Source organism: Delphinapterus leucas, chromosome 6 (assembly GCF_059928025.1).
Source record: "Delphinapterus leucas isolate spDelLeu-1000000601 "Yukka" chromosome 6, BTC_Dleu_Yukka2, whole genome shotgun sequence".
NCBI lineage: Eukaryota > Metazoa > Chordata > Mammalia > Artiodactyla > Monodontidae > Delphinapterus > Delphinapterus leucas.
In genome coordinates this window covers 25,402,699-25,472,492 of record NC_143134.1, presented here as the reverse complement: position 1 = coordinate 25,472,492, position 69,794 = coordinate 25,402,699, and the positions used below count along the sequence as shown (strand labels likewise).

Below are 69,794 nucleotides of genomic sequence, written 5' to 3'. Positions count from 1 at the left end.
TGCCCGTTCAGCCAGGGTTTCTTGTGCTAGTGGGAGGGCATGAGGTGAGGAAAGTTCATATCAGGCAGGCTACCGAAACTTCTACTCTAGAGAACTTTCGAGGGCACAGAAAGCACTGACTCTTTTCTGAGGCCTGTTCTGGGGCTGGCCTGGCCCCAAGTGGGGAGAAGAGGCTCCCCAGCAGCAAATCCATCAAGAACCATGACTTGAATTCCTCTTCAGTTTGAGGTCCAAGTCGGTCACTCAGAGAGCTAGTTGGGGAAACAGCCTAGCTAAATAGCAGAGGTGTCTGTGTGTCTGAGGCAGTGGCCGGTGCTTTTAACACTGTTACAGAAATAAAAGCAAACTGGAAAAAAAAAAGCCCTCTCGATTCTTGCTGCACTTCCAGTATTCACCACAAGGTGGCAGGGGGCTACAGGAAAAGAGGGAGCTCTTAGGCGCAGGGTGTGCCCTTCAGCCCATCTGTCCCTGATGGTGATGAGGGGCCCTCCTTGGCATTCATGTCCCCCTCCCTTAGTGGGAATCATCCCAGGCACCTCCTTTCCCCTCCCTGCCCTCCTTCCACCCCTGGGTCTCACCATCGTCCCAATGGTTCTACACCCAGAGCTCCCTTCTGTGTTCTTTCAGGGATGCATCCCTTCCCCTGGGACTGGATAGCAATGGCTGGAATTTACTATGTGTTTACTATGTGCCAGGCAGAGATCTAAACATTTACATGAATCATTTGATTTAATTATCAGAGCAACACTATGATGCAGGCACGACAAGTCACCTGTTGGACAGATGAATTGGGCAAATGGAGATTAAGAGTCGTTTTCTTGGTCACGTGGATCAAAAGCCCTGGGCCCAGGCTTTACCTGAGCCCATTTCCCCAGAGGTGGAGCCACAGCCACGTGGTAATCCACCTATGTCAGCAAACCACAGTAAGTCACTCACAGCCAAACTCCCAGCAGTTCCCAGTTACCACATAACAAAGCCCAAACACAGGCTGGCCTCCCATCCCTCCCCAGGCAGCAGTGACTGTTCTAGGAGCAGCCTCCTTCCCACCTCCCAGGCCTTCTCCCAGATAAGACACCTCCAGGCTCTTTGGTCTGGGCTTTTACCATATCAGGGAGATTATCCTTATCTGGTCACAATCCAATCCTACCCTCAAGTCCTATTATGGGATGAATGATGTCCCCCCAAAAATTCACATGTTGAAGTCCTAACCCCCAGAACCTCAGAACATGACCTTATTTAGAAATAGGGTCATTGCAGATGTAATCAGGTAGATGAGGTCATACTGGAATGGGATGGGGGTGGGGGAGGCAGGCCCTAATCCAACATGACTGGTTCTTACAAAAAGAATGTCATGTGAAGACAGTGACACAAAGAGAATGTCATGTGATGATGGGAGTGATGCAGCTACAAGCCAAGGAATGGCAGAGATGGCCATCAAACCACTAGGATCCAGGAGAGATGCGGAAACAGATGCTCCCACACAGCCCTCAGAGAGAACCAACCCTGCAAATACCTTGATTTTGGACCTGATTTTCGGACCTCCAGAACTGCGAGGCTATACATTTCTGTTAAGACACACAGCTTGTGGTACTTTGTTATGGCAGCCTTAGGCAATGAATACAAGACCCAATTCCAATACTTCCTCTTCAGAGCCTGCAGGGGCTTCCCCTGCTGTGGGTCAGGACTAACATCCCTGGCGGGCCCAGGAAGGCAAGGAGCAGGTATCAGCTTCAGGAAGCCTTTACCCTGCAGGCTCCAGAGTCTCGGTGGCACAGCCCTGTCCCGTCCAAGAGAGGTGCCCTACAAGCAGATGTCTTGGTGGCGTCATTCCCAGGTAGCAGCTGGGCATGCCCATGAGAGGAAGTCTCACTTGCTGACTCTCGCTGGGTCCTCAGACCCCAGGCCAGCCACCACTGCTCATGGCTTGGTCATCGGTGATGTCAAATGTCGGAGGGCCTTGCATTTCAGCTCATGCCTGTCTACCTTCGGGCTGAGGACTGTTCAAGGACAGTGTCCTGTCACCTTCAACCAAGACAGATCCGAGCTGGGGACCTGAATGAGGCAGGGGACCCTGGGAAGAGGTAAAGTGACCAGGGCCAAAAAGGGGCAGATAAATGGGCTGGAAGGAGGAAGAAGGAAGGGAGCAATAATTTCTCGTTTGGTCTTAGCACCAAGGGTGGCCCTGAGGTTGTAGGGTCTGCTGTTCCTCACTTACCTGCCTTCCACAGGGCAGTGCTGGGACTGAAACTTTCCTGAGGCCCCTTGGGTCCTCAGGGGAGGGGAAAGTGCCTGTTAAGTATTATTGATCTGAGCTTTACATACACATGCTCATGCCCACCCCTAATGATCGATCCAGGAGGCATTGTGATTTCTATTTTACAGATGAGAAAACCGAGGCTTGTGTTTCGTAACTAGACCAAAGCCTCAAGGAGGCCAGGCCAGCAGCAGTCAACGCCATTTGCTCTATCTGATGCTTTTGGAGCAGAACACCCTCGCCTCCATTGTGTTGGGTGCAGACTGTGGCCCTGGGGTTTGAGGTGGAGCCACACGGGGTCACTGGAGCAGCCAGCTGTGACCCCTTCTGCCACATGGAAGCTCTGAACCTCCTTATCACCAACCTCCCTCTCTGAGTCTCAAACCACCAAAGGCCCAGTCCCTGTCTTGTGACCAAGCCCAGAAACCCCCAGGGCTGCCTGAAAGTCAGCTGCCTTGAAACAAAGGGCCACTCGTGCCCTTCCACCCCTCCCCCGTCACACAGCCCAGCGGGGACAGCAGGTATGTAAGCAAATGGGGAAATAGGGTCACAGCTGCCGCCCAGCCCGGACAGCACTTGGGTTTTCTGAATTCCCTTTCCCACTAAGTGGTGATTACTGCAGCTGCCTGGGGCCTGATCCTTTCAGCCACCTGACCGCAGTCATGGGGGCACCGGGAGAGCAGGCGGCAGCGTGCACTTCGGGGGGTGGGGGGCAGAGCCGCAGCGGCAGATGCCAGGTCCTGATTATTCCGGGAGGGCTGCAGAGGGGTCGCATTTGCACTTCAAAGGGGGTTGGGGCCCCAGCGCCCTCCTCTTGGGACCTGGGCCTATTCTGGGGAAAATCAAGTTGCTTTGACTGAGTTGCACACCCGGGTCCACCCCCTTCTTAACACGAGGGCGGGTTTAAACGTCTGCAAGGAGGGGTTACAGCCCCCGGGAGCTCCCAGGGACCCTCTGTCCTTCTGGTGGGGTCTGTTCCAGTGGGAGGGGCTCTGGCGTTTAGCCCCCGCTCTGTTTCAACTGCTCTTTCATTTCAGTCCCCCCAACATCCCCCCTTAGGGGGTGAATCATGCCCCCAGAAATGTTGACATCCTAACCCCCAGTACCTGGGAATGTGAACTTATTTGGAAATAGGACCACAGCAGGTGTAATTAGTTAAGATGAGATAGGCCCCTAATCCAAGGTGACTGACTGGTGTCCTTACAAGAAGAGGAGAGACACAGAGGGATGCCCGGTAAAGACACAGAGACACAGGAGAGAAGATGGACAGGGGAAGACACACGCAGAGAAGGGAGTGATGCTGCCACAAGCCAGCGGACACGTGGAGCTGGCAGAAGCCGGGAGAGGCAAAGAGCAGTTTCCCTAGAGCCTTCTGAGGGAGCACAGGCTTGCCAACACCTTGATTTTGGGCTTCTAGCTTCCAGAACTCTGAGATGATAGATTTCTGCCCTAAGCCACCCTGTCTGTGGTACTTGTTAGGCAGCCCTAGGACACTAGTAGACCCCTGAAAAATAGGTGGTAATATCCCTATGTAACTAAAGAAGAAACAGGCCTGGAAAACTGCTGTTCACAGGCCATGCTTCTTTGCAAAGTGTCACGAGGACCTCGCTGCAACACCTGAGCAGTGTGCTGGGGCAGGGGGCGACCAGCCCAAGTCCCCCCCACCCCATCATTAAACCCCAAAGTAATTCAGGTTGTGACCAGGGTCCTGAAACCACACAATGAAATGGAAAGAAGACTGGACGAGAAGCAGAATCACCCCTCTTTTACCCAAATCCACCTCCTCTCCCTCCCGGGGCGCCCGTCGGGCTGCCTCGTCATTGCTCAGGTGTGTGTCTCCTCGGCCAGCCCCGGGAACGGGCTGCATCCCACTCCCTAGCTCCTTCTTTTGGCTCAGTAAGTGCCACTGGCTTTGGCTTCTCTCCTGCTGGGTAGTGGGATGGGGGGTTGAAGGGAATTATCACCCTAAAGGAGCTCACGGTCTGCAGGAAACCGTGGAGGAAGATGTGTTCAACTCCTTCCGGGCCTGACCCTGACCCCTGGGCTAAAAAGCCACTGTCCTGCTTAGCCTCTGTGAAGTGAAGCTGTTAACAGCCATGCCGGCCTCGGGTGTGATGTTCTTTGCACGCTGCAAATGCTGTTGTAAGCAGATAGGGTAGGGGGTCCCTGAAGAAAGAGAACCAGGCATGGCTTTCTTGACGTAAGAGAAGGCATTTTGGGTCTAAGCCATTTTGTGACCTAAGCCTGGCCACAATGCTTGCCCTTGAACGGGTCTCAGTATTTAATGATCTTAAGGGAAGTGAGGGAATGCAGGAACGAAGGAAAAGTAGTCAAGAAACAATAGTCCAGTGATAAAGTCCTAGTTTCTCCTCAAAGAGTATATGCAACAGTCTGATACATACCTTTGAGTTCTGCAGGGACTCAGGCCCCCATCCAAGCGGAGGATGGAATGATGACGCTGACCCTCCTGACTTCAATGAACTAAAGCTAGGACTCTGTTGACCTTTGCCCCAAGTCCATGCTGAGTTCTCTGCCCAAGCCCCTTCATGAATATGCGTGTACCCTTAGCTCACAACTTCCCCAGTTTTGCTGTTGGGGAGACACTGCTCTGGGAAAGACCCCCGGTGTTCCACTTACTTGCTGCAAGGAACAAATCCTTCCTTCTCCTGCTCTTTGCCTTAGCTGTCTTTGGGCTTGGCACCCAGCAAGAGGCGAACCCAGTTTTCGGTTAGCACTGTGTCCTGTAAGACTCCACCTCACTCCCAGCAATGGGTGACCTAATGGGTGGGGTTGTATCCTCACCCACAACCCAGGCCCCCCAGTCACGACAGAACTGCCCTCCTCCTGGCCCTCCCCTCCCCAGAGACACTGACCGTCAGCTTTCCAGCCACCCTGCCCCTCACTCAGGCCTGCAGTTGCTGCTAGCTTCTTGGCGGGGCAGGACGGGAGGCTGTAGAGGTAACGGTTCTCCTTGTCTGTCCCTCCAGCCTCAGGAGGTACAGATTGGAGCAGTAAGGGGGAAAGACAGCCCAGTGGGAACCAAGGGGAAGCGTTGTTCCAACAGTCACTCGCTGTGTGGGTGACCCTCGCTGAGGGCGCCTATGTCGTGGGGATGGTGCATCTCACAGCACAGGGTTGCCATGGGTCCTGGGGAAGGTGGACCTGCAGCCACGTAATCAGTGTGCTTTCTCCACAGGGTCTGGAGTCATTGGCCTCTCGCCGCCTAGAGAGAGAGAGGAGGGCCAGTCACTGTGCCTGCCCTACGGGGACACAAAGCAGGGGGTCCCGCCCCAGCCTCCTGGCCAGGACGCTGCAGCCGCCTTAATGATCTCCGCTTCCTCATTAGGCTGCTGAATGGACAGCCTCCGCCCTCCCCAGGCCGGCCTCCCCATCGTCTGGCCATTTGTCTCCAGCCTTTTCCCTCTCCTCTGTGTACAGCACAATGGCCTGGAAATGGCCACTTCCTCTGTCATTTACTGCCTGGGATGGCCTCACCAGGCAGTCTGAGGATGAGAGCCTTCGCTAAGTACCCTCCAGATCACCATAGCCAAGGGACTGGGGGGGGGGAACCTAGACCCTCGGAGGCAAAGGGGTTCGCTCAAGGTCATGTGGGGGAACTGGCAACAGAGCCCCATGGGAAGTCTGACCCCCATCCAGAGCACCCGCTATGGCTGAGGAGGTGCCAGCCAGCTTTGGGGGTCCCTGCCCAGAGGTCAGCTACACTGGTGGGCTGGCTCTTGGGCAGCCCCGAGGACAACACAGCACAGCCCGCCCCAAGCCTCCCTTCCCTGGCCGGCCCCAGGTCCTCCCCATGTCTAATGTCCCATCCCTGGAGATTTGCTGGGGACATCCTAGGAGTCCTTAAACGTACCCATCATCAGACATATTAGATATATTCAACCAATGAATATATCTCTTCTCTGTAATGGCCCAAATTCATAAACAAATATGGCTCTCGGCAGTGAGCGTCAGTGAGCACCTACAGAGTTGTGTTTTGGAGGCTCGAAGAGGGGAGTTGTGGATGTAAGCTGCACCTGAGCTTCGCACAGGACTCTTGGCTTGATCTTGGTGCCATCCATGAGGGCTTGGAGGCTGCGGTGGAAGGAGCTAGGATGGAGGTCCCCATCCATGAGGCTTTGGCTGGTGTTACGGGGTTCCAAGGTGAGGGCAGACGCTAATGGGGAGGCAGCGAGGAGAAGGGGAGGAGAGAGAGAGTAGGGAGCGTGGTGAGCTGGTGGACGCGCGGTGGGTGACCCGGATCCCCCCTCCAGGAGGAGACTCATCCCCCCCACCACCACCACCTGTCCGGAGTGTAGTGGCTGCAGCTCTCAGCTGAGTCCCTCTCTGAGTTTTGCCTCCTGGTCCACAGCCACGCCTCGTCCCAGGAGTGGGGACAGGTGTAAAGGCCCAGCCCTCCTGCCCCAGCCCGTGTGAGGACCAGCGGAGCCTCACGGTGAAGTCTCCCTGCACGCCGCAGTCCTGCTGGCTTCCTTGCCTTGCGGATGGAGAGGCCTGCTCATCTCTTTCTGGCGCTTTCTGGAGGTTGACCTGTGCCCTGATGAGAGGTAGGGGTGAGATGGGAGGCACGCAGTGCCTTTTCCGGTTGAGAAGCCCCTCCACCCCCTTCCCACCCACACCCACATACATACACCTCTCGGGCCCCAGTTTTCAACATCAACTTTAAAAACACTAGAAACTAGAGGAAAGGAGCCCTGTCTCTTTTTTTTGCTGGTTTCCCGTGTGTGTGTGTGTGTGTGTGTGTGTGTGTGTGTGTGTGTAAGAAAAGTTAATTAACTTAATAGGCTTTTTCCTTTTCTGATAGAGTTATGCCCTTTGGGAATCTGTAGGTAGAAATACCCTATGAAACTAAGATATTTGAAAGATGGCAGTGTGAAATTGAGCCTGAGAACGGTCTGCTTTTCTCGGGCTCAGGAAGCAGGAGGAGGGAGGTGGGAACCAGATTGGGAAAAACAGGCTTTGGGCTGGGGAGATTTTACTTAGGTTTTCCCGTAGCTGTGTCCTTCTGTGATGCCAGCTCTCGCTGGGAGCTGGCCGGTTGGCATCGCTGTGGCCCCTCCCGCTTTCTAAGTATAGTCTTTGAGGCCCAGCCAGCTGGGAGCCAGAGCCAGAATTTCCCTGGAAAGCATTTGCTTGCACAGGGGCCAGGCCAGGGAAGCTGGTGCAGGAGGCTGGCGGGGCTGGACTGTGGGCAAAGGTACTCAGATCCCCCCCGTTTCTTATTTCCTCGGATGGGCCTGGCTCCCTCGGACTCCCTGTGTGTACATCAAAGTCTCGGATGGATGGTCCTGAGGCTCCTTCCAGGCTGACCTCTGGGTGGGCGGCCCTCTCCTCCCATCTGGTGGTGACCAAAGTGGGGACCGGAGCAGGCTGAGCTCCAGGCTGCTCAGCCGGGCGTTTGCAGGGGCTAGGAGTCAGCTGGCCCCCCAGGAGCCTGAGGCACTCAGACGGGAGTGGGGGACAAAGGCAAGGTGACCTTGATGAGCTGACTCCCTCGCTGCACCCACACCCAGCTCCCCCGACCCTGGAGCCCAGCAATCTCACGTGACCTCACTCTTCTCCAGCTTGGGAAATACTTCAGAAACCAAGTCACTTCCTCCGAGGTCACCTGTCCGGGATATCTATACTTCTGAAAGCTCAGCCCAAGGACGTGCCTTGCTAACAGTGGAATTTCAGGACTCTGTGAGGGAAGGGCCTTCTTGAGGGGAAGAGGGGCCTCTCAGCCTGTGGGAAGGTGGGGAAGACGAGTTCAGAACACAGCATTTCATGGCTTGTCAGTGACCTGGGGGCTGTCGTAAGGGTAGAAGGAAGAGGCAGCCTCCTGTCAGAGCGAGAGGCTGGGTAGTGGCCACAGTCAGGCCTCACACTGGGGGGGTCCTGGTCTCTCCGAGCCACAGCTTCTTCGTACATAAAATGCACGGTTGCTGTGAAGGGTAAACATAGTGTGGATTTGGGAAGTCATCCAGCCGCAGCCCAGAAACTGATAACTTCCCTTCCAGGGGTGGACCGCACCCGCTAGTTGCCACCCCGTGGCCTGCTCTGCTGTGCCCACCTTCCAGCCTGGAAGAACGAATCAAGCCAAGGGAACCCTGGGCCTTGAACCCTCGGGCTACGTGCTGCCTCGCTCTTGGCCCGCAGCCCAGGAGGGTGCCACCAGGTGATGGATGCTGGCAGGCAAATAGTCCTGTTATTTTTGTTGCAAGGAATTTAATTTGCCTCACCTGTCATCGGTTACAAAAGCTGTCGTGAGCCTACTTACCTCTAAATTAGCCGTAACTGAGGTAGTAGGGGGTGGGGAGAGCAGAAGGGAGAGTGCGGTGGGGACTCCACCTGTGTGTGCAGGTGGGCACATGTGCGTACACGCGTGTGTGAGGGTGGAAAGAGGGGAGGGGCCGTGAGAGCTGAGAGGCTGCGCTGGGAGAGACAGTGAACTGGGTTCTAACTGGCTCCCTTCAGGCAGGGGGTCTGATCATCGCCACAGGCTTGCTCAGGCCCAGGCCCGCTCCAGCCCCTCTACCCCAACTCCCAGCGAATCCCTCTTTGTTCCTTTCTTCCCCCAGCTGTGTCCTTTCTCCCAGGAGCTTCCCCTGACAAGCCAGCCTTCTGGAGTTGAGAGCTGGGGAGAAAAACTGGGGGTGGTAGGGAGACAGCTGACCAGAATAAAGTCAGCCGTTCCCCAAAGCAGGGAGCTTTGCTAAGGTTGCCGAAGCCTGGGCCACCACTGTAGTTTATCACAGTTTGAAGCAGTGACATTATAGTAATAAATAATAATAATTATGGTAACAATGCATTATGATAGCAGTAATAAAAATAATAGCAACACTCGATCTAAATTTTATCGGCATCATCTCACTGAACTGTCAAAACCACCCCCTGAAGCACAGAGAGGTTAAGTCACTGATCCAACATCACAGAGCTCAGCAGCAGTAGAGTCTGGAGGTGAACTCAGCTAGCTCTGAGGCTGCACTTGACCCCTTGCCATGCTTGCCATTGAGGCTCCCTTGGCTGGTCTCACAGCAGAACACAGAGCTGGGCAGCGGAGTGGGTTGTTTTTTTTTATTCGTAAAGATTGCGACTGATGAGAAATGTCTTCGTGTTTATTGAGATTGTGTTGATCTTAGTTGTGCTGTTTCAGGGACCGCGCTTTGACCTGTGGTTAGAGTCTGGTTTGCTGAGCTCTAGGTGTTGTAAACATAAAATGTAGGGACTTGAAGCCGGCTAAGGGGACTGAACTTTATTCTGAGGTTAGAGGGGAGCCCCTGAAGGTTTGGGGTAAGGGAGGAGCATGGACGGAGCAGCACTGAGGGGATAAACCTGAATGTTGTGTGTCAATGGATTTAATGGACCAGAGTGGGAGCAAAGAAACCAGCGGGGATCTGAGAGCTGTCAAGGTGACTAGCTCTGTCATTCCCCAGCTGCATGAGCTTGAGAAAGTCCTCTCTCCTCCCTGGTCTCTCTTTTGCACATCTGTAAAAGTGAGATGGTTGGAATTAGAAGATATCTAAGATGTCTTGGGCATTCTGTGATTCTCTGGATGACCTCGGCTGGGCCAATAGATGCTGGAAGAAAAGAAGGCGCTTTTTTTTCCCAATTAATTAATTTTTGGCTGCGTTGAGTCTTCGTTGCTGTGTGCAGCCTTTCTCTAGTTGTGGCGAGCAGGCGCTACTGTTCGTGGTGGTGTGCGGCTTCTCACTGCGGTGGCTTCTCTTGCTGCGAAGCACGGGCTCTAGGTGTGCGGGCTCAGTAGTTGTGGCTCACAGGCTCTAGAGCACGGGCTCAGTAGTTGTGGTGCACGGGCTTAGTTGCTCCGTGGCATGTGGGATATTCCCGGACCGGGGCTAGAAACTGTGTCCCCTGCATTGGCAGGCAGACACTTAACCACTGTACCAGCAGGGAAGTCCCAGGGGGAAGGCTTTAAGGAGTGGAATCTAGAGAATCTAGGATCTGATTGGATAGGATGATGGAAAGGTGGAGTGTGGGGTCAATGATGGCTCCCAGTGCAAGGAGAGATTGATGGGACATCATGGGAAAACAGTCTGTATTATACAGTAGGCTGATAAACTTCTGCTTGGGGACCCAACAAGGCAGACCCCTCCCACCAAAACAAACATATATATATATAAAAATTAATTAAAGCTGAACAGTTCTCTGTCAAGTTATGTGGAAAGATGCTATTTTACCTTTAGCATCTATGTAAGAATTGTGCTATTTTGCAAAATTTGGTCCTACACATGGAAGAACAATGTTTAATGCTTCAGACTTCTCAAGGGTTTTCATAGGAATTGCTGGGCAGAATTGTTTTTGAGGGAGGGGAAGGTGAGGTTAAAGGCTGTTCAGGGCTGGGAATTCCCTGGACGTCCAGTGGTTAAGACACCGTTTGCAGGGGGCATGGGCTTGATCCCTGGTCAGAGAACTAAGATCCCATATGCCACGCAATCAAAAAATGGGCAGAAGACCTAAATAGACATTTCTCCAAAGAAGACATACGGAGGGCCAAGAAGCACATGAAAATCTGCTCAACATCACTAATTATTAGAGAAATTCAAATCAAAACTACAATGAGGTATCACCTCACACCAGTTAGAATGGGCTTCATCAGAAAATCTACAAACAACAAATGCTGGAGAGGATGTGGAGAAAAGGGAACCCTCTTGCACTGCTGGTGGGAATGTAAACTGATACAGCCACTATGGAGAACAGTATGGAGGTTCCTTAAAAAACTAAAAATAGAGTTACCATATGACTCAGCAATCCCCCTACTGGGCATATACCCAGAGAAAACCATAATTCAAAAAGACACATGCACCCCATTGTTCATTGCAGCACTATTTACAATAGCCAGGTCATGGAAGCAACCTAAATGCCCAACGACAGACGAATGGGTAAAGAAGATGTGGTACATATATACAATGGGATATTACTCAGCCATAAAAAGGAACGAAATTGGGTCATTTGTAGAGACGTGGATGGATCTAGAGACTGTCATACCCAGTGAAGTAAGTCAGAAAGAGAAAAACAAATGTCATATACTAACGCATATATGTGGAACCTAGAAAAAATGGTACAGATGAACCGGTTTGCAGGGCAGAAACTGAGACACAGATGTAGAGAACAAACGTATGGACACCAAGGGGGGAAAGCAGCGGGACGTGGGTATGGTGGTGGGATGAATTGGGAGATTGAGATTGACATGTGTACACTGATAGGTATAAAATGGATGACTAATAAGAACTTGCTGTTTAAAAAGATAAATAAAATTCAAAAAAAATCCAAGATCAAGGTGGAAAAAAAAAAAGAACCTGCTGTATAAAAAAATTAAATTAAAAGAAAAAAAGATCCCGCGACCAACAACAAAAAAAAAGCTGCTCAGGGCTGCAGGGGATGTTTGGGGGCAATAATGAAAGATGCTGAGGTTACAGCAGTGCCGTGAGACACCTGGCAAGAAAAAGTCTGCTGAGACTCCCCCCACCCCGTCCCCCCAGAGAATGTAAGTTTTCCAGGAGAGAGAACTTGGGGTGCAAAGGAGTTCAAGTTAGGAAAGGACAATGGCACAGTCTCCCTAAATGTAGAAATTAGGGGATATTTTGGTTTTCTAACCTTTTGTCCCTGAACCAATTCCCCCCGCCCTTGTAGATACAGCACCGCCTAGGCCCTACCAGCTATATCATCCTGTTTACTTCCTTCATATCACTTCTCAGAATGCAAAAATCACTTGATTTATTTGTTTAGTTCCAGAGTGTAAGCTCCATTAGGAGAAAGAAACGACCACTTTTGTTCGCCTCTGTACAGTTTCTGGTCTCTAGAACAGGGCTCGTCATAGAGTAGGAGCTCAGTCAATATGTGTTGAATGGATCCATGCATGCACACATGAATAAATGTAATGGTGATATTTCAGGCCTTGAGAAGCATGACCTTCCTCATATAACTCAGAGAGGCTGCTTGGGAACCATCGCTGGTTCGCCTCCCTCCTGATGGGCCCAGCACACGGTTTGTCTATGGCTCCGCGAGAAGCCCTGAGAAACTATATATAGTTTCTCTTTTGTTCTATTTTTTCCTAAAATAATCAGGTTTACGGGGGCTGGCGGTACTCAAGGAGGGCTTGCAGCCTTGACAGCGCTCCAGAGCAAGTGGGGTGGGGAAAGACTTTGCCCCCCACTTTGCTGCCCTTCCTGCAGGTGGAGCAGTCTTCCCATGACCCCATCCCTTTCCAGGCACCCCGCTTTTCTGTTACCCCAAGCCCTATGGACGGAGAGAGGCTTGTTGGTGTGGCAAGTAAGGGGATTGCCAGAGGGCATTTGGGTTATCTTTTCCAATGTCACGTAATAAATCACCCTGGGTTTATTAGGTGGCTTAAAAACACTGCCATTTAATGTGGTCTGGTCAAGATTCTGGAAGGGCCGAACGGGGGGAAGCAAATCTCTGTTCCATGGAGGTTGGCTGGATCCTGGTCACTCAGCTGGAGCGTCGGTGGGAACACAGGACCCCTCCAGCACCATGGGGTCACCCCAGCAGACTGAAGGGGCTTCTTACATGGCAGCTCGGGGCCCCCAAGAGTATAAAAGGGGAAGCTGCCAAGCTTAGGCTGCCCTCTAAGCTTCGGCTAGGACTGGCAGAGCATCACTTCTGCTGACTTTGATTGGTGAGTGAGTCCCAGGGCCTGCCTGGTCTAAAGGGGAGGGCGCTGTGCGGCGTGATCCGTGGGAGGCATATTCCAGTGGGTGTCACCAATGAAGTAGCCTGCCAGCCTCAGGCCAGGGCCAGGAGAAGGGGGAAGTGTCACCCCAGGCCTGACATGACCCCTTTGCCCCCATGCTAAGGCCTTGGAATTAAGACAGATGTGCGCTCCTGTCCAGGCTTGGTCAGCTAGCTGCCTCACCTTCCTTGGGCTTTGACGGCTCACCGTACCCTGATCCCCCAACTCGCCGGCCTCCTGTGCTGTCCTGTCACCTGCACGGACAGGCAAGGAGACCAAGGCTGTGTGAATGCCTGCTCTGGAATACATTTCTTGTCTTTCCTCTCCTTCCCACCCCTTTTATGTCCCACCCTTGCTACCAAGGCCCCCACCTGCGCACCACCTTCCTGGAGACCTTGATATTTCCCACCCAGAGGCACTGTGTCATGTATTCTTCGTGTGTTCCACAGGCTGCCCCGTGTTTTTAACTCCCTCTTTACACATCCCTTCTGTCTCCTGCCACCTGAGTAGAAAAGCCCTCTGAGCCTCGGATCTGGGCCCAGAGCAGTAGGGAATGCTTGTCGGGGTGAACGAGGCAGGTTGGCACCGAGAAGCCTGGACAGATGGCCACTGTGGTGACTGCACCTTCCCAGCTGGGAGGCCCTGGGGTGGTGGTAACAATAGCCACCCTGGTCTCCTGCCAAAGAGGCCATACGCAATAGGCCAAGGAGTTGGCTGGTAAGGTGAGCAGCTGGATGAGAGAGGCAGGGAGGCCTGAGCTCGGGGCTGGGGTTAGGGGGTCTCTGTTGGAGAACTCTCGGCCTTTGCAGGGGACCATGGCCCTTGGTCTTCTCTCCCCTCCTCCCCAGGGTCTGCCCAGGGCCTGGTCACAGGGTTGGTGAGGGGTAGGGACCAGCTGGAGGTCTATCTGATACCAAGGCCCCTGCTTTCCTACCAGCCAACACAGCCCTCATCAAGGCTGTCCCCCCGCTCCCCCCCTCCACCCCGCTCCTTCACTGATGGGAAGGGACATCACCTTTCTTATTCCAAGTGCAAAGGCCCCAGGGAGCTGCCGCACCACAGCCAGGGGAAGGACGGCTGTTGGGGAGGGCATGAGAAATGGCATTCTTTATTCATAAATAAAAACATAAAATTACCAGAAATAGTTTACATGGCCAAAAGGGGGCATCAAAAATAAGATAACTCAAAGCTGTGAAAAGCAGAGCAAACCAAACAAGACCCGACCAAGAGAAAAAGAACTCCATACATATTCTTCCAAACGCCAGTCTGTCCACAGCCAGCCCGGCCCGGGGCTCCACAGAAGGGGTAAGGAGGGCAGCGCATCCGAGTACACAGGTGCACGGCCTCCTGCCACCGCAGCTGCCGCTCCAACAGCCCAGCCTGCCTTCTCCCTGGGATCCCTCTCTCCCAAGAGATGGCCCAGCCTGGGCCGGGGCGGCGAGAGCAGGGGCAGAGGCTCAGCAGGTGCTCCTGAGGGGAGAGCTATCCCCCTCCCAGTCCCCACGGAGCTCAGTGCCCCTGGGGGTGGGGCGTGCTCGGCAGGGGTTACCCGAATACAGAGGCCAGAGGAGAAACCCAGGGTGGGCGCCGCATTGAGAGTCCGGTCACTCCGAGGCCCAGAGGCAGAGTCCCCACTTGGTGAGGTGGTGCCGGTGTCGCTGTCTTGCTGCAGACAGCGGAGCATTTCATCACCCTGTGGGGAGCAGCAGGGTTGACCCTGCGGCTCTGACCCTGCGAGCAGGTGTGTCAGCAGCCGTGCTCAGAGGGAGGGGCAGCGAGCTCCCACCAGCCCCGGGCCAGGCCACGGGGTTGACTTTCCCAGTCCCCGCTCAGCCTCTGCAGCTCAGAGCCTCCTTCCAGAGAGACTAGGTGGGGCAAGGTCCAGAAATAGCAGGGAGCTTTTTGCACAGGGAAGGGAAGGGAAACCACACTGCGGTGAGGTCGCTATATTACACAACACTCGCACTCTGGTGCGACCGGTGCCACCGTGGACCACCCTGCGGTCTTGGGCTGGTGGCAGCCCAGGGAGGGCTCCACGAGTTGGCCTGGGGCGGGGATGCGGGGTGCAGGGCATGGTCACACCGCAGTGGAGCCCCTTGGCCCCCTTCCCCGGGCTTAGCACCCACCTCTTCTCAGCGTGGTCTTGAGGGCACAGCGACAGGCTTTTGGCTGTTCTTTGTGGAGGGAGGGGTCCTCCAGCCTGGGGAGGGCAGCAGCCCCTTTCTCTATCCCGTGTGGCAGTCTCAAACAAGGCACAGGCTGGTGGAGATGGAGGGACCAAGGGCCGTGGCACACGAGGACGGACATCTTTGACTTGGGGGTTTGCATGTGCCCAGTGGAGGGGACTGGCCCCCAGGCAGGGAGAGGGCTCTTGGCCTGTCGATTCCAGGTTTAAATCTAGCCTAAGACTAAGAGTAACGGCTTGAAATTCCAGAAAACCTCCTCTGTTACCTGAAGGCAGGACAGGCACAGCTTAACGCAGGGACTGGAAGGCAGAGCCAGCAGCAGGGAAGGTGGCCCTGCCCTCAGCCCAGACTCAGGGAAGGAATGGTGGCCCTGGAAGGATGGGGGGACAGCAGGAGAAGCAGCTTCCCACTCCCACCCCAGGGCTGGAAGGGCCAGCAGTCGGGGACAGAACTGGGGGCACCGGTCTGGGACTGCTGACTACCCAGACATCCTGGTCCCTCCTGCCTCAGTGAACCCCTCTCAGCATGCAGGAGTGAGGCCCAGGAATCCGGCGACGGCTGGCTGTCCCAAGAACAGCAGCTGCGGCTAGAGGCAAAAATAGAACGTGGAACAGCCTGGCTGCCTGCGAGATCGGGCTTGCTTCCGAAAAGACAAGAAAGGAAAAAGAAGAAGAAAAGAAAATTCCCTGAACCAAGCAACTGAGGAACCACCTTTTCTCTGCACATCTTCAGAAGAGAAGCCCAGCCTCCTGCAGGGCTTGGGTCCTTGACTACGGGGCTCAGGTGGGGCTGCAGGTGGAGAGGGCCAGCTGGTACCCCCCGGGGCTGTTCGGAGGCTGTGTTGGCACCTCTTACTCTCTTTGGCCACTGGCACTCTGGGGCCCCTCCCTGACCTGTACAGACTCTGCACTTAGCCCTGGAGGTGAGAAGGGGAACGGCAGGCAGTGGGAGGGAGCTGCAGGTGAAGGGGGGAATGCCCAGCCCAGACGACCCTGCGCCATCTTAAGGGACACAGGTTATTCTGGATCCAAGCAAAGGCTTGGTTCTTGGGAAAGAAAAGCAGCTCAGGGTAGCTGCTGGCCAAATTGAAGCAGGTGGGGGAATCCCTACCTCTGGTCCCATGATGAAAGATCTGGAGGCTCCCCTGGGAACAGCTCGAAGTCACACCCTCCCTGTGTGAGGGACAAGGACGTCCTTAATCTTTCCCTCCCAGCACCCACCCCGGGGCCTCGGGTCTATGGCTTTAAGAAGAGTAGTCACAGAGGTCAAAGGCCACCAGCCACCCAGAGGCTGCTCATTTCTGGTCAGCAGGGCCAACAGGGTCTGGCCATTACTACCTAGCTTCTCTCTCTGACCCACTCTGGGTCTTGCTGAGTCTAGATAATCCTGGGCTGGCCCAGCTCTCCCCGCCTTTCTGTGGCCTGCCAGCGTCGGGAAGCTCTGATGTTGCAAAGTCACGTTCTCCACACCTCACTCCAACCCCTACCCCTCCGTGGCCAGGGGAAGATAGCTCAGGTTACGACCAGGTCAGATTCCAAAGCTTCTGGTCATCAATCCTTGTGTTCTATTCCCAAGGCATCCAGATGTGCTGGGGGCCAGGGGGGCAGGGAGGGCGGTTCGGGGAGGTGGGGGCGAGAAAAGAAGTGTGGGAAGAGAGGTGGAAGGGAGCTTCCATCCTGGGGAGGCCACTGGCCTTCATGGTAGTCACCACCCTCGCGGGGAGAGGGTATCTCTAAGTAGTTTGAACAAAGGCCAAGGTTTAGGGAGCCCTTAACCAAATGATGGAGATCTGGGGACTCATCTCTTGGCAAAGCTAGAGGTCTGGCAGGCTGCAGGGATGCTAAGCATTGGAATGTGGGAAAGGCGGTGAGAGGCCGTGTAGCAGCCCCTCCCCTCCCCCCCTCCCCTCGAGGTCTGTGCTTCTCTCAGAGGCCTGGGCAGGGGAGATGGGGAGAGGAACCCCCACTCATGGGCTCAGCACCCCTGTCTCCCAATGCCAGGTCCCCGGCTCCCTCCCAGGAGGCCCCTCAGATCTCGGTGGCAATAATGTCCTCATAAGGGATGTCAGCCCCTTCGAGGTCAATCTCAAAGGGCTCCCCTGCACCATCCGCGCGGGCCAGCTGCTGCAGCGTCTTTTCCAGGCGCTGGTTCCGCTGGTACATGGCCAGGTAGCTCTGCTGCAGCTGCTTCTGGTACTGGATCACCTTCTCCTTCTCCTCCTTCCATAGCAGCCGCTCATGCTGGAAGCCTGAGGACATCTGGTCGTGGCCCTGCCGCTCCTCCCTGAGCTCGGCCCGCAGTCGTTCCAGCTCCCGCTGCAGGGCAGGCACGTCCTCGGCGGAGGCAGGCCCCAGGGCGGCCGTGTCCCGGCCCCGCGGCAGGGCAGCCTGGGCCTGAAGCTCCAGCAGGTTCACCTTCTCCCGCAGGAGCTCCGCCTCATTCTTCTTGCGCTGCAGCTCGTTCTCGCAGACCTCCAGCTCCAGGCCCTTGGTGCGCAGCGCGCTCTCCAGGTCCTGCGTCTTCAGCTCCAGGCCCTCCAGCCTGCCCCGCGTATCCTTCAGCTGCGCCTTCAGGTTGAGGATCTCGCTGGCCTTAGCGTTGATCTCCGTCTGGGACTCCTTCAGCTGCTGCTTCAGGAGAGAGATCTCGCCAGACTTCTGGCACACCTGCCGCGGGGCGGGGACAAGACAGAGAGCCAAGGGGTGAGAGGTGGCACCTTACTTGTAAACTGAGGATCAGTAATAGTACCGGTTTCTTAGGGTTGTTGTAAAGATGAAATGAAGGAACCTAGGGCCTGGCAATTAATAACCACTCTGTGAATTACTATTATAAATATGTTTGCAATGTATTTCTGTGCTATCGTGAATGGTTAACTTATTTAATTTATTGTTTTACCATACAGCCTGACTGGATAACCTGGGAGTGAGGTCACAGCAATGTCCAGCGTGGTTCCGGATTAGACAAACAAGGACGGATGTGTTGTGAAGCCAGCACTGGCTTATGCCTCTGACATGCCCTGAAGTGTCCCAAGTCCTGGCTGAGAAACCATGGCTGGGGTAGGGTCCGCTGTGCCAACACTGACGGGAAAGAGGAGAGGGAGTGGTTCCATGGCTAAGGTCCTGTCCTCTTCGGGAAACCCGGCAAACAGAAAGTGACACTCCCTTCCCACCCGTCTGGTGCCTCCATCCGTCACTTCCACTGAAAGGATCCTTTCCTCCTACCCCTGATAACACCTGTTGCTCTAATTTCCAGGATGAGTACAGGCAGCTCAGTGCAAACAGATGCTGTGTGGCCAAGGGTGTGTCACCTCGACCTCGGGGGATGATGCTGGTCTAACCAGACCCAAGGAGCCCTCAGCCCCTTCCCAGGGCAGGAGTCTTTGGGGTGAATGCCGTGCACACCCCCTCCCGGTCCCCTGCACCACCTCTCAGGTGAGAAAAGAGAGCAGGATGAGGGGTTAGGCTGTTCTCCAGCGAGGCCGGGCCCAGGCGCTTCACTTGCAGGTGTGCCTGAGTGGGTGTATGTGTATGTGAGCCCCTTTCTTCCTGTCCTACGTTTCCATCTCAGCCCACCAAATAGAAGCCCCACTCGCACTTCTGTGAGGAATTCTGTCCCTGAGACCTGCACAGGTGCGGCCGCTCCTACCAATGGGTGGAGTCCCTTGCCTCAAAAGTCGCAGGTGATAACTGTGCTCTCTCGTGGCTCTGGGGCCAGCATGAATTCAGGATGGTCTGTGGTCCTCCTGGGCCTCTGTGAGCAGATGCAGTGAGTTGGCCCTGAGACAGCCCAGCTGGGACTCGGCTCTCTCGCTCCAGCTTCTCAGCCGACAACTCGGTTAGTAAGTTCAATTCTGGCCATGAGGCACCGGGGTGGGGAGAGGAGGAAGCCCGGACTAAGAGTACCCCCAACTTGGTTTACCATGGAGCCCCTTATTTGGGTCATGAAACGGGTACTTCAGCCCAGTTTCCCCGGGCAGTTGTGTTCCCCCCCATTGCCTAGAGCCTGGAGGAGACCTGGAGAAGGCTGGGGGGTGGGGGGCGCTGGCACCGAACCCCTGCCCGCCCATGCCCACATCCTCACCTCCCACTGCGTCTCCTCCAGCGCGGGGACGAAGCTGGTCTTCTCCTTCTCATAGGACCTGAGCTTGGTCTCCAGCAGGTCCTGCTCCTTCATGAGGCTCTCGAGCTCCTGCCGCAGCTGCCGCTTCTCCTGCTGCAGTTGGAGCACCTGCAGGTGCAGCACCTGCTGGGCGCGCTGGCTCTTCTGTGCCGCGGGCTTCAGCTTGCTCTTGGGCTCCAGCCCCTCTGGCTCGTCCTTGCAGCGCCGCGGTCGCTCCTCGTAGGCCTGGCTGGCGGCCAGCCCCTTCTCCTCAAAGCTGCGGTGCAGCTTCTGGAGCTCACCCTCCCTCTCCAGCAGTTTCTGCTCCAGGTCCTGGACGGTGCACTGGTCCGTGGAGATGGGGGAACGGATGGAGCCCTTGTCCGCCCTGCTCGGGTGGGCCAGCTTGCTGCCCCCGTCGGAGAAAGACAGGGCCTTCAGGCTCATCATGTTGCTGTCCTGGAGGAGGATGCCCTGAGTGATGTTGTGGGCTGAGCCCCCAAAGCGGCTGGCAGGCCCCACCGGTGTGACCAGCGGGTCCAGCTGGTAGCTGCTGGTGGTGCTGTGAGTAGGCAGGCTGGACATGGAGTTCCGGCCGGAGTCAGACAGCGCCCCGGAGCACAGGCCGGGCTTCAGCCCCTGCTCCTCGGGCTTGTCTGGAGGCGCGGGGTGCAGCTGGTGGCTGGCGCTCTCGGGGGATGAGTGGAGGATGGCGCCCGACCGTGGCAGCACCGGCTTGAAGGCCGTGGGTCTCACAGCACCCTTCTCCAAGTCCTGGGGAGGAAAACAGGCATATGGAGCCCGTGTCTTCCCCTGATGCACCCCCAGCCGGGTAGGCGTGCCGGCCACGTGTCACCTTCCTGGTCGGGAGCCATAGGTGACCTCACCTGTTGCTCTGAAGGAGCCAAAGGTGGTGAATCTCTCCCGAGGAGGAGAAATTCCTCTGTGCCTGGGGACGTCCTGAAGGGTCATGAGGCACTCTGTATTGTGAACTACAAACCTGTCACCACCTTGACCCACCTTCCACCCCAAGATACCAAACGACTCTTAGATTCACTGGCTGAGACCCCCGTGCCAGGGCTCTGGGGCTCTGTGTGGTGCACGTAAGGACACTGGACGTGTGTCCTTGCCCCTTGCAGTCAGCCAGGAGCTGGAACAGTGGCCGTGACCTGCCCCGGAGGTTGGGGGAATCGCTTGAAATAATCATCCTTTCCCTAAAGCCGTCATTTTCATTATTAGAGGACTTCACAGTTCACAGGCTCTTTACTTTCAAAAACTTAAAGCTCTATGCAAACATATGGGGCCATTTCCTAGCACATCAACGCCAAAGATTCATCTTCCCAGGTGAGGCCAGGGCACTGAATAGGAACAATGTATTCAGTGTCCACTGGCGGGACCCATGAGAGCTTGAGCCAGCATGAGGGCTGGACTTCTGAGTACGTGGGACTCTTTGCCCTCATCCCTGCTAGACTGTTGATGAGAACAAACCCACAGGCCTTAACCGGTCAAAGATGCTTTGGGGCCAGCTTGAGCTGGAGCTGCTGCCCAACCAGAGCAGAAAAGGAGGGGAAAGCCCACCTCCATGAATCGTCTAAGGAGAGAAGCTGCCAGCTCTCTCCAAGTGCCCTCTCTACCTGTTCCTCCACACGCTCAGCGAGCCCCCTCTCTTTCGCATGCGTTTGAAAATGTTGCTGTCCGTCCTACCTTGGCAATCCTGAGTTACAGCCCAGCAGAGCTCAGGAAGGCTTTCATTTCCCCTTTGCTCTCTGCTGAAAGCTCACCCAGGACTTCTGCATCAGAGGACTGACCGACGTGCCCATTCCTTTGTCCAATCTTGCTCTCTGCTGTGGCTGAGCACTCCTGCCCTCTCTGCATCACTCAGCCTCTTGGAGATGTATGCGTTTAGACCTCCACTGCCACCCCTCCCGGCCCCAGGCCTCTCTCCTGCCTTTCCAACCCAGCCACCCACACCAGAGACCCCCGCTTACCATTTCCAGCTGGTTGGAGAAGGGCATGAGCTTGGGTGGGGTGGACGGGCCAAAGTCCACCCCGGCCTGGCCCCCTAGGTCCCCACTGGACAGTGCAGTGTAATCGGGGCGGTGGGAGCCCCGGGCCTTCTGGCTGACCTTGATATAGAAGAAGTCTTCACTCTTGCCCATTTTGGAGCTGGACTTGCCATGACCCGAGTCCTGGGAGAAGCCAAATCTCAGCAGGCCGTCTGAATACCGATTGAGCTTCTTGAGGTGGGAGGACTTGCGCAGCTTGTACTGGGAGGCCCGGCAGTGCTTACTGTGGAAGCCGTGGCCGGAGATGAGGCTGCTGACGCTGCCCATGGTGACGCGGGGTCGGGGACAGGCAGGGCAGAGCGGGGGACCTGGCGTGGCTGTGGCAGTCCTGGCTCCGCCAAGAGGCTGCGGTCATAGCAGAAGCCTCACAGAGCCTGGGAGAGCCAAGACCTGGAAGGAGACACAAGCGGGAATCAGCCTGGGATGGGGCCGGTCACTGCACAGTCCCCGCCGGTGACTTACAGAGGAGGCATTCTGACCGTGAGATCTGGGCAACAGAGAAATGCATGTTTCTCCTAACAGAAGCTCAGCCCTGTCTCTGTTATTGTCTCTGTTATCTCATTCTTCCTTTGTCCTCTACTTTAGCAAACATCCATTGGGAGCCTACATCGGGAAGGCCCTGTTCTCAGCACTGGGATGCAGAGGTGACTAGAACAGTCACAGTCCCTGCACTCATGGGGCTTGTGTGTAGCCTAGTGTGGACTGGCCACAAACAGATCAATGTGTCCGACCTCAAGTGATCTAGGTGCTACGGGGAAAATAAAGCAGAGTGAATGGGATGGCATTCTGGGAGGTGGTTATTTTATGCAGAGAGTACGAGGGAGGCCTCTCTGTTGAGTATCATTTGGAGAGACCTCAAGAAAACGAGGGAGCAAGGCACATGGAGATCTGGGAGGAGAAGGAAGAAGCTCAGGGGCAGCCCCAAGGGCAAAGCCCTGAGTTCCTGTGTGGAGTATGATGGGCATTTGTGAGATCAGCAAGGAGACCAGTCTGGCTGGAGGGTGGTTAGCAAGGGGGGCACAGGGGATGTAGACGTCAGAGAGCTAGCAGGTGTCAGGCAACAGAGAACCTGGCTGGCCATAAGGGCTTTGGCTTTTAGTCTGATGAGCTGAGGAGCCCCCAGATGGCTTTAAGCAGCGGACAACCTGATCTGACTTCGGCTGTGGAGGGTCACCCTGGTTGCTGAATGGAGAAGAGACCATTGAAGGGACTGGGTGGAAAGTGGTGGGCCAGTTAGGGCAGATGAGGGACTCACATGGCTGGGCCAAGGGCGGTAGTTATGGATTCAATTTTAGATGTAATTGTAAGGTTGAGCTGATAGGATTAGTTAAAAGATTGGCTGCAGGGAGTTAAAGAGTGGCGTCTAGGATGACTCCAATAATTTTGTCTAAGCAACTAGAAAAAGTAAGTTGCCATTTATTGAGATGCAAAAGACCACAAAAGGAGCCAGTCTGGGATGAAGTCGGGGTGGAAAATAGGAGTTTGGTTTAAGACATTAAGTTTGCAAAGCCCATTAGACATACAAGGAGTGATGTGCAGTAGGGAACAGGATGGCTGTGGAGCGGGGGAAGCTGCAGATTTCCATGTACAAGGCGTTTGTGCAGAGAAGCCAGGTTTGAGACTAGATGAAAAAGCAAAGGCAGGAAGACCAGAGAAATGTGAGGACTGGTTCACGGAGGCCAGGAAGGTGATGGGGAATGAGGAAGAGACACTGAGAAGGCTGTGAGAGAGATGCAGGAGACCCACAAAAGGCAAGGATGAGGATGGTGTCAAGTGCTGCTGAAATAAGAGGGTGACCGAGAATCGGTCAATGGATTTGGCCATGTGGAGGCCACCAGTGACCCTGGTGGGTCAAGAGCAGTTTTGGTGGAGTGGCGGGAAGAAAGGCTGACTGGAGAGCGTTCAGGAGTAAAAGAGGGGAGAAATAATTGTATCCGTGGACACTGAAAAGTACGTGATAGACTTGGCTTGCATTCCCAGTTATGCTCCCTGCCAGCTATGACTCAGGAGGTAAACACTTTCACATCTTTAACCTTCAGTTTCACAGACACTTAAAAAATTCTTTTAAAGTAATAGGACTGCACCTTATAATCAAAGCTGAAAACAGTAACAACGACCTTGCCAGTCACCAGACAGAGGAACGCACTGGAAGGCAACGCGGGCACTCTCGCAGACACAGGCAAATCACGAAGCGTAGGTCACGTGATTTTTAGAGCTCGGAAAGGCTGTGTGGCTGTCATGCATTGGGAAGGGGTATTTCTCAGTCAGTCAAAAGACAGATGATCCAATTAAATGGGGGGACTACAAGTTTAATAAAATAGGAAATGCAGAAGGAACCCTGCATTCTTTATTACGCTCTAAATTACCCTGTCAATCCGAAAGGGGCGAGAGACAGCCCAGGTGGGTGATGAGGGTGTATGGGCACAGCTGAGGGAGCCAGAAGACTCTTCAGACTCTGAAGGTGAAGGCTCAGATTCCAACGTGCATTGTCATCTTGAAGAATAAAGTGGTTATGTTATGAATGAATACATTCTATATTCCAATCCTAAAAGTACAACACAACAAAACAGCATTGTGTAAGCGTAATGTATTTTTTCCTATGAAAAGCTTTTATTAAACTGATGGCCTCTTAGAATCAGGGAACCACGGTGATGCCTCATGCGGTCATTATGAGCAGTTTATTGGATCCCATCAGAAGCTAATAGGTCTGGTACATTTATTGAAAGCCTAGTACATAGTTGGTGCTCCATAAATGGGAGGTATTTTCATTGGTATCTATGATTTATATAACTATAATTGTTCTCTCCAGCATTCGTCATCCCTGTGTTGTCTTCAATGGCCATATCTCATTTTCCAGAACTAGTTCTCTTCCTTCCAAATGCAACTTTCCTGCATCTCATTCCCTGAGAGCACAATTTAGGAGTATGAAGTTACTCTGCTACTTTAACAGCTGACAGTGACAAAATGTGTTTCTCATGCCCCAGGTCATCCATCTCTTGCTTAGCTGAGGCCTCCAGGTCATATGAGGCAAATATTCTATTGCTGTCCATATGTAGGGAATTTTTGGCCAAAGGACTCTCCTGCACTCTGCACATTCTACCAGTTGGACAACTGGTGACTTACTTTTTGTCCATCCAATTACACATTTGTGAGCATCTACATGGATAGTGTTGTAGAGATAAGGCCACTGGCTATGGCATCAGACAGATTTGGAGTTGAAAATTAACCTCTCTTGAGTTTTCTTTGCTTACAAAATAGAAATAATCATTATTTCACAGGATCAGTATGAGGATGAAGCAAACTCACAGAAGTCAAGTGCAATGCTTGGCACATGGTAGGTGCTGTCCAGAGGTGTGTGTGATCAATACAAGGACAGGACTAGGGTACCATCTAGAAGTGTGTAACAGTTGGAGCAGAACTATAACACTGGGAAGACATGTAAAATGAATCTGTCTGCAACTCATACAACTCAATAACAAAAAAACAACCCAGTTGAAAAATGGGCAGAAGACCTAAATAGACATTTCTCCAAAGAAGACATACAGATGGCCAATAGGCACACGAAAAGCCGCTCATCATCGCTAATTACCAGAGAAATGCAAATCAAAACTACAATGAGGTACTGCTTCACACCAGTCACAACGGCCATGATTAAAAAGTCTACAAATAACAAATGCTGGAGAGGGTATGGAGAAAAGGGAACCCTCTTGCACTGTTGGTGGGAATGTAAATTGGTGCAGCCACTATGGAGAACAGTGTGGAGGTTCCTCAAAAATCTAAAAACAGAGTTGCCATATGATCCAGCAATCCCACTCCCGGGCATATATCCAGATAAAATTCCAAAAGATATCCAGATAAAATTCCAAAAGATACATGCACTCCTATGTTCATAGCAGCACTATTTACAATAGCCAAGATTGACAGATGAATGGATAAAGAAGTTGTGGTGTACACACACACACACACACATACACACACACACACACACACACACACAGTGGAATACTACTCAGCCATAAAAAGGAATGAAATAATGCCATTTGCAGCAACATGGATGGACCTAGAGATTATCATACTAAGTGATGTAAGCCTGACAGAGAAAGACAAATACCATATACATACCACTTATATGTGGAATCTAAAATACGACACAAATGAACATATCTACGAAACAGACTCACAGACATAGAGGACAGACTTGTGGTTGCCAAGGTTGGAGGGGGATGGGGGAGTGATGGATTGGAAGTGTGGGATTAGCAGATGCAAACTATTATATATATAGGATGGATAGACAACAAGGTCCTACTGTATAGCATAGGGAACTATAGTCAATAACCTGTGATGAACCATAATGTAAAAAAAATGAAAAAGAATATGTATATGTATAACTGAATCACTTTGCTGTACAGCAGAAATTAACACAACATGGTAAGTCAACTATACTTAAATAAAATAAAAAAAAATAAAACATATCTGTTTGCAGCTCTCCTGCTGCACCGCCATCTCCTCTCACTTGGGCCTTGAGTCAGCCTCCAAATTTGTCTTTTCCCAATCTGCTCGTCCTAAGCATCAGGAGTGTCACAGTCCTCATGCTCCCTGCTGAAAACCTTTCAAGGTTTCCTACTGTTCTTAGAGTGAAGCAGACACTTCACGAGTCCTGCAGGCCCCGGCAGGCCCTGGTTTTGCCCACCACTCCAGCCACCTCACTGCAATTACAGCCACACTCATTTATTTCTGCTGGTAGAACACACCAAACCTTTCTCCAGAGAGGAGCTTTTGTGCTTGCTGTTGTCTCTGCCGACAATTCTCTTCCCTTAGCTCTTCCTCTTAGCACAGATCTCCCTTTCTCACCCTTTAGTTTTCAACTCAAATATCACCTCTGCCAGGTGGTTTTCTCTGGTTACCCTTGGAAAAATCCATCTCCCTCATTCCTCTCTGTTAAGCCAACCTGTTTATTTCCTTCGTAACACTTGCTTTAACCTATAATAATCTTATTTTTAAATGTGTTTATGGTGTGTATCTCCACCAGAATTTCAGCTCTATGAGAGCAGGGACTTTGTCTCTAGAGTCCTAGGACAAAAATGAGGGAAATAAGGTGAAAACTCAGAGAGGTTAGATGACTTGACCCTTGTCATTCAACTGGCTAGTGACCAAGGTGGGATTTGAACCCAGACCCAAATTCCATGATCTCCATGTGATAGCAGATTGCTAGGGACTGTAGGTGAGGCTCAGAGATATTAGGGGTCCTGTCCTGGAAACCAGGCCAGTTTCAATGGTTGGCAGAGAAAAAGCCTAGAGGGGAAATCAAGCTGTGGCCTCCAGCCATAGCTTCATTTCTCCTGTGGGCAGGTGACAAGGTCTCAGGTACAGGTGAGCTCCTTCGTTGACCTGAACGGCAGCCAGAATGATGTGCAAAGCACAAGTACTGTGCTGAGCCCTAGGGGACTGAGAGGAAGAAGGCAAATGATGCTAGGGAGCAAAGGTGAGGAGCGGGTGAAGGATGCTGGCTGTGATCCTGAGTGCATTCCTGTCCCTTAGCCCCAGATCCCCTGCTCTCCACTCCCCAGGTCTTAACACACAGAGGCGCTTTGAAGTTTGAGATTATCCCCAGACACACTTGAAGCTAAACTAATTACCTTTAAGTGTCTAGACTTGTTTGGTTTTCAACTTGGAGAGAGCATCACAGAAAACCTGGCTGTGATCCATCCTAGTTCCCAAACCCTGGGTCTTCCCACCCCCACCCCACCGGACTTGCCGTCTCTGCTCAGACACAAGGGGAAAGGCATATTTTTATTCTTGGGAAAGAAATCCCCACTGGCCGGGAGGGCGTACCTGGGGTGAAAGTGAGCAATCACACTGATCTTGGAGATTCAAGAAGGGGAAAGGAAGAGGGAAGAAGGACTGGAGAGGAAAAAGTAAAGGAGCCACAGCACCTCAAGCGGAGCACGGCTCAGTAACCTTCTGCCTGGCCTGGCCTCTGACTGATACTACGGAAGAAATCCAGCAAGAATTAGACTTTAGGTCTTAAGAGAAGAGAGCAAAGAGAACAGCGAAAAACAGCTGGTGGAGGGACTTCCCTGGAGGTCCAGGGATTAAGACCCCGCACTTCTAATGCAGGGGATGCGGGTTCGATCCCCGGTCGGGGAGCTAAGATCCCACATGCCTCACGGTGCAGCCAAGAAAAACACCCACCACCAACAAAAAAAACCAGTTCGTGGAAAAGGACCCCCTAGGCTACACGTCTCAGAATCTGGCCCCAGGGAAGTCAGGAGACTTGCCCCCAGAACCAGTGCCAGCCTCCCCCTTCCCCACATGACCTATGCCACTGAGTGTGGCTCCTGAACCAAGACAGGCAAGGACCACGGAAGCCTGGGGAGCCCTCGGCTGTGAGCTGCTGCTACTCCCACGGCAGCTGCCCTCTCCCCATCCATCCTGCACTCTCCTTCCCAAAAGGAACCAGGGCTCACACCAGGGTGACACATTCCTCTGATGTCCCTTTCTGGAATATGGAGATTAGAGGCATGGAGTTGAAAAGGGAGCTGTCTGGACTCAGGAAGGTGAGAAATACTACTACTCACCCTCCCATCACACGCCGGAGGGGAAGCAGCTATGGCCTTGCCCACATCAAATCCCAAACCCATACTTCCGGGCTGGGGAGAGCAAGGATCCATAGCTGCCCTCCTGTCCGCCCTCCCCGTCTGGAAAGGTCACCCACAAGATCAGGGTGCTAGCCTCTATGGGACTTCTCTGGCAGTCCAGTGGTTAAGACTCCACACTTTCAGTGCAGGGGGCATGGGTTCGATCCCTGGCCAGGGAACTAAGATCCCACATGCTGCGTGGTGAGGCCAAAAAAAAAAAAAAGGATGCTAGCCTCTAGCCTTCATGCCTCCCTCCTCAGCTTGGATCATTTCCCCTCCTGTTCCCGTTCCCTACCTTCTCTCCTTCCTTCCTTAACGCCCTCCCCACCACCACCCAGGCCAGGCTGGGGGGCATCTCTACGCTCTGCCTGGTACTCACCTGCCAGGGGCCTCCACCCAGGGCACCCACTGGGCATGGGCGGTGGTGCTGCCAGTGGAGCAGTGGGAGGGCTAGCTCGCACCCTGAGGGAGCCTCCTCCAGCACCCAGGGCTAGGGGGGCTGGTGCTGCCCACCCTAGAACACACCCAGCGAGGTGTGTCCTCTAAAAGTGCCGAGTAATGTCATCTGCAGGCTGAGCAGAGCTGATGACGCTGCAGTGTCAGGGTTCATTTGGTCATTTATTCAATGAACATTTCTTCAGCATCTGACAAGTGCCAAGTACCCCGCAAAGTGCAGGTGGAGGGGCAAGGAAGGAAGGAGAGGAGTTAAGTGCATAGAAGAAAAAAAAGAAAAGCCAGACATTTTAAATATGCTTTCGTGTGTGTGTTGTATAGTAGTTAAATTTCTGTGCAGAAAAATAAATGTCCTGAATTCTTATATTGGCATTCTTTATTGGTTAATGAATATCATGCATGTAATTTATTTAGAAATGGAGAACATTCTATTAAATGTATATGCATGCTGTTAGGATTATACCAAGGTTTCTTTCATTAGAAGCAGATTGTTTTGGCATAACGGTAACTTATGAATGAATGTTAAATAAAATACACAGATTTATTTTCATTATAAAAAAAGAAAGAAAAGCCAGAGATAAAAGGGCCAGGTGTGTGTGTGTCCACTACTTCAGCTGCGGTGTCCAGGCAAGGCCTCTGAGAAGGTGGCTTTCAAGAAGAGCCAGCCTGATGAAGTTTTTTAGTAGAATGGTCCCCTGAGGGCGAACCACAGGTGCAGAGGCCCTGAGGTAGGAATGGGCTTGGGCTTGGGGGGTTTAGAGCAGGGGGTCTCCAGTGGGGTGATCTGGCAATATCTGGAGACAAGGCATTTTTGACTGTCACGATCGGGGGGTGCCACCGTCATCTGGTAGCTGGAGCACAGGACAGCTCCCACGACAAAGAATTATCTGACCTGAACTGTCAATAGTGCTGAAGTTGAGAAACCTGGCTTTAGAGGAACAGAAAGAAAACATGAGTTTAGAGCCTCAGTTCTGCCACTGAGTGTGGCTTTGAGTAAGTGATTTCAGCTCTGTGCCTCTGTTTCCTCACTTGTAAAATGGAAGTAACCACACTTGCCCTGTCACAGGACTTTATTATGAACACAAAAAGAAGTGAGAGCGTAGAATATACTGGAAAAAATCACCAACGCTGGTTATTGTGTTATGTCTCATTGTTCTCCAGGACAATTCTCTGAGCTATCTGATTATACAATGGGTTTTATCTGAGAAGAGAAGCACCCCGGGGCTGCACCCCCAGAACAGACCCTGGCCTGGCCACAGAGGTCTCAGCATGAATGCTTACCCCCATTACACCCGTGAACTTGGGAGCAGGCACAGACTGGGCTGCAAGATGTAATCCTCCCCTGTGTTGGTGCAAAGCCTTGAGCCCTCTCTTGGCTGTTTCCAACCACAGCATGAGGGGCTAGATTCATTTCAGCTCCTTTTTGAGGCCTCCTAAGAATTTAATGAGAGTCATCGATCCCTTCCTCCCAAAAATGTACCCCCCCCACCCTGCTCCAACTTTTTGGTTATAACCTCCTAGCATTCCTTGACCCCGAATACCCTTCTATGGACCCAGTTTAAGAAGAGATTAATACATCCTGCTCTGGGGGATCAAATGTGAGCTTTGGGGTTCCGGGGAGGAACGAATAACTTGGCCTTAGATTATTGACTTAACTAATGACTCCCTGCTTCCCTTCAGGGACCAGGGAGGTGGAAGCAAGGGGAGGAAGTGAACTAAAGAAATTGTGTGTCACCTCAGTGCAGCCCTACCTCCCACGCTCAGACCCCAGGGTCCTGCAGCCTATTTCCCAAGACTTGGACAGACCTTGGACCTACTTCAAAGGGAGTCAGAAGGTGGAAGGCTGGTCGGAGGAGGCAGCTACCTACCCTGGGATGAACCAGGCTCCCTCGGGCAAGGTTTTCACCAAAGCTCACCCCAGTTCCTGATGGGCCACTATTAGAGATTTCTTCTATTTAATTCTAATTTTAATCTATTTTTAAAATACCGAAATCCTATAAAAAATCACCTAAGTAACTCGTGCAGAACTGACAACTGTTAAAATGTTGCCATATTTGTTTCGGAAATAAAACATCTCCGAGTGGAAATCCCCCTTCCCTACTCCTTTTTCCTGCCCCACCTCTCCCTCCCCAAGGGGAATCCCGATCGTGAATTTTGTGGGTATATTTGTTTATCTTTAAATGTATTTTTAACATATAAGGATACTCTACCTATTGCTTTGGTTTTTGCTTTATAGAAATGGTATCCTGTTTTGTGTATCACTCTGCGACCTTGATTGCTTTATTCAACACTTTATATCCGGGGTCCATTCGTGTCCCTTCTTTGCCTGCAGGAGCAATGATCTGATCCTCACATTTCCTTCACCAGTCCCTACTCAGATGTTCCCATTTCACTGCAAGAACCCTCTGGTAGATGATTACTTCTCTACATACGTGGGAGATTTATTTTGAGTCTTGGAAGATGTCTAGTTTTTAGAGCACTCCCCCCTACCCCCTTAAGCTGAAACCCCTGAGGAGAGGAGGCATCTGAGTCCCTTACAGGCCAGTACATCAGGGGGCACAAAGAGTGGGAGAAGAGGCCCCAAATCACACTTCACCATATTACCCGGGGGTGGGGGAGCCTTGACCAAACAGAGAGGTCATCCAGCTGCAGGTGATGGAGGACTTCCTTGCTCTGAGGCAGCCTGGATGCTGAGGACAGCATCTTCCATGGCCGAATCCCAAACTCTGGAGCCATGCAAGACCTCAGAGATCCTTTACCCCAATTCCTTCACTGCACAGAGGCAACACGGAGGTCCAGAGCAAGGAAGGGACTTGACCAGGTCACGTCACAACTTCTGGACCCGAAACTAGTATCCTTTCCATTTTATCAACAGCACAGGAACAACTGGGTTCCATTTTCCAGATTGGAGGGCTGGGGGCCGTTCCTGGCTCCGTGTGGGGCATGTGTGTGAGGACGGGATGTGGGGAGTGTGTGTAAGGCTGCCTGATACACATGGGATTCCATCCTGTGGGCAGGCGGCACTGATCCATTCAGAGATGCTCAGCCGTGGGTGTGGTGCCTGAGAAGACAGAAGAAGCTGCCGCGGGCTCTGCGTGGGCCCCAGCCATGGGTGGCGGAGCTGGCCGGCCTCCAGGAATGGCTGGTGGCTGCTGGGCTGGGACTGGAGCTCTGAGTGCATCACTAGTCCAGGACAACTTCTAATCTTGGCCATGGCAACCACACCTTTGCGTTCTCATGTTCAGTTCCATCTGTGGGACTTAGAGAACTTCACACTCACTATTATTCATCCACATGGTCCTCAGGGTAGACCACGTGCAAACATCAGGTGGCAAGAAGGAGAGGGGCAAGTCCTCTCACAAAGAACTTGAATGTGGACCTCAGCTTCCTTTTTCTTCTTTTTCTTTTTTTTTGGCTGGGCTGCGCATCATGCAGGATCTTAGTTCCCTGACCAGGGATCGAACCCGTGCCCCCTGAGGTGGAAGCTCGGAGTCTTAACCACTGGACTGCCAGGAAATTCCCTCAGCTTCCTTTATTTAAAAAAAATTCTTATTGGAGTACAGTTGATTTACAATATTGTGACCCTCAGCTTCCTAAAGGAAGACGATGACCCTCTTCCAGACCTGCTCTTGTCTCCCTACTGAAGGAAGCCCCGCCTACCATGGGAAGCCCCTTCCTCTGGGCCCACAGTTGCTACTCACTTGGCACTCAGCCAGCACAGTCTGCAGACAGCTCTTGCATTACTGAGTTTTTCAGAAGCGAAGGGTTATCTCTCCAATGATCTTTAAACCTCCTTGAAGGCCAGGATGGGGCCAAAGCTTCCTAGTATCTGACATCGTATTGAGCATAGTGCTAAGAACACAATCAGCGCTAAATAGATGTTTTTAATAAAATCAGCTCACAGGGACCTCAGGCATTACTGGCCAAGCTCGTGGAAAGGAGGACATGTGACTTCAACTGGGGTCCCACACATGTGGATTGGAAGCCAAGTCTACAAAACTAGACTCCAAATCTGGTTTCAACCCAAACTTTCATCTCTTGGACTTCATTTGAGTCACCTGGTCACCTTGGGAAGAAGGAAATTTATCCTCTCCTTGATCTCCTACTCCTTTTCAAAGTTTTGGGCCAAGACAAAGAAATATCAGGCAGTCTCTGTTTTCAGTGGGTTGGTTGAAAGACAAGGCAGATACACTTAAAAAGAGTTTAAAAGGCAGCACCAGTATAACTAAAGATGCAAGATGAACTGGCAAGACTCTGCTGGATTAGAGCCAGCTCTCTGCCTCCAGCACGTGGTAAGTTTTTAATTTTTTCTCTTGTTTAGAAGTGAGGTATAGATTCTCACTCTACTTCCTGCCTGTTATGGACTAAATGTTTGTGGCCCCCTAAAATTCATATGTTGAAGCCCTAACCCCCAATGTGATGGTGTCAGGAGGTAATTAGTTTTAGATGAAACTGTGGGTGGGGTCCTCATGATGGGATTAGTGCCCGTATAAGAAGAGTCTGGAGCGCTCTTGTCTTCTCTCTACCTCTCTCCCCATGCCACTGCCCCCATCCTCCCCTCATTGCTTCCTCCCTCTCCCTCTCCCCTCAGTGGGAGGACAAAGTAAAAAGACAGCCATCTACAAGCCAGGAAGAGAGGTCTCACCAGAGACAGAATCTGAAAGTGCCTTGATCTTGGTCTTCCCAACCTCCAGAACTGTGAGAAGTAAATGTCTATTGTTTAAGCCCTCCAGTCTGTGGTACTTTGTTATAGCAGCAGAGCCGACTAGGACACAGTGCCCCCCCGCCCCCGCCCCCCCCCCCACTGCCCAGACACCTGGCAGAAGATGCTTATCTGGGCCGACAGGTCACCCTGTTTCTGGCATTGTCCTTTCCTTACATCCGTCCCTCCTGCTTCTCTGTCCACATGGTGCTGATAGCCCCAGAGTGTGCAGATCTGCCATTCTTTGTGGGGAGCTCTATAATGGATGGACACTTGGTGGGAAGTCAGGGACTCAGAGCTCTAATCCTGGTTCTGGGAGACCAGCAACCAGGTCTCCTTCTGGCTCCATCTGCTGTGACTTGCCTGCCCCTTCAGGTAAACTCCCTCGGGGCAGGGCCTGTGCCTGCACAGTTGTGGGTCCACAGGAGGGAACCGTCATGTATGATGCATTCATCAGGTCCCATCCATGGAGTGAGCTCTACCTGCATTATTGCATTAGGCCCTCGACAGAGAATCACAGATTGATGGATCTGTTTTGTCATCTGGCAGAAGAGATAACCTTTCAGCGTCTCAATTTCCTTCTGTGTTAGATAAGCACAGCTGATAGCCACCTCACAGAGCAACTGTGAGGATTAAATGAAATCGTGTTTATGAAAACGCTTGACCACAATAAGAAGAACAGTACACGATGGATGAATTTAAACCAAAGTGCTTGTGAAATTATAAAGCAGTACGGAGAGGTGCTAGAACTAGATCCTCCTATATCATGAAGTTAAAAGAGCAGGTCTTTAGGGAAGGACTACATACCCCCGCCCCCACTATCCCCCTGTGGTGGCAGGCTGGGACTTGGCAGCTGCCAGCCGGGCCTCTCAGTCTCCAGGAGGGTAGCTGGGGCTTGCAGAGATGTGACAGCAGTCCCATGGCATCTGCCAGCTGGGCTTGGGGTGGGGGGTGCTGGCTGTACTACGCTGGTGGGCAGGCCCCCAGCCAGCTCCCAAGCAGAGGTCTCTCTGGGGCTAAATGGGGCGCGTGCCCAGGATTAATTGACTCCCCTTTCAAGATGTCTCTCCCCCTGCCCCTCTGCCCCTCCCCTCAGCATGTTGCCTGATTCAGCTTTCCTTATCTGGAATTCCAGTGCTAGTATTCCTGTCCTTGACCTCTCCTCCCATTTGCTGTTCTAAAGGAGGGTCAGGGCAGGGGTGAGCCTGGGGAGCTGGTTAATCATCTCAGCCTAGTCTGCAAACCTCCCAGCACTTGGCTTGCTAATGCCTGGAGGGCTCCACTTGCAAAGCTCAGTACATTTTCTGTTTTTTTCTTTTTTTTTTTGGAGCGAATGGATGAATGAAAGAGAGGCAGGATGGAGGAGGGAGAGGGTGGGGAGTGTGGGCAGCGTGAGGAGAGGTTGAGGGTGCGGAGGGGGGGCAGGGGCCCACGCGGCTCTCAATTAAGTGCACTTGGGGTCCGTGGAAAGGCAGAGAGTGAAAGGGAAATCGCTGGCAGGCTGAGTCATTCCACTGGGGTGAACAATCGGAAGCAATTCTGCTTCCCACTGCTGGGGAGGAATCAAAAGCCATTCTGCCCCGCAGCCTTTTGTGTGCAGGCCTTGGTGCTCAGCTGCTGGCGGAGCCTTCCTTCTACTCGGTGGGCAGCTTGTGTGCTAGCAGCGCTGATTGACAGTTCTCCCCAGGAACACTATTACCCACCGATCCCAACCTGCCCTTCTCCCTTCCAAAAATAAAGCCACAGTTACATGCAAAGCTCATGCAAATTTAACCCCACAGCTGCTAGCGCAGCGGCTGCTCCCACATGAGGGAGCAGAAGGCGAGCCTCATGCACATTCATGACTTGGGTACCACCAGGCACCAGGGCTCTATGAGCTGGGCAGCGCCGGTGAGGGGAGCTGCTTCTCCTCCTAGCGAAGGGGGCAGCATCTAAAGAACCAGATCTTAAATGGGGGAGTGGGGGAGACATCCAGGAGGTCTGGGAATCTGGCTGGACTCCTTCCCATCTCCCCTGGTCAGAGATAAGGAACCCAGGACCATTAGGACTTTGGAGGGCAGAATGCAGGGGACAGATGGACCCCCTCTCTGCCTAACCCTTGCCACCCTAGAGTGCAGACTGAGTGGGTACCTTTTGGAAGGGTAATTTGCAGATACTAGGTCTGCATCAGAACCAACAGAGTCTCGGACAGGGATTCAAACTTAGGTTTGACCTATTTACCACCTTGGTGGCTCCCTAAAGGATTCTGAGTTCAGGTTCAGGTTCAGTAGGGACGAATCTGTATTGAGTTAGCCATGTGGGCCCTGGGCTTAGGAAAGGGCAGTGGCGACACACTGTTAGCCATGTGACATCCCTGGTCCAGGTACCAAAGTTGGTACCTGGTTAGCCTTTGGCAAATCATATGACCCAGCATCTTAAATTCAGTGGGAGGTGTCTCAAGTTCCCTCAGGATCTCTGATGCTGTGGAATGCCTTTGTGGCTCCACCTCTACAGAATTTTGACCCTTCCTTTCCCTGACCCAGCCCCACACTGTGGTCCTTTTCACTCTTCAGACCAGGTTCCTTGGTCTGAGGAAAACCCAGCAGGGGAGCGACCTCACATTCCATATCATCACAGGAGCCAGGGAGAGGGAAAGGCAGGGAGCCTGTCACTAATGCGGTGCCACTTGAGCAGAAAAAGGGCTCTAGACCCCTTCCATGGCATCACAGAGACACCCACCTAATTACTCCACCTGTGTATGAGGCCTATCCTAAGGGGGCGGGAGCCCCTGGGCAATCTGTAGGATGGGAAACAAGTTGGTACCAGATCACAGGTGGAAAAACAGAATGCAGAAAAACTCTTAGAGCCCAGAGGTGCTGCTTCAATGCTCCATGATAAGAGGCTATGAGGCCCAAAGAGGTGGGGTGACTTGTCCAAGGCCACACAGCAAGGCAAGAGCAGAGATGGGGCTGGAAGCCTGGTCTCCTGGCTTCCTAGCCAGCTTTCTTCCCACTTACAACCTTCTTTAACAAGAGAGAAGGAAGGGCTGGAGTGAAAATATCATTCTATGTTGTGAGGTACTGCTTTAAAAATACTCAGATCAAAGGATCTAGACCAAAGATGAAATGAAGTCCGCCACCCCGCATCCCAGCAACCTGTGATGTGTTACCATCAGCCATAAACAGGGGCCGAGGGCAGGGGAGAAATGGTATCTTTCCACAAAAAAATCAATGGCAAACTGGAGCTCATAAGTTTGGTTGGTGCAGGGGCATGTCAAGGGACAGAGGTAGCAAAACAGAGTAGAAAGAAGCAGGTAGAGTAGAAAGCCCTCAACCACCTACAACGTCCCTGGGAGAGCTCTGCTTCAGGAATAGAAGAGGGAGATCTTACAGCAGAAGGCACTGAGTCTTCTAGAAGGCAGGTAGGTGTGGGAGAAGGATGGCGGGTAGGTGGAGGAGGGGAGTGCTTGTCCTAAAGAAGCTCCCCTTCCCTCCTCACTTCTGCCCTCATCCCCACCACAGACTGGATTTTATACACACTGAGTGTATTCAGTATGTGTGAATGTGTACATGGGGTGCAGTGGAAGGAGGCGGGGGGAGTACCTGGTAGGTTTCAGAACTCAGAAGGGGATTGGAATTGGGGAAGCCCTTGCTCTGGATGCCGGAAGTGACCTAGAATAGCTTGAAGAGTTTAAACTGGTCCGTTAGGGAGTGTGGCCTTCTGTATTTGGAGTTGTCCATGTGCACCTGAGTGTGTTTTGTGTGCTCAAAGGCATGGCCTGTCTGTTGAGATCTCTGTGCACAGCAGGGGAACACGCCCCCCTCCCCGACCCCGGCCGCCACCATTCCTGATGAGTCTCGACATGTCCCGAGTTAATCCTCTCTTGATGCATCTGATGTGTCTAGTTGGGGAATTCTGACTTCTGTGTCACCTCTGTCCTGATTTCTCAGCCTCCTGCTTCCTCCTCCAGGGCGTGTTCCTGGCAGTGAACTGGAAGCCTCACATCCAGCAAAGGAGCCTCTGGTGAGCATCAAGCAGCCCCCCTAACTTCCTGGAGCCTGCGGCCCCCACTGGCCCTGACGGTGAGATAATTAACCTCTCTTCAAAGCCCAGGGATCCCACAGGGCTGGCCCATGGCTGCCCCTAAGTCCTCACTACTGTCCACTCCACATCTGTGACACTTTACCTGTTAGGGGTACTACCTGACAGAGCCACAGGTGTGTAAAGGGGCTCTGAAGTGCCACGTGGAGACGCTGGGCCTTGGCAGTCCCTCCAGCTGCGCTCCTATCCCTCTTTGCCCTTCATGTTCCAGTGATGCTGAAGAGCTCCTGGTCCCCTAACTTGCCTCTCAGTGCTTTCTATCACACTCCTCCCTCTGCCAGGATGACCTCCCTGACCTTGGCTGCTTCGCGGGGAAAGATGGACAAGTACCCTTCCTCCCCCGTTGCCTCCTTCAATGTGTCTGAAGGAAGCAAGGCCAGCTCTATACCCGGCTAGCAAATCAAATCCAAGACCACAAATACCCACTCCCCGCACTCTGGGGGAGGAAGAGGGCTGGGCACACGGCAGCTGCTGCAGATCTCTGAGCAGACGCTGAGATCTGGGCAGGAAGAGGGCGCCTCCACCTGGGGGTTCTTAAAGAACCCTCTGCAACATCTCCTGTGCTGTCGTTCTGAGCTGGTACAGCACACTGGGTCACCCAATCTCCCAATGCCTCTATGGACAAAAACCATATCTATTTCATTGGATTTCTATGAGGATTAAATGAGCAATGTCAGTAGAACCCTACACTCAGCACCCAGTACATCGTGAGCACTCAATAATTGTTAGCTATCATTGTTCAGTATCTCAAACACTATTCATCTTTCAAGGCCCGCCTCAAGTGCCGCCTCCTTCCCAGATGAATTCAAGGCATGTCAATCTCCAGATTCTTTTGGACAATGGATCTCAAAGTGTGTTCCCCAGACCAGTAGCAGCAGCTTCACCAAGGACCTTGTTAGAAATGCACATTCTCAGGCCCACCCAACCCAGACTGCTGAGACCCAACAAACTGTGTTTTAATGGCCCTCCAGAGGATTCGGAGGCAGGCTAAAGTTTGAGAACCACTGTTCTGGTATTTTCTTTGTATTCTATGATCATACTGATTATAGCCTGGCTTGAATTACAATAAGCTCCTCGAGGGTAGGCATCATGTCTTATAGTCCAAGGAAGCTGGGGAAGTCCTTGTATTTTGAGTTCCATGAGCATTTTAATTAGATTTTACCTGAATAATTCCTAACCTTGCATCTCCTCCCCATCTTCCCCATCTGCTCAACCTTCCTATCCACCCGAGGCCCTGGGGAAAATATTACTCCACTCAGTAAAAGACTATCTCCCTCCCTTCCTCCCTCTCTCTCTTCCATCTTCCCAGGTGGCCACTTGGGGCTCATAAAATTGACAGTGAGTAGAGAGTAGGGGTAGAGCACACTTCTGGAGTGTCAGGAAACTCCAGATATTTCAGAGTTTGGACCAGGGGTATAAGACATTGTCCCTGCCCCAGGACTGTTATGAAGACTTCTTGGGCTGAGCTGTCCTTTCAAAATGCAAAACCAGGGCACAGCGTTCTGGATCTCATTCCCCAGCACACAGATTCCTTCCAGGATACCCCTGAGTAGCTTGAGTATTGTGACCCATTGCACTGTAGCCAGGTGGAAAAGAGCAGAGGATACCAGGACTTCCCGATCACCATTGTATTGACTATGGGGCTCCTTCCCGGGGCTTGTGGGCAGTGTCACTGAAAGACGGGGGTGACTACAGCCAAGGAGACATGTATGAAGCATCAACATGCCAGCCAGACTTGGTTCTCTCTCTGTCCAACTAAAACCACTGATTCGCAAGCATAAGCTTTCCCAGGGACACAGAAGCTTTGAACACAGCACAGGCTGTAGGTAGGGTGACCATATAATTTGGACACTTGAAGAGCGAATAGGATCACTCGTATTAAATACACCAGGACAGCAGACATAAACTGGGATGTATGGTCACCTTACGTATCAGCCATATTTCTTCCCATGAGCACCAGGCCAGGGGTAAGGATGTCAAGGAGGGAGTTTGACATCTCTTGACCCCTTGTCCCCTCCCCTCAGTCACTTAGCATTTCGTTGACTACACAAGGGACAAGGAATGGGAAGCAGCTAGGAAGTAGTGAGTCCCAGCCAAATGGACCACTTACCAGGTGCTTGTGTACAGTGGTCCGTAGGGAGCTGTGGCGCCATATACTTCAAGCACCTTTGCACTGGGTCCTGACCTCATCTGTCCTCACAGCAACCCTGGGCAGGTATTGAAAGCAGAGGGGTCGCAGCTAGAAGAGCTGATTCTAGAACCCAGGACTTGCTGGTTGTGGGCCAGAGTTCATCCGCTGCCTCAGAAAGCCTAGTCACAGGCTAAGCAAGGTGAAGGCAGGATTGATACACCTGGCGGGGCAGGCCCACCTGCATGTCACCTCCCAGTACATGTGTGAGCAGACGCTGCTGGGAGCACCCCTGTCTTTGTTCGACGTTCCCAAGTATTTGGTGAGCACTTATTATGTGCTTATAATGATGATGATCGTCAGGGCCCTGTAGATAAAGCAGTGAGCAGAACAGAGTCTGCCCTTACCGACAAGTAAAATCATGTCAGGAAGTAACAAATCTAGCTTGCCCTCAAGGCCCTGTACAGTCTAACCTCAATCTCCCTTTTCTCTTCAGCTCCCATTATGGCACTTCCCAACTGGTCCCAATACACAGGGTCATTGACACTCAGGGGTGCACCTGACATCAAGAGTGACCTTGCCAGCATCCCTGAAGCCTTCGGGATTTTCCTGTCTCCATGCCTTTGCTCTTGGGGCTTCTTCCTATCTGAAGCACAGCCCCTTTCTCTCTCTGTCTCTGATCCAGCCCTCCCCAGTTTCTTCTGCTCAGCAGACTTTGTATTGTTGCGCAGTGCTTTTGTCAGCTAGATAGTGAACTCCTTTGAGCCCAGATTCTAAGGGACGCAGCAAAGGATCCAGATCTCCTAGCAAGCCTGGGCTTTGACTACCAACTTTTGTACTTCTCAAGTCATATCTATTAAACCTTCTTCACTCTAAGCCCTGTACCCACCTCTGCATCTCACCCCCTGCAGGTGACTTCATTTCTACAATACAGAGCTAAGTAGAAGCATTGGGAGGAAACGTCCTCAATTCCTTCAGCTCCTAAACTTACCTCCAGTTGACATGATTCCTGCCTCTTTTTGCCTGTCACAGTGAACTGTCCTCGCATCAGGCTAAGCCTTCCAGCCGTGGTATGATTCCATCAACTCCAACCTTCCTAGACGTCTGGTTCTAAGAATTATGTTCTTTTCCCTCTATTTCTTCAAGTTCTCGCTTTCTGTTATTCTCCCCCACGAGCACTTAAGCATGCACGAGTCTGTCAACTCCAAAGCAACATACCAGCTCTTGAACTCCATTTTCCCTCCAGGAACCATCATCTTTCCTCCTGTGCACAGCCAAGCTTCTTGAGAGAGAAAGCTATCCTCACCTTTGCCCCTTGCTCCTTCCCACTTGGCCTCAGTCTACAAATGCCTGGCTTCTGTCCCTACCAATCCACTAGAACTGCTCTCCAGGGATGTTGCTAATCCAACGAATAACTTTTCAATAATTATCAAACTTGACTTCCCACTCACTCCATATTTTTTTTTCCCACTCCATCCTTTTGGAGACACTCTTTCCTTGGCTTACATGATATTACAATCTCTTGACTTTCCTCCTATCACCTTTGACCTCTCTCACTGTCACTTTTATTTCTTTCACCCTGAAATGTTGGTGTTCTTCAAGGGTCCATTGTGAACCCTGTTCTCTTCCCCTGGTTGGCCCATCTTTTCCCATGGCTTCAAATGCATCCACATGGTGATGAATTTTGGATCCAGGTCTGCAGCCCAAACCTTTCTCCCAAGCTCCTGACTTGAATATCCAACTGCCTGCTGGCCATCTTCACTGGGATGGGCTGACACATCTGAAACTAACATGTCCGAAATGGAATTCACCATTCTCTCCTCCCTGCCATTACCCACCTTCCCCCCACACGTCCCTCCTTCTGGGCTCCTAGGCTTGGAGAATGGCACAACCCAGCCAGAAATCTTGATTCTGAGAAATTTGACCAAGCCAGGAACCCTTGATTCCTTCTTCTCTCTCACTCTTATATCTGATCAGTGACTAAGTCCTATCTTATTATTGATTTCCCTGCAAATCCACTGCACTGTCTTAGTCTAAGTTTCTATTCTAGTTCCCTTGGGATATTGATAGGCCTGTTTTTTTCTCTTTTCCAAGCTTGCCCAAAGAATTCCCTAATGTGGCAGAGAAGGCCTTCGAGATTAGGACTATTTATCTTGTATCTTCATATTATATGGCACCACAGCCCTCCCTTCCCTCACCTCCTCCCATTCTGACCGACTTGAGTTCTGTAATTGTATAGTATCTTCCACTGACCTTCTCCCAGGTTTTCCCACACTGCTCCCTACACCTAAGTCCCCAGGACTTTGCTGAGACAGGGCTTCCAGTCTGAGGCCTTCCTACATGTCCTCAACATACCCTCTGCTTATTCTTATCACGGCCTCAATCACCCCACAGTGCAAGTCCTCTTCATTCATGTCTCTTTCTCCACAAACTATAAGACTGTGTTTTCTTCAGTGCTGTATTCCTAACTCCTAGCATCATACACAGTCTACAGTTCCATAAACGTTTGCTGAATGAATGGAGAAGCATATGTTTAAAAATCGTACTCTATTTCAGGGTGCATGGGTTCTGTGAGCTGCGACACCACAAAACAGTTCACAGCGGTGTTTATGAAACTTTTCATCCCTAAGCCCCACCCTGGGGGGGCTCCCTGGAATGCATTAGGCAACCTGGAGCACAGCTGTGACCATCCCAGCCCTGCCACGCTCTAGAGGAGCCTCCTTTGTGTGGCACTAGTGCCTCAGTGGCACCCTCGTCTGAGTGTCCGGACCAGGGCTAGGGGCGTGTTGGAGTTTGTAGGCCTGTGTGTTAGACCTTCGTCGTGCACTAAGTGAACAGCTTAGTGATTTGACCTGCTAATTGTGTGCGTGCGTTGCATTCAGTGCCCCTATCAGTGTTGGGTTTTTCTAAGTCATCTATACTCTGAGCTCCACTTTGTGAAAAGAATCTGGGACTCACAGAGTGACCACCTGTCCTGTTGTGCTAGGAACTTTCCTAGGATGCGAGACTTCAGCCCTAGAACTGGGAAGGTCCCAGAAAAACTGGGATGAGTTGGTGGTCTTATCGAGTCTGGAAGTTGGGATTAGTACAAGAGAAGATCGAATTAGTCCTGGTAATACCCTGACCTGCCCCTTGGCCTCTGAGTGGCTGCCTGGGGTGATGTGATCAGAAACCAAGGTGGCGTGGCTGCCTCCATTACCTCTCAGGCTGTGACCTTGGGATCGTGGAGGGAACTGTCTGTCGGGCTGTGTCATGAATTGGGGGGCAGGGGGCAAAGAAGAATGTGTATGGAGGGGATAGGTGAATCATTAAGTTGGGGGGGAGAAAGAAAGGGAAGAACTGAGCATATGGGTTGGCCCCCATCCCCATCCTTCCCACAGACGCCAGAGAGACAGGTAAGCAGCAAGTGGGGGAAGGGCCTGAAAGAGGTGGAGGAGGTCTAAGAGGATCTGGGAGGGGAAGGGTCCAAAAGGCTGAGGGCAAATCTCAGGGGAGGGGAAGAGCATGGAAAGAAAAAGATGGAGAGGGAGGAAGATGGAAAGTGCCATTTGGTCCAGTCTGCTCTGGAGGGACCAGGCAGGGATGCTGGGCTGGGGGTGGGGCTTCATTGTGATGTAAATGCAGTGATAGTGAGGAAGGGTGAGGGTTCACTGCAAAAACAGCAGTGGAGATGAATGCAGAGATTATATCAGAGCTGCTGGTTATGGAGATCTGATTTCTTTTGTGCAGATGTCACATGCCGGGTAAGCTGTTATTAACTAGAAGTCGTCAGGGCTTAGCAGAAAGGAGATGTGTGGTTGAGTGCACCTTAGCATGTCAGGAGAAATCACGTAGCCTGCAGAAATGAAGGCAGCTTTCAGGGACAAGGGGCACATTTTAATAGGAAGAGACATCTGTAAAGCTAGTAGCTACTACTCTTTCCTCCATTACCAAAAAAGAAATTTTTTTAAAATAGTAATACATAGATAGATAATGACAGCAAAATTAAACGAATAAAAAACCAAAAATTAACACAAAAAAAAATTTAATTAAAAAAATAAAATCATTTAAAATAAATAATGAAATCATGGGATATAGTTGTTTTGCTTTTTTCGTTCTTTTAAAATTTTTTTAATTTTATTTAATTTACTTTTTTATACAGTAGGCTCTTATTAGTCATCAATTTTATGCACATCAGTGTATACATGTCAATCCGAATCACCCAAACTGTCCTAAAAGCACCTACCTTCTTCTCTGTTTCTACCCACTGCAGAGCCAAGAATCTCACGCAAGGCTCCCAATGACAGGATGTATCTGGGCCCTCTGTGTCTATTGCCAATCCTGGCTTAGCGCAGGGTTTGGGGATTCTGGGACTGGAGGGAAGGGGGCAGTAAGAGATTGTGTGTGAGAGCCCCTCCATGCAACCAGGAGCAGCCCGTGCCTCAGCAAAGAAGGGTAGAAATAGCCCCACTGACTGTGAGTCCCTTGGAATGTCTCACCACTGTATCATTTAGCACAGTGCCTGGCATACAGTTGAGCTCAATGAATATTCAGTGAAGGTATATATAAAATAGATACCCAACAAGGACTATAACACAGGGAACTATTCTCAATATTTTGTAATAACCTATAAGGGAAAAGAATCCAAAAAAGAATATATATACACACGCATATATATATATATATATATATACACATACATATATATATATATGACATAACTGAATCACTTTGCTGTACACCTAAAAGTAACACAACATTGTAAATCAACTATACCTCAATAAACAAAGTTTAAAATAACATGTTTTTTAAAAGTTCAGTGAATGAATGAATGAACTTCCTGACTTAGGTCTCTCCTAGCGCAAATGGATCTTCCCCATTGCAGCAGCTGGAAGTTTCATTTCTAAAACACAGACCTGATTGCTTGAGGCTGAGATCCTTTACAGCCCTTGGCAACAATTGTCCTAATTTCCTTCCTCAGAGACCTGCACTCCCAGGGTGCTCATGATTCCACATGATCTGGTGCCAGCCCCCTTTTCCAGCTCTGTTCCGCCTTTCATCCTCCCCTGGTTGCTCACCATTTCCTCCAAATACCACTCAGCACATCCTGCCCTCAGAGCCTTGCTCAGGCTGTTGGCTTAACCTAGAATCTCTTTTACCACTTGTCCCTGTGACCCCAGCCTTCAGCCTGTGATAACCCACCCTTTAAAGTCCCACTCAAATATCACTTCCTCCAGGAAGCCTTCCTGTGTCTTCCTTGCTTCTTTGTGTGTCATTTCACAACAGGGGGCCTGGAGAGAGCTGATGCCCCACACTGATTTCACCTTCCCTTGCTAAGTCTCTCGTTCTTTACCTACATCCTACACTAGTTTTTGGGTTTCCTGAACACTAATGCTGTTTTCTGTGTCTCCACAAACTCGGCCAAAGGACTCTTAAAGGAAGGAGGGAGGGAAGCCAAAGAGGTTGGAAGAAGAAATGTTAGTGGGTTGGTATTTAAAATGGCAGATCCCTAGCTTTTTGCCTCAGAAATTGCTGTCGCCAGCACTGAACTTCCTTCTCCTGATTCAGCTTCTATCCCAAGAAGTAGAATTTCTACTGAAAGAGTGGCGCTGAAGGAGCCCTGGACCACCCTGCTATCAGGGCGGTAGTGAAGATGCACTCATTCCCTTAGGCCCACCACCCCACCCTACCCCCACCCTGTTTCATCAGAGAAAAGAATTGGCCTTGACCCTCTTAGAGCATACCACAATCAGGCTGCACCCTTCCTCCCGCCTTAATCTGCCCAGTAATAGTGCTAATTGGAGGGACTTGGGCTCCTTCTGCAGCCTTGTTTTGTCAGGCGTAAAAGTCCTCTCTAATTTTCTGGATGCGGATACTGTTCAGGCTGGCACCCTTCCTCGCGAGTTCCACTGTCATTCAGGCCTCATGAAAGGCCCCTTGCAGCTCACTCGTTCACTGTACTTCATTGTCCCCGACCGTTCATTGACATTCATTGGGATAATTCCTCCCCGGCGGCACATGCATGGAGGCGTGTGCACATGTGTTCAGACCCCGTGTCCCATTAACAGTGAGGACACTTGAAGTAAGAGGGCAGCGCCGCCTGAATGCAGAATCCCCCTCCCCCTCTAATGGCTGGGGAGTCCACCGCACTAATGTGATTTCAAGAAGGACCAGGAGAATTGGTGGCCTCTGCAGAGCAGGCAGGGAGGAAGGGTCGGGGGTGTTCCTAGTCTAAAACACTGTCAGCTACATCACTCTGGACAGATGGCTTTCCCCTCCCGTTCCTCCCAGGACCAGCTGGTTCTGGAGACCCAATCTCCACCCTCCTTCTTGGCTGTTAGCCTGGCATTCAAGGCTCTTCAGAAGATGGCTCTCAAGTGCCTTCCAGGCATTTTTGCTGCCTCCTCCCTGCACTGAATTCTACTCCAACCAGCCAGGTCTGTCCCTATGATCCGTAGCTCACACTTGCTTATATATTCTCTCCAATCACTGCTTAGGGAGTGCAGTAATTGGCAGAACACTGCCAAGTGTAATGGCAGGACAGTTGTTCCATCTCCGCAACTCAATGAAAACAGTGTCTTTCAACATTTTTAAGGTAATAGTTAACAAGATGGTTGTTAGGACTATGGAGAAAGTCATTAGAGGCAGCAGAGCAAAAGTAAGTCCGTGAAATAGATGATATAAGAAAAAACAATCAGTGGAACGGTGGTGCTTTCATCATGGCCTAATTCTATCACCTGCCCAGCAAACTACAGCCTCAGCCCCTTACCCACCTAGCCCCAGAATCAGGCTCATTTCTCCCTGATGTACTCTCTTGAGTAATGAAATCCCACCACCAGGCCTTCCAGGACCTACTCTAGCCCTGCCCTTCCATGAAAGACACTCCCTGAGCCCCACCAGGATTCACAGTCCTTCTGATGCCCATGGGCTTCTTGGCAGTACCCTCAACCGGCACTTAGAAGGCCTCTGCATGTGCACATATCATAACTACTCAGATGAGAGCCCCGATTTCTGGAGGCAAGAGGCAGGGGCTCATACCTCCGTAACTCCCCAGAGCAAGCTGTGGGAAAAGTGCACAACCAGCAGCTGCTCCCTGGGCTTCCAGCTGGGGGTGCAGAATGGTGTTTGCTTGCCTTGTGAGAAACAGTGACGTTTGTTCTGCCAGGACAGATAGGACCTGGTGGGCCATTGCTCTTGAATGGGAGCATCTTGTAAGCAAAAAAGCAGAGGCTTTCAGGTCAGACTGATGTTGACTGTACCGTCACTGGCCATTGACTGCTAGCTGTAAGGCCTTGGGGAAGCTACTCAACTGCTTTGAACCCCCAGCTTTTCCTTTTGTGTTTGTAAATTGCAGTTGAATTTCCTGGGCTAGGAAATTCTTCATTGTAATCAGCGGTCCTAAGTATTGCAGGAAGTTTAGCAGCATCCCTGGGCTCTGTATACTAGAGGCCAATTGTGCCCACTCTCTGCCTCCCTCCCCTGCAATTGTGACAATTAAAAATGTCTTAGATGTTGATGAATGTTTCCTGGGGGCGCAAAATGGATCCCAGCTGAAAACCACTGATACCTATACCCTGGGGTGGTTCTGAAGATAACAGGATGTGATAGCAAATGTAAAGTAAAGTATCTGCATATAATAGGTGCTAGTCCCATTTGAAATTTTAAGTAGAATTTGGCATTTCCCTTCCACCCTCTGGGGCTTCAGAAGTGGGTGGGGTGGGGATGGCTCTAGAGAAAAGCTCGGTAGAGGATGTCTGAGCCCAAGGACCTCTCCAGTGGCTTCACTGGTCTCAGAGGAGAGCTTTCATGGATGCTCAGGTGTGTCTTGGAAGTATCTGATGAGAAAGAGGTGGTGGGAGAACTCCCTGGTGGTCCAGCGGTTAGGACTCCACGCTTCCACTGCAGGGGTTATGGGTTCAATCCTTGGTCGGGGAACTAAGGATTTTTTGGCGGTGCAGCCAAAAAAATAAAAAATTAAAAAAATAAGGAAAGGGGTGGTGGACCTGGAGGCCCAGAGGGGCATGCAGGTTCAGCAGTTTCCTTGAGAAGACTTTTCCAAGCAGGCAGCCCATTTCTGCTTCAATTTCTCCTCCCCACCTGGTTGTTCAGGGGAGACATATGGCCCATTCCAGACAAGGGACCATGGCTCACATAGAGAAGCAGTTCATACCAGGAAGGAGTGTAGAAGTACTGCTGAGATGCTAGCTTGGCTGGAGCATCCTGGCTGTACCGCAGGCCCCCGAGGACAGACTGCTGGCCCGCCTTGTCCCCAGCACATCTGGCCTGTGTAGCTGCCAAGTTCTGTCTGCCCAGCTCCAGGCCTTTCCACTGGGGTGGGAAGACAGAGGAAGGAGAGAGCTCTCCAGAGGCTGCACTTCCTTCTGGACTAGAATCCATGGAAATCTTCCAAGTGTACAGTTGGGCTTTCATGAGAGGTAAAACTGACCCAATATAGAGAATCTCGGAGTTGCTCAAGCTATAGCTCCCCCCTAACTCCTGCATGGGCTTTTTGGTTTGGTTTTGTTTTTTAACAGTGGAATAGTAATGACAATGGACAAGAGGCTTGAACTTGCTCCTCTGGGCCATCGACTAGTGTGGTCTTATATGGTCTTGAGTGAGTCATTCTCTCCAGGGCTCCCCTCAGTCATCTGCTTGTGGCCAGTGTGGTAACTGCTCTCACCAATACAGACACTTTGAGAGGCTCTGGTGAGATCAGTGACCAAACGTGCTTTGAGTGGAAAGAAAGGATTGTTGGTGTACACCCACCGCCAAGTTCAGCCTCATGCTGAGGGAGCACAGGTCACAGCACAGCCATTTAAAGGGAGTCACTGGATGTAAGGACCGAGCTAAAAGGGTGAGCACAGACCAAAGTGGGCCGTCTCTGGGAGGCCGGAGGAGACTGTCCTCTGAAGATTAACGAGGTCACCGTGTTAGAAGCTGGGAGCCCGCAGCCCTCAGCAGCTGGAGAAAGGGGTCCAGCAGAGCAGATGAGGGGGGCCAGCAGAACAATGGATGAGGGGGAAAGAGTTTATTGTGTTTTGGTTTGGTTTTAATCATGAGAAAGGGTAAAAGATATGTATGTTTCACATTTTTTTAAATGGGAAGTTGAGATTCAGAAGCCCCAGAGGTGTGTTCTTCATGTGGATGTGTCCCATGCATACGGAGCTGTGGTTCTGACCGGGTGGGTACCTGGCCCATCTGGGGTTCCTCCCTCTGCACCCCCTGCTTTGTCCTCCCTGAGTGCCTGCATCATCTCTGCTTGGCATGTGGCAATAACCTTTAAGAGGGCCTGCACCTCTCTTCCCACTAACCCTTCTTCTGCACAAAGGTCTTCTAAACACAGATTCCAACACTCACATCCCTTGTCTTCCTGACAACCTTTCCTGCTCCCAGGGCCCATCCCATCAAACCCACAGCAGCATCTGACAGTGTCAGCAAACCTCTCTTTTAAGACGGGAAATCAAAAGGCTTGTGTTTGAAACCTGTCTTACCATTGACTTCCTCACGGACAGAACTTGGCCAAGACTCTTAACTCTCTGAGCCCCCTTCTTATCTCTAAAAAGGGCATAAAGATCTTACATGTGACCTCATAGCTGTGCAGTGAGGATCAATGACACGGTGGATATGAAATGGCTTTACAAACTGCAAAGTGCGGTACCAACATTCCATCCTATTCAGGTCTCCGGGACCTTTCTCAAGGTCGATTCAAGGTGGTTTTCTTATGGTTCTTGTGCTGTTTCTCTCCATCGGGATTCTCCCTCCTTTAATTGGCCCAGCAAATCCTGCCCTCGAGAGCTCACTGACTTTCTCAACCTGATGTTCTCCTTCCTTTACTAACTGCACCCTTAGTATCGAGTCCCTGCCCTGCCTCAGTTCTTCTGCACACAGGTTAAGAGTTAGCAAGTCCCCAACAAGGTGCTTGGGGTTTACCCGTTATCTCAGCCCCCAGAACTGTGAGAAATGAATGTTTGTTGTTTAAGCCACCCAGACTACGGTATTTAGTTATAGCAGCCCAAGCTGACTGAGACACTCAGTGAGAAACTAAATCTATAAACTCGCCCACCTACTCTTTCTCTCCCTCCTTGTACTCTCCTTTCCTTCCTGGCTCTCAAGTGTTCCTGAGCTTGCCTGGTTCTTGACTCAGCCTCCCTATCTGGCGGAGTGATGTCACCTTTAGGACGAGGTTGGCAGTGAGGCCTCAGTAGTGCCCAGAGGTGGAATGGGAGGGAGAAGGGGGAGGGGGAACGCGGTCCTGGCTGTCTTCCTCTCCCTCAGGCTACCTGTGGCTGAGCCACCACCAGGCAGGGTAGGGTCTCCTCCACTCAGCTGCTCCCGGTGGGGTCCTCTGGGCCAGGGGGGCTGCACTATATCCTGCTCAGCTCCCCTCTCCCAGCCTCCAGGGCTTGGTCTTCCGCCTCCACTTCAGCTCTTTTCGTCCTTCCCAAAGAGAAGAGCGGGTGAAGCTGTCTGTGATGACAGAGCACTGAGCAGGGCTTCCTTCCCGCTGTCTCCCTCCCTCCCCCACACAGCTGGGGGATTCTTGAGTCTCTGCCTTGCTGAACAATCAGGACCTGGATGCCGTTGGGAGCCTCCTCTGAACAGGCCGATGGCCAGCCTCCCACAGCTCAGGAAGGAGGTCACCGCTGCCCAGGAAAGGCTGGGTGGGGGTGGGTGACAGCTGCCCTCTCCTTTCACCTCCTCTGGCCAGAGGAGGATGCCCAAGCTGGACAGCAGAGTCCAGGGATGTCAAGCAGGGGGACAGAGCTTCCTCTTAAGCTCCCATCTGCTGTTTCCTTAGGTACTGGACGGAGCGCTCTATACACAAGACTGGATGCAAGCTGCACCCCAAGGTGCCCTGAGAAGGAGCAATAATATTATCCCCATCTGACAGATGCAGAAAACGAGGCCTCAGGTTTTATACCTGGCGAGTGGCAGTGCTTGGCTTTGAACGTGGCTGCAGTCAACAGCACACTAGTCCTTTATCTCCAGTGGTGTCAGGGTCAGGCACGCAGCGATCTGCCCAAGGCAGACCTCACCACCAGCCGGGGACACCGGCTCCCACGCAGGCTTTGCCAGCTCCTCCAGATATCACCCTAACTCTGTTCCCTCCTTCACCAACCCTTGTGCTCTGGGTTAGGTCTGTAACCCCCTTTATCTCCTTTCAGCCCTGGTCTTGGGCCCCTGCCGCAGCCTCTCTAAGCTTCAGTTCCTTATCTGTAAATTGGGACTGACAGTAGTACCTACTTCATAGGGTTTCTGTACTTACTGAGTGAAGTTTTAATAGTAAAGGAATGAGGATATAATTAAGAGGTCAGTAAATGGCAGCTAGGTTTTTCTTTTTGTTCTTTTAACATACGGGACTTGGTAACTCAAGATGCTACTGGGGTCTAACCCTAGGCTCAATCTCTTGATATATTTTCCTCAACTTTGCAGGTCCCTAGGCTCTTTTCTTTTTTTCCATTATCTAAAGAAATGGGGACACTTCCATTTTGGGTCTTTAGAGATTAGATTTAAAAAAAAAAAAAAAAGATGAGTAATCACCTATCAATTGTTAGTCAGAATTGCTCTTAAAGTGCTTAGAAATCACCAATAGACAGTAAACTCCCGAGGACACTCTGATATCCCTGGGGACTAGCACAGAGCCTCCCAGGCAGGAAGAACTCAGCATATTCAAGGAGAGAAGATAGTCACAAACACGGTATGTCCAGCCTCTTGCCAGGATAGTACAGAGGGTTAGAGGCTGGGGTGTAGCTAGAGCCACCTTCTCGTGCCCGCCCCCGCCCCACCCCCAGCCCCAGGTGTGGATGAGATCAGACGCCTCTGTCCTCCCTGGAGGCATTTCTGTGAGTCTCTGGCCCTCGTGTCCATGCTGGCCTCCTCTTATCTCTTGCGTCTACTGTTCAGCCCAGCTTTCTGCCACTACCTCCTTGAGGAAGACTGAACAGGACCTCCTGTGGGCATCCTTTTCACCTGAGTCCAGGGAGGAAAGAGGGGAGGACAGAGTGGGGGAATCCAGGGCACCACCTCCACTCAGTGGCTGGGGGCAGGGAGAGCCACTGAGTGGAGGAATGGCCCAGAGGCGAGTTCCATGCTTCCTTTGTTCTGGGCAGCTCACTTAGGTCTCTTCAAGCTCCCTGAGTCCTAGCATCTGACACCCCACAGCTGAGCTGGCACCCCCTCTCCCAGATGTTCCTAAAAGCCACGTGCCTTCTCCCCAACAGATCCCAACATGCTAGAATGGAGAAATTGCTGGACTCTGAAGATAGGGTCTAATGTCAGATCAGGTAGAGGAAATCACCTCAATTCTGTTTTCTGCACTAAACACACACACACACACACACACACACACACATATCCACAGAGGAAGAGGAGAAAAAAGGCAATATTGAGCTCTCCTGGAAGGAGCATTAAACACCAGCTTGCTTGTTTCACTTGGGAGGATTCCAGTATGTGATCCTGGAGGGGAATGTGTGTCCCAAACAGGAGCAGCTTCTCCTGGGTCCCCCAGGTTGCCTGCTCCCGTCTTGTTTAAATGCCATTTAGGCAGAATAGATGTCCCTCTGATTTTCCAATGCAGCATTCGATCCCTCAGTCTTTTGCTTTCTCCTATAGGAGTGTCAGCCAGACCTGGGCCATCTCGCAGCTGTACATCTCCCATGAACACAATGCAGAGAGAAAAGTTTCATTTTATTTTTCTTTCTCCCCCTTTCCTGACCTTATGTGCTACCTAATCCAGAAAATGATCCAGATGGGAAAGACATCGGCTTTGAAGCAAGAGGCAGGAGGAAGGAAGAAAGGGACGCAGGATAAACCCCTCCTATCCAGCCGTTCACCCTGGGGAGAAATCCTCCCCGCCTAAACTCTGTCCCACACGTGTGCTCAGGATGGTGTTGTGGGGTCTTCCTGAGGCAGAGGGAAACCCCACTGACCGGCAGGATCCCTGAGCCCTCACCTCTCCCCCCTCCTCCCCTGCGCACGCATTTGGCGTAAGCCAATGTGAGCCGGAGATCCACTTTCAGTCCTGAGTCTTGACATCAGGGCGTTCAGTGATGTCTTGCTCATCTGTTCTACATAATTTCATTAAGTCAATTTTAATTTAGTCAAATTGACAATGGGGATGGAGACCCAGAGTGACAGAGGTGTCAGGGATTCCCTCCCATATGTTTTTAGCTACAACTAGCCCCCTTTGCCAGAGTAAGCAGATAAGGGAAGCTGTCACACGTGGCATTGCCTGACCCCTTGGACATGTGCCTGGACCGAGGGCTCATGACCCTCCTGCATAGACAACTCAGCCTCCTGCCGGGTTTCCTTCCATTAGAGCTGGTGGAAAGGGGATGAGACTGACATAAATTGAGCTCCTAGTATGTTTCATGTGCTTTCACTTATACTGGCTCTTGTACTTTCCATAAAAATTCTATGTGGGACACAATACATTTTACAGATGAGACAACTGAGGCTCAGACAGGATAAGTGACTTGCCCAATGCCACACAGCTATTAGGTAGCAGAGCTGGGATCCGAACACTGGTCTATCTGATTCCCAAATACACATTCTTTCTGCTGTCCCCTCGTAAACTTGCCCACAGGATTGGCAAGCATGAAAAAACCCATGCCTCACCTTTAGGACTCACCTGCTCTCTCTACTAGGACTGTAGGTTGCATTTAGGTGAAGATGAACTGCTCTGGGAGCCTAAGGGCACAGGGCATGGGCTGGAGTGTTTCCTGGAGGAAGGGCCTGTCTCCAGGTATCACCTCACTGGAGACTTCACAGGACATTGCCACAGCTTTGCCCCTCCCTTGGCTACCTGGGTTTTCAGCAGGCAAAAGGGAAGCTCTTGGGCAGGTACCTGGTTGAGGAAACTTCCAGAGGAAGGTGGGGAATGGTGTTCTGAGAGGTTCAGAGCTGTGGGCAGGGGATTCCTGGTACCCTGTTCTTCTGAGACTGAAGGAGGTCCCTGCTTGATGAGAGCTGCCTCTCCTGACAGTGGGATGGCACACCTGCCTCCTGTCTGGGAATCTCTCCTGATGTGGCATCAACGCACTGGTGGTCAGTGTGGCTGGGGGCACCTGCAATCCTCCAGTTCTGTTTGAGTTTGCTTTAAACTGAGTACACATGAGACAGAGGCAAAGACCTTGTTTTTCATTTTTGAAAGGTTTTGAAAGGTGCCAACTGGTAGCAACGGCCACTGGCCTCGTAAACCTTCACTGTCATGTCAGCCGGGAGCTCCTCAGAACACTTAGAACAAAGGAACCGGCAGAGGAACAGAAGGAAATAGAACATCCGAAGCACTCAGAGAAACAAGAAGGAAGACAAGAGAGGCAAACGGAGGCCGTGGGTATCAGCTGTCACTGGAGTGCAGGGAGAAACCCACAAAGATGACTGAGAGCATCCCACTACTGACAAGCTCTCATACGTCCCCTGGGGCAAACCTGCCCGACACCCCAGGTTTGAGGATCTGATGAATCCTACTGGCCCCCAGTCCTCGTCCACAATTAGCAGTGGGTGAGTGCAAGGAGTCTGAAGTGGGGCACCAATCCTGGTTCTGCACTAACCAGCTGTGGGACCCTGAGCAAGTAAGTCGCTCTCCAACCCGGGCCTCTGTCTCCATCCATTAAAACAAAAAAAGGCCCCCACCCCCTCCCTCCATGATTCCTTCCAGGTCCAAAGCTAGGAGGTGTTCCCTATGTCTCCTGTTATAAATAGGGCCTAGACGCAACACATCAACCTTTGATCTTGGACTAGAAACTTCCCTCTCCTTGAAGCCTTGGCTACCCTACATTTCCAGGCTGCATGGGATCTCTGGGAATGTGTGCTATCAGCTAGGAGATGGGAGGAGGCTAGAAAGGTGTTCTAATAACTAATGTTATTCCTAGAAAGAAGCCTCTCCACCTGAAATCCATCCTACACTCCATTGACAGATGAACTTCTGAAAACAAAGGTCTGTTCCACACCACTCCTCTGCCTATGACTCCAGTGGCTCCCCACTGCCTACCAAGTCACATGCAAACTCACGAAAGGCCCTCCTCGATTTGACTCAACTTGCCTTTGTTTCCCTGCCACTTCCGGTCCCTTACCTGTGCCACCTACTCCTCCCATCTCTTCAAATCATACCCAGCCCACAGGGTCCTTCTCAAATTCTGTATCTTCCAAGAAGATGTTTTAGACCAACTGGGCTTTGTACTGTGATTTTTTAAAATGTGTCTGTCTCTTGTCTCAATACCAGGCCAGTGATGCCCCCAGGATTTCAGCAGAGTATTTGATGTGAACCTACCATTCTATGACTTTAAAAGAATTGAACTAAAAGAGAATGAAGTGGGCTCCTGGGGTCCAAAACGGCAGCTCTTAGAGCTAAGTAGAAAAAAGATTTGAGGAAGAAGATTTTGAGGGGTATAAAATGGTGTTTATGGGGATTTCCTGGTGGTCCAATGGTTAGGACTCTGCGCTTTCACTGTCGAGGGCCCAGGTTCGATCCCTGGTTAGGGAACTAAGATCCCTGCAAGCTGCATGGTGAGGCCCCCCCAAAAATGGTATTTAATGGTCCTTTCCACCCTGAGATTTTGTGTTCTATGCAGAGCAGGGGTGCATGGCTTCAAGGCAGGCTCTTTAGTTTCCCGATAAATCTTGGAACCCTGGCCTTGGAGGTCCTGATATAGCTCTAGCATAGAAATAAGTCCATCACTCAGAGAAGTTTCTAAGTCAACACTTGGCTGAGGCCCTGCTAGGAGGCCAGGGGAAGCTGAAAGCCTGGTGCTCCTGGTTATTCTGGTAGATGAGATGTCATCTCAGAAAAAGCCAAGCATCCTGCCCCTACCCGCCCACAGCCGGTGCAGAGCCTTTGAGCCGGGCAGCTGCAGGCCCTCCGAGGGGAGGAGTTCAGGCAGCTGGGACTCCTTCCTGGGCCCCTTGGGGTGGGGCCCTCCCTTCCCAGTGCAGGTGGAGGCTAGGGGCTCTGCCCAGCGGCTCTTGTTTTCCCCACCTGCCTGCAGTGCGGTTTGTCTACTGGCGCCGTAGGGGCTGGGGGAATTTGATCAGCCAGAAGGAGGAGGCTGTCTCCCCAAGATGTGAGCACAGCCTAATCCCTCCCTCCCTCCCTCCTCTGGGTGTACTGCTGAGATGCCCTGCCAGGCGGAGGAGCAGAAAGGAGCCGAGGCTGAAGTATCTGAAGGTTGCAATAAATCAGGGAGATGCCCCGAGTCCTTAAGTGGCCTTCTGAAACTCTGCTGCCCCTGACCTCGTCCTTGAGGTGGTGAGGCGGACACAACCCAGGCATCCTCCAGACACTCGGGACAGAGCTGCTCCTCGGCGACTGGCAGAAGGTCAAGGGCGGCCTCAGGGCTCCTTCGCCCAGACTTATGCCCCTTGACATTCTCAGTGCGGTTCCCCGGTGTCCCTGCCTCCCTAGATGTGTGGAAGCTTCTGTTCTCAGGGTTTGCCCATTATTTTCCTTGAGAAAAGGGTGGGAGGGAAGGAAGCTGGGTTAGGGGGCCCACCGGGTTTCAGGCAAGCTTGGGTTGGCACTGAGTTCCCCTTCCAGCCTCTCCCTGGGAGACCAAACAAACGTTATCAGGGACTCAGAAAAGCTCCTGTCAAGGTCACTCTGCTCAGCCTGATGCTGTCGCTGCTGTCAGACATGAGAAGCGACTCTGTTGTCCACCCCCTGCCAGCCCCAGGGCACTGCCTGGGCTCTGGACAAGCTCTCCAAGACAGCCCCATCTCCTGGCTGGAGATCACTCCAGCCTTCAGCTCCAGGACAGAAGGCCTCCAAGTTTCTGCTTCCCTCTCTGGTCTGTCCTTCTGTGATATTAACCCTTTCCCTCCCTGAAGTTTCCTCACACAGATAGTAGACCAAGCCATGAAAGCTCCCTTGTGATTCCTCCTCTTCTCGTGTGCCTGGGATCCCAGACCCCATGGCCACTGGGCAGCACAGGGAGATCTGAAATGGCTGGGTAGGAAGGGCCACCGTAGGCCTCACCACCACCAGTCTCAGCCATGTGGGGGGCTGAGCCCTGACTGTGTCCAGGCCCTGGTGCTACACACTGGAGGCATGACACACTTTCTCTTTCAAGAAGTTTATCATCGGGAATTCCCTGGCGGTCCAGTGGTTAGGACTTCACACTCTCATTGCTGAGGGTCTGGGTTCAATCCCTGGTCGGGGAACTAAAGATCCCACAAGCCACGCGGCACGGCCAAAAAAAAAAAAAGGAGAAGTTTATCATCTAGGCAGGGAGGAAGGACAGAAGCTAAATTTTAATACGTGGGAACAGATGCTCAAGGGGCGTGACAGTTCCTATTGGAGAACTAAAGGACCAGACCAGGCAGGGGCAGCCCCAGTAGCGAGGGCACCCCTCTCACCCTGAAGTGCCTGGGTCTCCTCCTGGTCTCCTCCTCGCCACTGGGCCAGCACCCACTCACCTATGGCCCACTGCCCCACCACCCAGGGTGACTGGGGTCACGGGAACAGGTGTTGGCAAGCTCCAGCTTTGTTTCCCTGCCTCCTTCGATTTCTCTTACCTCCTTCCCTCTCCCCTTTCCTTGCGTGCCTATGCTCAATTCTCTCTCTCTTCAGCAGGAATATAATGTTCGGCTGCTTTCCACCCACTCTCTGAATGCTGCCAGCGAATAATGACTAAGGTGGTGGGTGGAAGTACAGCAAGTTGAGACCAATTTAGCAATCCAGGGTGCCAGGAGGAGGGAGATTTAGCAGCAAATAGCTTTGCAAACAGCAAGGAGAGTGAAGATGCCCCCAGAGCCAACAGACCAGCGAGCCAAGTGTGCAGGCCCGGGTGCCCGGGGCCGGGATTGCCTCAGTCACCTGGCAGTCTGTGCATAAAGGTTAGGTCAGGCGTGGAGCAGGGTTTGTCCTGAGACACTGACTGATTTTCAGGGCCATGTTCACCCCCAATCTCAGCTCTACTCTTGACACCTTTGAGAGACCCGTGTCCTTGTACACCCCTGGGGCTGGGAGTTTCATCCAGATGGACCCCTCTTCTTCTAGTGGATGCTGGGGCCTGGGAGGATATGCAGCCCTGAAGCCCGAAAGACTGCTCTGGGCATGGCAGAAATGGAGGTTCTGTGGTTTTGGGGAGGGGGCTGCCCAAGCACACTGCCGATCATGCCCCAGAGAGAGGCCAACCCAGTGGACACAGGTGTGGAGCTTGCAGGGCCTGCCAGCCAGGAGTCTGAGGATTTGTGTTGTGGGATGTGACTGCGAGTGTGGGTATCAGAGGAGAGCTTATCTGAGATGCAGAGATGATGAGAATGCAAGGAGTGTGTGTGTGTGTGTGTGTGTGTGTGTGTGTGTGTGTGTGTGTGTCTGCCCGCAGCCATCTTGAAGGCAGTTATCTTCTCCCACAGTGATTAGCTGACATGGAAGCAAATCTGTGGGTGATCTGGGGAGGGCAGCTCTTTACTGCCTTCGTTCCAGACATTGAAAGAAGCCTACATCATATCTGTTCAGACAACAATTTGGCCTGTCACTTAGTAAGAAAAATCACCTCTCTGTTGGATTGATTAGGACAATTAGTTTTAGTTGTTAGTGCGCACGCGCTCACACACACACACACACACACACACACACACACACACACACTCTGTCCTCTGTCTCTTCTATCCTCCCTTCGATCCTCACTGCACCCTCTTTCCACCTTCCCTCCATCCAATTCTGTCCTCATCTGGGAGGCAGCCTCCATGTGTGATCACCTCCCAAATCTGGTTTCCACACTGCTTACATTACCAGCAAAGAGACTGCTAATCTCTTTTTAGTTTGGGACTTATTTGCATATGGATAAGGTGGAAACACTGAATTAGATTATGGAATAAAGTTTGGTATTCTAATGAAATGTCATTAATTCAGATTCTGTGAAGACAAAATTTGCATAATTTCACTGTGGCGTGGAATGAACCTTATGAGTTGGCTAGCTATAAAGAGAAAGAACCGACATAGGATACATTCCATTCCTTAAAGTAAGTCTCAAGTAGAGACCCCATTATGCCAGATCCTTCCTAGTTTATCACTTACTGAGCTTAACCGATATGCCTAACAAGTGCTTAGGGATAAGAAGTGGGGGGGCACAGAAAAAGGGAAGAAAACTCTTTAAGACTCTCATCAAGCTTGAATTATAATAATTATGGAAGAAATCGAGTTCTTGTAATTTTAAAAATCTCTTTTCTTCTGCACTTTAAACACTTGTCAACAATTCATTGAACCTAAATCCATTTAATGAGGCCCAATGGTTGGGTGGTTACAGCCCCGACGGGGAGTCAGGATGGCCTGATTCAAATTCCAGCATTCCACTTAAAGTCTTGGGTGAAACCCCTTTACCTCTGACAGGCTCACTCAATTTTCTCATCTGTCAAATTGTTGAAGAAATCTGAGTTGTAAATAATAATATTCCTTTTAAAATTAAAAAGCGCTACCAAAATCACTACAACAGGAAGCCTAGGGATGGTTAGGCCGTCTTGTGGGAGTCTGTGTGCAGCAGGAAGTAAGCAAGTGAGAGAAGCAGGATGGAGATCGCATATACAGCGGCAGCTTTGCCAATCAGCAGCTAGAAGCCCAACTCACCCCCGCCGAACTTTGGCTGACACATCCCTGCCCACTTTTCTGGACCATGGGAGGGGGCCATTCATGGCCAAGCTGCACACTTGTTCGGCTGGAGGCAGTTATAAGAGGTGAGTGACCACCCACCCTGCATTCCCCAGCTCTGTCTGGTCTGGGTGGCTGGCCAAGCCGGGCAGAAGGAGGTAACAGGCTCCTTCTGGGGCTCCCCTTGGAGAGAGAGAGATCCATCTCCTTGGCTCTCAGCTTGCATCTGGGAGCTATGACCTTGCTGCTGCTACGCTTCCTCTCTAAAGGGAAGGTATAAATCCCTTCCTTAGGTTCAACTTCAAGGTTCCGTTCATGGCCACCTCCACCCTGGAGAGTTCTAGCTTACCTCCCCTCCCGGGGAGCCGCTGCTGTGTTCAAAGTTAGCATGATCCAGTTTTCAATGTACTTGTCACTGATTCATGGGGGCTGGTTCCTCTTCAATCCTCCTCACAAGTTTTAGTCTCAAACCATTATTTAGTCATTTTGTTTATCCCCCATCTCCCTGGCACCTCGCATGGCTAAGACCTTTAGTAAAGAGTGAAATGCGGAGCTTTTCAAACTTGAGCGACGATCTTTGAAAGGAAAACGAAAATTGTCATGGACCCCTGAGAAGGCATGTGAAATCCTGATATGAGAAATAATGGGGTGGTGCAAAGGGCATGGGAAGGGAGTCACCAGACTCTGAACCGTGCGACCTTGGGCAAATCACAAGCCAGATGACCTCCCCAAACATGGTAGCAATTCACACTCCCAACAGCACAGTGAGAATGTCCATTTCAGAACAGTGGTTTTCAAACTGCAGCAGCACAAAGATCTATTCAAAAGCAAACTCAAAGACTTAACCATGTAAATTCTCCTAAAGATTCCCCAGGCAGTTGGATACTTTTTTATTGGCCAAACCCCAGAAACACCTCATCATTGCCCTGGAACCACTGCCCCCTGGGATTCCAAGTGCAGGATTTTAAAACCCCAAATCAACATCACATCTAGCACTTCCCACTTGTATAATTGTACTTCTCGGTCGATGGACCTGGAGATAGAGTGCGTAGGTTGGCAGGGTGGGTGAAGGCTGGGTTTCCTTTAGGCTCCTGAACTACTGGAGGCAGGAACCAGGATGGAGAAGCCCCATCTAGGCAGAGGCCCTGAAAGCGTTGGCCCAGTAATAGCAGCAGGAAGTCAGAGGTCACTCCAGCAAAGTGTCCCCAAGCAGAAATCTGCTGCTAGGAAAAGTGCTCTCACCAAGAGTCTCTGACAGCTCTTTTCTCTCCCATTACTTTATTAAACATGCATTTCCTACGGGATTCCTCCTAGCAGCCAAACACCACTCTGAGCTGGGAATTCACAAGATCTCTGCCTCTAGGAACTTTGGAGGCTCTTCAGGGGCCCGTGGGTAAATGCCAGGAGAGCAAGGAATGACGAACTCAGAGGAAGGCATGTGACCCAGACTTCAGGAGAGAAGAGGGGACAGGTTCTTGGAGGAGTCGATCCTCATGGTTAAAACCTGAAGCGCCAGCAGGGGCTGGCTGGGTGGAGGTAGAGGAACAGGGTAAGAATATTTTGCACAGAAGAAACATGTTCAAAAGTAGCAGAAGAGGTCTTTCCCTGGTGGCGCAGTGGTTGAGAGTCCGCCTGCCGATGCAGGGGACACGGGTTCGTGCCCCGATCCGGGAAGATCCCACCTGCCGCGGAGCGGCTGGGCTCGTGAGCCATGGCCGCTGAGCCTGCGCGTCCGGAGCCTGTGCTCCGCAACGGGAGAGGCCACAACGGTGAGAGGCCCGCGTACCGAAGAAAACAAAAACAAACAAACAAACAAAAAAACAAAACAAACACTAAAACTAGCAGAAGAAAGTGGAAAGAGCCAGGGGCAAGGCTGAGCTGAGTTCAAACCCTTGCTCCCCTATTTCCTATCCTGGCAACGTTATTTAAGTCTCCTCCTCTAATAATCATACCCTGTGGGGCTGTGCTGAGCATTAAAGGAGATAATGAATAAAAAGTACTGGACACACAGGGTATTCCCCATTACACTGTTCTGTAAGCTGCATAACCACAGGTTTGCCATAATCACCTTCTTTGTCTCTGTAGACTCACTTTCTGCTCCAGGGCCTTGCATCTTGTAGGCACCCAATGAATATTTATTAAATGCATGTTGAAAAAGTGCAAAGGCATATACATACATTTGGGGCGCTAGAAAGCCATTTTCCCATAGCTGGAGCCCATCCACCTCTGTGCCCATACAGGCAGACACATGGTTTCTCGAAACGGCACGGCACATCTTTCCCTCACACATTCCCAATGCACTAGCTCTCCCCAGCCTTCACTGCACAACAGCACCCCTTTGACGGCAGCCACCCTGACACACATCTACCTGGACACAGGGGCAGACCAGACGAGGGGCTCCTCCTACAGACAGACAGACACACAAGCTGAACTATTAAAACAGGTTCTACCTTGTGAATCGCAGAGACTGCCATAAATGTTAAAAAAAAAAAAAAAACCCACCATCTCAAATGTCCCATCCTCCTTCTGGCTCACACACTGATACCTTCAAAGAGACACTCTGCTTTCTACACCTGAGTTTCTTCTCATTGCCGGCAGAGCGAGTGTCCCACGTTCACATCTACCCAGCTGAACCCTCGTGCTTGGGGAGTCCACTTGCTACGCCTGACTTTGCTCCCATTAGCTGTGGACCTTGGGAAAGCCCTGCTGCTCTGGGGCCTCACTTTTTTCACTGGCAGAACACAGAGAGTCAGCCGTGCTTCATGCTCACCTGGTAGTTATGTCACGAGAGTAAAGGAGATACCAAATGAGATAACGTCTATGATGCGCAGAAAACACCTCAAGAAGAAAGGCGCTGGATAAATACAAGGTGTAAACCCCACACCTGATTAGTGTGTACGCTTCTGTCCACAGACTTCACCCACAGACTGTGCTCTCTTCCACCCTTGAACGCAAACAGCCTTCCTCCCCGTAAATGCTGTCTCAGATACCCATCTTCATGTGTGTACATATATACATATACTTCCAACACCTGTATTTTCCTCAGCATGTCCAGGGAAAATTGTTTTTGAACTTAGAGGAAGCTCAGGTTACAGACGCTCTCCTGCCCCTACCTACAGGCTCTTTTGCAGGGTCTCTGGTGCAGAAAGAAGTGCCAAGCAGACAACTCATCTCTCTGTGGCTGGGCATCTCCGCTCCCATGATTAGGCTGCACTGCTGGCAGAGCAGAAGATCCTTACCTGGCACAGCTCCTCCCAAGGGCTCTGCAGAGCTTGGTACCTCCTCAAACTTGCCAGAACCCAAGACCAGAGCAGAGGGGCTGATGGCAGCGAGAGGATGTGGATGGAATGGAAGAGGAAGGACCCAGAAACTTCAGACGCTCAGCGCCCTAAGTACTCCTTGCTCCTGGGAAATTGAGGACCCTGAAACTAACGAGTCTGGAGCACTTTCCTAGGCATGACACACCCATGGGCGAGCAGAATGCTCATGTCCTTCAGTTTAGTCCTTTCCACCTGGAGGAGGAAGGGGAAAGCCCTTGGTGTTTTGGTCCTATTGCTGCTGAGTTGTGTGCTCTAAAGGCTGGAGATAAGCATGTGGAAGGGTGTGTGTGTGTGTGTGTGTGTAGGGGTGGGGAGAGGGTGAGGGGCTGGCTGCCTGCGGTGGGTGAGAGAAAGAAATAAATGTGGTGTGTGTGTAGGTGTGAGACTGTGTGTGTGTGTTGCTTTGGCTGAATTGCTCCAGGGGGCCAGGTTCATCACCCCCGCTCTATCCACCTCATCCCCTGTGACCTACTCCTTCAGTGAAACAATCCAAACCTCTAACTGCATCAGTGTCCCCACCACCAGCGCGGACACAGCCCGTCTCCAAAGTTCCAGACAGCAAAGTTCAGTGCCCAGGCCCCAGCTGTCAGACCCTCACGCACACCTCCAGCTTCCTCATCTCTGGACATCGGTGTCACCCAACACCTATGTCCCCCCAGATCAGATTCTGGGCTTGCAGTAGATAAACCCCGTCTGCAGGAGACGGAGACAAAGACGGAAGGACGGACGCACCCTCCTTTCTTCCGGGCTGGTACCAGACCCACCGCACGCGCCCAGGCAGAGGGGAGACCCTGACAGTTACATGCGGAGACAAAGACACCTGGACAGACGCCGGCAGAGACAGACAAAGACCGACGGACGCGCTGGCACGCCGCGGGGAGCACAATTTCCCCGGAGCTGGGGCGCCCTGTCGGGGCCGTAGACCCTCCTCTGGAGGGAGCGAGACCCTTGTCCACCGCACCTTACCTGCCCCTGCGCCTGGGGCTGACTTCAGGTTTTTTTTCAGTGCGTTTTGCGATGTGCTCCCGTCTTTCTTCTCCCAGAACTGCCGGGCCGGGCGGATACCGCGGCTGCTCGCGGCTCCGGCTCGCTGGACTAGGCGGGCAGAGAAACTTTCGGCCTCGCCGCCCTCCCGGCGCCCGCCCGCTCCCGGCGCGCCGGCCTCCGCGCGGGTCCCTGAGCGGCGGGCTGGCGGGAGGGCAGGGCGGGCCGGGCGGGCCGGGGCGGGGTCGGCGCCGTTCATTGGCCAGGGCGGGCCGGGGCTGGGCTGGGCGGGGCCCGAGCCGGCGCCGCTCATTGGCCAGGCGCTGCCGGCGGCTGGTCCTTGCGGCTCGGCGGCCTTTGTTCCCAGCTGACAGCTGGGGCTGCTCTCGACCTCCGGCACGCCTGCATCCGCCTCCCGCGCGGGGTCCCGGCTCCCCCAACTCTCCGATCTCAGCTTCAGCACATCGCTGCGGGCAGACCCGTCTGCTCAGTCTTTTTCCTCCCCCTCTTTCTCTTTCCCCATTCCTTCTTTTTGTCCTTTTCTTATTTCCCCACTTCTTTTTCACGTCCTTCCTTATCACCCCTTCTTCTTACAAGTTTCATTTTCCTAGCACCATCTCCCCACTCCAACCCCCAAACCCTGCAAAAAGGCTGGACTTCTAGGTTCAAAGACGGCACCAGCACCCTAGTGAGGGGCATTGGTTCACCGTGCCAGGATTGCAGATTGGAGCTTAGACCACTGGCACTCCCACTCCGAAGACAATTCAAAGGCAAAGGTTTCCAACTCCTTCCCAGGGACTGAGTTTCAGGTGAAAGTTGAGGCCTGTTTACAGATTGTAATCTTACGCAGTACCTTTCTAAAGCTATCATTTTCTCTACCACCCTCACTTTCAACTTCTAGCATTTGAGCTAGGAGGGGACCTAACCTCACAAGCTTTGGTTGGACAAAGGGTCAGTTAAGTGGGGTTCCAGGTGTTGCATGAAGTTCGGGTCCTGAGGGTGCACTAAGGCTAATGCGTTAAAACCAGGCATGGCTCTGCCCAGGGAGTGTCAGACGGGGGAAGACTGAGGTGGCTGAGTTCTGATTATAACTGGAATGGGGGAAGGCAGCCTGAAGGGAAGTACACCGTTTTGTTTCTGCCACCCTCCACTCAAACCCTCCAGGGCAGCGGTCCCCAACCCCCAGGGCAGCACACATATGCTGTGTGGATGGATGCAGCACAAGAGACATGGATGGAGCTTTAGAGAAAGGAGCCATCATTCTACCTGGGATGATCAGAGAAGGTGTGAGTAAGGATTGCATTTTAGGTCTCAAATTTTGACAAAGAGAGAACGGCTTTTCGAATGAGGGGTGAGTGCACACAAAGGTGGGGAAGAAGTGCTGTTCAGAGGAGGCTCAGTAACCTTGGGGTTGACACATAGAAATTGTAGTATTACTTGTAATAGCTACCATGTGTATGTATTGGGTTGGCCAAAAAGTTCGCTCGGGTTTTTCCGTAAGATTTTGGAAAAAAATGAACGAATTTTTTAGGCCTGTTAGGAACCAGAACACACAGCAGGAGGTGAGTGGCGTGCAAAGGAGCAAAGTTTCATCTGCTGCTCCCCGTCGCTCGTATTACCACCTGAACCACGCCCCCGCCACCCTCCATCCGTGGAAAAATTATCTTCCACGAAACCGGTCCCTGGTGCCAAAAAGTTTGAGGACAGCTGCCCTAGGGGATCCTCACTATTTCCAGTTCTTGCGCAGCACAGGCTCCAGACGCGCAGGCTCAGCGGCCATGGCTCACGGGCCCAGCCGCTCCGCGGCATGTGGGATTCTCCCGGATCGGGGCACGAACCCGTGTCCCCTGCATCGGCAGGCGGACTCTCAAGCACTGCGCCACCAGGGAAGCCCTATCTCCAGTTCTTGACTGTGAAGACTCCATCTCTCAATTCCAGGCTTCCTGGGAGGCAGCAAACCATGAAGTTTAAGAGGTCAAACAGGCTCTGCTACTTATCAACTGTATGACCCTGAGCCAGTGCCTTAACTTCCTTATATGTCAGTTTTTTCCTTTACAAAATGGGGGTAACAATTCCCGAATGTAAACTCCCTGAGGGCAGGGACTTTCTCTTTTGTTCATGGCCGAGACACTTGGTGCGTTTTGTTCACACATGTATCCCCAACACCCAGAACTTGGTTGGCACATAGTAGGCACTCGATAAATATTTGTTGAATAAATGAATTTCGTGTTTATAGATTTGTTGTGAGGCTTAAACAAGAATCCCTAGTAAGTATTGGGGTGGCCAAAAAGTTCATTCGTTTCCCGCAAAGGATCTTACAAAAACTCGAACGAACTTTTTGGCCAACCCAATACATACACATGGTAGCTATTACAAGTAATACTACAATTTCTATGTATCAACCCCAAGGCTACTTAGCCTTCTGTGAACAGCACTTCTTCCCCACCTTTGTGTACATTCATCCCTCATTCGAAAAGCCGTTCTCTCTTTGTCAAAATTTGAGACCTAAAATGCAATCCTTACTCACACCTTCTCTGATCTTCCCAGGTAGAATGATGGCTCCTTTCTCTAAAGCTCCATCCATGCCTCTTGTGCTGCATCTATCCACACAGCATATGTGTGCTTGCTTGCATGGTGGTTGTGGCTGTAGGGCTGGCATTCCCTGGAGCTTGAGCTATCTGGGGTCAGGTACTGGACTCTACATCTACCTCCAGGGATAGATGTGGTTACCTCCACACATGAGAGTTTCTCAGTAATATTTGCTGAATGGGTTAATACAGATCAAACATCTCAGCACCTTCAAGAAAGGGTAGATTCTTGGAAGGCAGAGTAAGGGACCCAGGGGTCTTCAGACTTCGATCAAACTAATTTTTGTGTCTTCAGATGTGGAATTCCATGAAAGGGGCAGAAGGATTCTGGAGGCCTGCTTCTGGTTCTGGCCTTACCACTGACTATGTAAATGCTTTTGGACAAGCCATGTCCCTGGCTAGGCCTCAGTTTCCTCACCTGCAAAGTGGACAGTTTGGATGAAACTCTTTAAGGGTCCTCCTCCAGCACTGATGTACTGTGGTTCTGTCAGAGGCATTCTAGGCAGACATTCTAGGGCTTGACACACAGCCCTCTTAGAAGGAATGAGTTAGGCAAAGTGTCTGGGCAGAGTTTTGGTGTGTGTGTGCGGGGTGGAATCCAGAAACAGTATGGAAGAATAGAAACACCCTGTGCAGGGGCTGCTTCAGAGATAAAGTGGGGTGTATGGACAGTGGGGGCGGAAGTAAGGAAGCAGAATGGGAGAGGAGAGCTGTGATGGTGAGCGTGTGTGTGTGTGTGTGTGTGTGTGTGGTCACAAGAGCCTCAGGAATGTGGACTCCAGGAGTACAAGGCCACAATTAGCTTCCTGATTCAGCTGTTGGGTATGGTAATGCAATGCCTGGGTGTGTCTGCCCCTAAAACCACTGGTGAGATTCTCACTGTGGCTCCTCTTCCTTTGTCTAGTGAGAGAGTGCTGCCCTTCTAGGCCCTGGGTATCCCATTTGGCCCTCTGCATCACGCAGGCTCTCCCTTGCCTGAGCTGAGTCTAGAAAGCTGGGTCACAAAGTATGTTCTTATAAAAAATTCCCTGCCGGGAAGAGATATGGGAACACATGTATATGTATAACTGATTCACTTTCTTATAAAGCAGAAACTAACACACGATTGTAAAGCAATTATACTCCAATAAAGATGTTAAAAAAAAATTCCCTGCCATCTTCATCTGCTCATTACCTGAGGTCCAAGTAGCTTACTGTTCCAGCTCATCATTCTGTTATCCATCTCTAGGACCTCAGATCGGCCACAGAGGACCAAGCCCATGGACCAGTTAACCCAGCAGCTCGTCTGAACTAGAAACACCTCTGCTTTTTTCAGTGTACTTTTTTTTTTTTTTGGCTGTGTTGGGTCTTCGATGCTGCACTCGGGCTTTCTCTAGTTGCAGCAAGCAGGGGTTACACTTTGTTGCGGACCACGGGCTCTAGGGCATGCAGGCTTCAGTAGTTGTAGCACACAGACTTAGTTGCTCCGTGGCATGTGGGATCTTCTGGACCAGGGATCGAACCTGTGTCCCCTGCATTGGCAGGCAGATTCTTAACCACTGTGCCACCAGGGAAGTCCCTCAATGTACTTTCTCCTATCACAATTTAAATAATTGCCTGGCTTCTTGTTTGTCTTCAACTCTTCTGTAAGTTTCTTGTTCAAAGACCAACATCTTCTTTGTTCAATATTGAATCCCCAGCACATTGTTGGTACACAGCAAGCACTCAAAAAGTACTTAAATAAATTCCATGGTGGAAGGCAGGATGATGTTGCAGAGAGAGCAATGAACTCATATACAAAAGATTCACACCTATTCCCACTTCCTCAAACTTGTGGTCTTGTCACAACCTGTTTGAGATTCAGTTTGCTCATCAGTGAAATGGGCATAATAACATTTGCCCTATCTGTCTTGTGGCAGTGACACAAATATGAAAAGAATGACTGACGTCAAAGTTAGTAAGAAAAGTAAAAAATGTTAAATAATTGTTTAATATTATTTCAAGTCTAAAAATTCAGGGCCTTGGGTTGGGAGGTAAGAAAGGCTGACTATATTTAACTGAGGCTGGGTAATCTCCAAAAGTAGGCAAGAATATATTATAATGCTAGAGAACTGAGAAAAGCTTTAAGGAATCAACAGGCTGCCACTACCTCTATCTTCCAGCTACCCCGGGAAAGTAGAGGAAGGCTGGTTTTCGTGTAGGCCAAGCCAGTGCCTCCTGATCTTAGAGGATGCCTAACCAGTATCCTGTCTCCCTCCAGGGTAGAAAACAGTTGCCCTGGAGTTGCCCTGGAGGTTAAGCTCTTACAACCAGAATTTACGTTTCTTACCTGTATGTCCCTGGGCACCTTGCATCTCTTATCTCTGGATATCACTAAACTCCTTTGCTTTGGGAGGGACATCTCTTCCTTGACTTCTCTGGGTGTTAAGAAAACAAATTAGATAAAATGCAAGTAGTGTTTCTCCTTTCCTCGAAAGTACTTCATGACTTTCAGAAATTGTTTATCGTTGTCATTATCACCATCATTATCATCAGTGGCATTATTATCTATAACTTCATTCTGAGTACTTAACCTATGTTCAGGTTCAGGAGACCACGGAAGTTGTAGACAGAACAAACACTCCTTGATGCCCTGGGGAGAGCTTGCTGACCTCAGAATTCCTATCCTGGGCCGACTCAGCTCCACTAAGATGCTCAAGTTACCTTAAGAAGTATGTCCACCCCACTCTTTCACTGAAAGGAAAACTGAGTCAAAGAGCAAGATAGGAAGTTGGCCCAGCCTCACTGGGACACCAAGGTCTTAAGGCATGGGTCCTGTACCTGCCTCAGCAACCATGTGACTGATACAGTACGTGATGTGCTTTGGTTTGGGCAGTGTAGACCACAGGCGGGCAGAATTCCCCTGAGCAGAGAATAGTAAACCAGCCACCTTAGCTAATGCAAAGGGCTCAAGTGACACTAACTAGCTTCCAGTGCTAATAAGCTTTGTTCAGCCACCAGCTGACAAGGCTCATAAGATAACTGTTTAGCAAACCTTTCAATGTAAATGCAGGGTTAAGCTAGATTATGGAAAAACAAGAAGGAAGTGTTCTGATTTGATTCCGCCCACCCCAATACCATTTTCAATAGTACACCATAGGCTGTTTCTAATTCAACATCCTTGCTCTGAAAGGTTCTGGGCTATCACCTGTTATGCAATCTATTTCTTCCAGGGTTTGGACTAGTTTTTCTAAAACTGTGAAGCCGGCAGATGTTTCCACTTACAAGTAATAGAAAAGCTTGAATCAAACTGGTTTAAAAAATAGGAAAAAAAATCTCATGAATGAATAAATGAAGTGATCCCTGGTTAGTTCATACCGTGGCTTCACAATGTCATCAGAGATCATGTCTCTCCATCTCCTGGTTTGCTATCCTCAGAGTAAGGGCTTTGCCCTTCAGGACTACAAGCTGGATCTATCAGTCTAGTTGTCACACCCAAAACCAGCAATGCTCTGAGGATTAAAGGACCTTTGTTACTGCATCTCTTTCCTAGGATCAAGAAAACCTTTCCTGGAAGGCTTTCTGCTGACGCTGGACAGGCTTAGCCACATCGGCAAGCAATCATTGGCAAACTCAATGAGATTACTTTGACTGGCTTTGACCAAAGGGTTGGAAGTGGAATAGATATTGGGATATATCTGTATCTCTTGTCTTCAAGGGAGAAGGGGGAAGCTATGGAGAGAACTAACAATCATTGCTTGTCTGTTATGTACCTCAACTTTGCTGGACATTTTATCTACAGTATTAGATATTTAGTATTAGATATTTATCTACTTAATCGTGGAAATCATTATTTCTATTTTCCAAGTGAAAAAATTGCAGCTCAGAGTGGTTAAGTAATTTGCCCCAAATACCACCACTAATAAGCGGAAGAAAAAGGACTGAAATGCAGTTCCATCCAAAGCCTTTGCTCTCTCTACTCTTCCTGGCCATCTCTGTAGAGTTGACGCTTCTAAGCTCTACCCAAGGTTAGAGACGCCCCACAATGAAGTGGAGCCTTCCAG

At 51.4% G+C, this 69,794-nt stretch overlaps 1 protein-coding gene across 4 annotated transcripts; it reads right to left on the bottom strand.

Moving 5' to 3' along the window:
- Positions 1 to 14,050: 14,050 nt before the first annotated feature.
- LZTS1 (leucine zipper tumor suppressor 1) lies at positions 14,051 to 63,861 on the bottom strand. Of its 4 annotated transcripts, none has more exons than XM_089912893.1 (5): positions 63,167 to 63,861; positions 23,682 to 23,860; positions 21,238 to 21,705; positions 19,232 to 20,023; positions 14,051 to 17,817 (listed from the first exon to the last, which is right to left on the bottom strand). In XM_089912893.1, exons 3-5 carry the CDS (start codon positions 21,580 to 21,582, stop codon positions 17,179 to 17,181), a joined length of 1,776 nt encoding a protein of 591 aa, XP_089769019.1. In that variant the 5' UTR covers positions 21,583 to 21,705; positions 23,682 to 23,860; positions 63,167 to 63,861; the 3' UTR covers positions 14,051 to 17,178. The 4 variants fall into 4 exon arrangements, with proteins under 4 accessions (XP_089769019.1, XP_022418607.1, XP_089769020.1 ...); XM_022562899.3 differs by having other exon boundaries at positions 23,682 to 23,808; XM_089912894.1 differs by lacking the exon at positions 23,682 to 23,860 and having other exon boundaries at positions 63,162 to 63,861.
- Positions 63,862 to 69,794: the final 5,933 nt, after the last annotated feature.

Coding starts and splice junctions, on each gene's coding strand:
- LZTS1 (XM_089912894.1), bottom strand. CDS start 21,582: ATGGGCAGCGTCAGCAGCCTCATCTCCGGCCACGGCTTCCACAGTAAG. Junction 20,024..21,237: donor TCTCCAACCAGCTGGAAATG/GTAAGCGGGGGT, acceptor TTTCCTCCCCAG/GACTTGGAGAAGGGTGCTGT. Junction 17,818..19,231: donor TGGAGGAGACGCAGTGGGAG/GTGAGGATGTGG, acceptor GCCCCGCGGCAG/GTGTGCCAGAAGTCTGGCGA.